Below are 72089 nucleotides of genomic sequence, written 5' to 3' on the forward strand. Positions count from 1 at the left end.
TATTTAATAACACTTCACCATAATTATCCAGGAGCATATCCCTTCAAAATAAATGTTGTAGTATAAAAAACACATTACCATTATTTGTGTGATGTGATTTGGTAGCACCACACCGCATGACAGAAAATGATGTTATATTTTTGAGACCTTACTACGGTTGTAACGAGACACTATTTGTGTAATGTTTATAATCCAATATGTTTTCAACTTTATCAAAGTCTTATAGTTTCTGAATGATCTCCATTGCAGGTCTTAAGGTTGTTAAATGTGTCATACAAAAAACAAGCTACATAATGCAGATCTCAAACATACATGAACTCAAATCTGGCTATTGCAATATATTATAAGTAACAAAACATAGCTTCACACTGTATTTTTTAAAGTAAACAAATAAAAACACTTGTCACCAAGGTCAGCTTTATTTTATTAAAATACAATGAAATGATTCACCTCATGATGATGTACACAACAAACATGCATACACAAATATGCAAATCAAATACAAATTAAAGAACATTGTTAAAATAACAAGAGTTCAATCATGTTCAGTTAGCCATGGTAGTCCGGCTGTTATTCTGACCTCATTAATCTCAATCACATTGTGTCTCTGTCCCGTTGGAGGCAGATACATAGGGTAATATGCAACTCATCGGTAGGAAATGATCACTGACACTTTGCAAAATGGAGTATACTGGTTAAAGACATTTTACAAGTTTGTACATGTGCAACAGCTTCCACGCACAGAGTGTGGAATCTGATGGGCCTCTAACCCTAAACCTGGATCGACACCTTGCCTTGCCCCACAGATATAGGTGCCAGTATTTCACCTGTCCTATGGGTCCATATCATCTAAATTGATCAGTAATTTAAAAACCTTACTGTGAGAGCCGGTCAAAATAACACAGCTATCTTTTAGTCTTCATGTGTGGCATCGACCTACTGTATACGCTTGGTTCATGTACGCCCTGATAGTTTGGTCATTAGAATAAACCAAGACACACGGGATTGACCCGCACATTCGCCTGTCCTCTTGCCACCTGGAGACCAATATGCAAGGGAACAGAGCATGCGGTAACCCTGGGAGATGTACAAATATTTGGAAAACATGAATCTGTATAAAACAATGTCAAAAGTGGCAAACTCTCGTTTTTCCCACCAAAGCATGCTAATTTCATTAGAAATATCTGCAACTCAAAACATAGACGTCTTTGACACAATGTCAATATTGTCATCTCTTCACTTTCTGATGATGTTTGTTAATTGTTTTAATGTTTTAAATGATACTTCTGCAATGTGAATATCTCATTGCACCTTTAATGTAAAACAATTAGCAATGAGTTAAATAAATGACATGCCATAGCTGTTTGTATGAACTTAGAAAGCTGTTTCTACTGTGGCGGTCCTTGTGTACTGCTGGATGAGCTTTTGATAAAAGTGTTTTTGCGCTCCAGTGGTACAGCCCTCCTTCCAGACGGCTGGTTCAGTTCGCTCATGTCCACTCCTGAGTCTAAGCTGGTTTCTCGACTGTCGGCCGGCCCCCGTCTCCTCTGCTGATCAGACACTGCGTAATGGATCTCAGCTGCAGGTTTGCCCTCCATCGATACAAACCAGGCCCTCGGAGACTGCGCCGATGGGATTTTAGAAAGCTCTCCCAAGGCGGGCACGGAGCGTCTGCTGCCCCGGATCTTATTCAACGTTCCTGGGACCGACGCTGACTCCGTGAGGCTGAAGTGACCGCTGGATGTGTTGGAGGAAGTCGATGCCTCCTCTAGAACCTCAAACTGGTCCTCAGTTTCCACTTCCTGGTTCTGGGTGGCAGAGGAACCTTTTGCCGGGGCCTGGGAGAACTCGTCTTTACTCAGGGGATCTGAAGCGGCCGACTTGCTCCACTGGGCCTGTTCCTCCAAATGGAAGAATGCCGGGGCGTGAAGAATGGCAATGGGCTGGTTGTAGAAGAACAAATTCTCAGCCAGAGAGACGGGAGCCCTGATCTGATCCGTAGGGTCATGCAGACACATCAGATCGTTCAGGTCAGGGTTAAGCTCCACTCCGCCACACTCCACCCGAATGGCCACGGCATTGGGGTTGGCTATGACATTGCCATTGTGCCGATTATCCCCCCTCCCTGTAATGGTTTGGTTCAGTCCATTCTGTGGATGAGAGGAGTCGAGTGAAGCTTCTTCAAATAATTCGTCGTCACATGTGGAGGTGGTTTTGTCTCTTCTCACCGCTGGTAGGATCTTCTTGGTTTTAGGTTCACTGAGCGAACGTCTGCAGACAATACAAAATGTGTTGAGTCTTATTCAGTGCCAGGCTAATGATAGTAAGAACTTTATCCATACATTCTACATGATTACATAGTGCAAATATAAAATGTTCACTCAATTGGGCAAATATAGATTTGACTAATATTGAAGGGGTTTTAAAGGAGTACACCACGGAACATGATGGGTAACACTTACATTGACGTGAACATAACTAATAAGTGGTAAATTAGTAGTTAATTCAACTTCATTTTAAAGTTATATAAAGTACAATTTACATTGATAAAATATAAGCTATAATTTGTAATTTTAACATGAATTACAGTTGTATATGCAACAAAACTACAATATGTGTTTACTAAAAACTACAATACTATTCAGAACCATGAAAACAAATGTTCTTACCTAGAGGATAGAGATATATTTTGATATATGTGTTGCCCTCCCAGTGAGCTGGTGAGATATTTTGTATTTGTTTTACATATTTATATCTAATCAAAATCACAATTTATAGTATTCATGGAGGAGTATGAGTTGAATGTTTCTTTTACCTGCGATTACATAATAACCCAACCAGAAGACAGATGATAATAACAAGCATCCCTCCCAGGACAACCATCAGGAGAGATGAATGGTTTAAGATGAAGTCAATGGGGATGGCAAGTCCAAAGAAACCTAAAGCATAAAAATGGTCAGAAGAATAAGTTTGGCTGAAAAATATAAAACATATGTACATGCAATAATAAATAAAAATGAATACGCTCAGTATTCCATCCAAACCAAAGAAAAACTGGGTTCTAAAAAGCGTTTGCCAGGGAATATCTTTCTTAGTTTCTTAAATGTCATTTTCCAAAAGCTGGGGGAAAAAATACCATCAAAAAGATAATTAAATAAGATATTTATTTTTTTATAGCAATGCCAAGTCATTTTGTTCTAAACAAAATGATCATAAATATGTTTTTAATGCCGGTTTATGAATAAAAAAAACGAGAACAACATAAAGCTCTGAAAAAAATGAAGAGACCACTGTTTCTCTGGTTTTACTATTGATAGGTATATGTTTGAGTAAAATGAATTATTTTTTAAATTGATTACCTAAACTACTGACTCTGTGTCAGTGTTGGAATGCAACAGACACTGGAATGTAAAGCCATACATGTAGAGATTGCGATTTTAGACACATTTGAAGTAGTCTCTTAATTGTTTCTTGAGCTGTATTGTGCAAATATAACCTTCCTACTAACTCTACATGTTGCAAAGATGGAAACAAAAATGCACTTGAAATATTATCCTGGCATAAAACAGGAGAGAAAACTATTTAGATTCAACTTGAAATAGTTTGAGCAGTTTTTCTCATCTCTCAAGGCTTTCATATGTTCCAGGCCCATTTGAAATGATTATAGTATATGTTTGTCAAAATGATCACTTCATAAATTAACACAACTATGTACAATGTATTACCATTACACTGCCATACAGCTAACTGCCAAAGATGGTAGCATCAGTAACACTTGAGACACTTGACATAAGCTTCCGATCGTTAGCGTCAGCACTTGCCTCTATTGGGTGATAAAGGCGCAGCGATCCAGTGACCCAGGTGAGGAGCAGTGAATGTCCACACGAGCTTCCCCTCCACTGACACCACTGTCCCCAGCCCCTTCCTCATCCATCCACCTAGAGATCAACAACAAGACAAACACTCGTTTGTATAAATCTTTCTTCAATTACCCACAAACAACAACATCCTGTTAGATGTTCAAGTAAATCAGCTTATTCCTTTCCAAAGACATTGAAGGTTAATGAGAAGGCAACATAAAGGAAAACACTTTGGTTCACCCAAAATTAGATTGTTTTTAGAAACAGATTGATTGTACACTTTTCACTTGACAAAAAGATGGCAAAGATGGCAACAAATACATATTTCAGTAAAAAATGTAATACAAATGCACCGGGTTCTACACATGAGGCTCCAACTGTATTCTCTCTATAGTGGCGGCACCAGATTTACAGTATATACAGTATAACAAATTAAATAAAGGACAGTAAATTGAGTTTAAAACATGTAAGTTCTATATTTGAATTTCATAAGTTGACATCTTCTTACAAAGATGACTATAAACGGTTTGCTCAAGCCTTTCTTTTTGATAGATGTCGATTCCGGCCAACTGAATGACTTTGCAAAGTCAACAAATGTGTTGAAAAGTCATTCATTCCAATTTGGAACTTGCCAGGGAGTGTGAGAACACAGAAGGTACATGAGTTGTTGTACCCAAGAGATCAGCATCTTACGATGTTCATCAACTGTTTTGCACTTGGATTGTCATCAATTGTGAACATTTTCAGACTACACTAGTACTTCTTGAGATCAAAGTAGGCTATATTTTGCCCGTGATATAAAAAGAGTTTTAGTAATGGTGCATGTCTGTTAATGACTGTATACAGTACAGTGTATGGCCTACAGAGATGTGGAAATACTACCAAGCTACGTCTCTCTGTGCTGCCCAGGGCTGGGTCAGTAATATTTCAAATTGCTTGCGATGCTAACTTCCGGGTCGGCCTCCAAAAATAGGACCTCGCTGCACTGTTCTATTAACACTAGAACCGCCAACGGGTAAATTTTACCCGCAGCTGTTTTTTTATTGTATGTAACTTTTTTTCAATAAAATATTAAAGTCTCCCAGTCCGTGACTTTTCCTGAAAGTGTGTTATGTAACACCCTGTGTTGTTAAAAATTGTCAATATGAAGTCAGATTGAAAAAATCGCCAAAAAAATGGATATTTATACCTATTTCCGCCAGCGGGTAATATTTACCTCAAGAAATGCAGCGCTCCTCGCGCTATTGATTTTGCGATCAAAATGATCAAAATACTACGGAGGGAAGATATTTTCATTTGGAGGGGAAGCTCGCGAGTGTGTGTGTATGTGTATACGTGTGTGTGTTTGTGTATTTTTGCGTTTGTGTGTATTGTGTTTGTTTCCCAGAGAAAACCCTCACGAGAAACACCGGCTGTTGTTGTGCCTGCTACTTGCTACATGTCCAAGTAGAGGCCATACAATAAACCTTACTTCATCTCCTTACTTAATAAAAATGGGCTAGTCTGATTGTGATTTCAACTTACCAGTAGTCCGGTTAAAGAACCAGGCCGGAACCACCTCGGAGGTCTGGAGTCCGCGGCTGTCAGGAATGCTGAGGCTGATCTGAATGCCCCCCCCCCTCACATGTAACTCAGTGTCTCCTGAGAAGAGCTGCACACTGACAGCTGCCACCGGACTCAACTCCAAACCAACGTATCCTTAACAACAGAGTAGGTGATGCTTGAGAAGGATTGAAATAGTCTTGAATAAAATAAACACATACATATACGAAGTGTTTATTCACACATAAACGCCTTAGATACATGATTCCGGTTGACATGGTTATTGTTTAAATCTGATTATTTAAGCCTCAGATGAAAAATGAATGTTTTTTCAAAATGTTGTCTACCTGATTTAGTGCTCATGATGCCCAGAGTGTTCTGGAAGCCAGCCTCCTCTGCCGGCAGCTTTGGGACGGTCAGGTAGGCTCTGACAGCCGTGGCATTACTGCTGTCGCTCAGATTCAGAAGGCTCTTGGGAAACTGGACAACGGGCTTTGAAGAAGCATCTGCAAATGAAGGGAAAACATGATCAATTACAGCTTGAAAATGTAAATAATTTGTAGTGCAGCTGTCTTTGGCTAGTTGAATATGTCCCTTTTAATCAATGCTTGCACTGAGAATCAAATACAGAAAAATAATGAGCAAGAAATAAAGTGACTTTAACAATATATACATTACCAGATGTTTTGCCAGTGATCAGGACGGAATCATCATAGAGCCAGATGTCCCCCTGGTTCAGACCAAGCAGTGACATGGTCAAGGAGGAAAATACTGCAGAAATGTTCAAAATAGAGGAAAAATACACAATTAGCAAAAAGCACTTCAATGTGATGCACAAAGTGTCCACTAGATGGCAGTGTGATATGTTTTTCTATCAAGCTTTACACAAAAGCAAGCTTATATCATCTTTGACCATAAAAACAATGGATCATGATTTAGTTATTTTCTGTCATTAGAAAAGCATAACAGATGGCAGAGGGGCAACAGAAGACGACACACATTCCAGATGTGCACAGGTTATATAATGATCCCAGGTGTTTCGCTTGGGTGCTCTGCCTAATATGGTGTGAAATGCAGAGGTGAGGCTAAACTTGGTATTGCAACAACAACAATGAAAATCACAAGGATGTAAAGCTTATACCTCATGTCAAATTCGTTTTTTACATGACCTGATAAAAGAAGGAAAATATACTATCCATCCTTTTTTGTGTTTACGGATCCACCGACAGGTACATGTGACTTTTGTGTCCAATAAACCAGCCTGCTTTTCGCAAAAGACATTCAAAGAGAAACACATTTTCTTCCAGACTAGGTTTCTCTTGAATTGACACATGTACTTTTCTAAAGAAGTCTGGGGGAAAAGGATGTTTTGGTGGAAAGATTGGTGAAGCAAACACAGGACTTCTGCTATTTAAATGATGTAACAATAGTTCAAGTTTAAGCCAGTCATGTTCTTTTCTCAAACCTGTTTTTTTAAAAACCAAACTGTTTTGTTACGTTTATGTTTAACGTTGACCATTGGTTTAATACTGCAACCATAATATAGCAGAAAATACATATTCCTGTAAATGCAATTGAGAATGCAGTTTAGTTGTATAGGAATGTTCCATCGTAGGAGACAGGGTTCAGTAAACACACACAAGTGTAGTTATATAATTGTTCAGAGGGGGAAATTATGTAATTGGATGGGTTTGACCTCAACAGGCAGAGCGCAAAGAGAAATAAACTGTCATGATGAAGTGTACTGTAGCCAGTGAATTGAAAACATTTCCTCTATTCTGGGCAGTCTAAAAGTACTCCCCTTGATGGTGAGAGCCCAGGATGATGCTCCATAAAGCTCATTATCTGTGGTGATTCAAACATGAGATATCTTACTTGGCATCGGGTCGGTTTTACACGGCAGCAGTGTGCAGATATAGCCATCCTTACTGGCCACAAGTGTGATTGTTGTCCCAGTTTGGTAAGGAACGTGAAGCAGAACGCTGCCGCCCCCCCCAGTGAGGGCAGTGGTGAACAGGGTGTAGTTGATGTAGACCTCCACCAGCGCCTGGCTCAGGGACTCACGACTCAGCACGTTGTTCACCTGGACCTTCAGGTTAAAAGCAGGATCTGGGGGGGGGGGGAATAAAGATCAGGTTAAGAAAATAACTGGGTGGTTGGGGCAAGATAACTGATTCTATACAAATGTATTTACAATTGAGCAAGAACCTTGATACTTATTCAAGTTGCACATTATCGACATGGTGTTTTTTAACCATAATATCTTACAATATGATGTAGTCCACTTTAACACTACACATGCTCTCAAAACTGATTATTATTTAGTCCACCCCCTTTATGCAGTGTGACTGTGTACCTTAACACTTTAACAGAATGGAGTTGGCTGCATTTGCAATGAACCTAGACAGGACCTTATTGGCACCAACAAAACGAGAAGTAATTTGCAGAATCCCTCGAGGTTATGAATCGATTATTCCCAGTTTAATTTACAGAGGTGGACACAAAAACCAAATGTTAAAAATGGCCATTAACAAGACAATGTTAAGTTACATCAGCATGCAGACGGGTAACTAAAGTACATATTTCCAATAGCAGGGGTCTGCAACCTTTTTGACCAAAAGAGCCATTTCGCTTATTTTTCCAAATCATTTTTTTGTCTGGAGCCGCAACACATATTTCATAGTTTTTTATTGTTATATCAGACAAAAACTACAGTTTTTTGCATTTATTATGCTATTTATTACATGATATAAAACTGTTAACCTCTAATAAGAAACAAATAACTCTTATAAGGAGAATTAAAAATAATACACAGGCCTACTTTAAAATAAATTAAACACAGCACTTGGGGAGTCCTCTGCACATTTGAAGGGAAAACAAATATTATTAAAATGGGCCCACTTTGAAATAAATAAAACATATAGCTGCACCCTAAAAAGAGTTAAAGGTAGGATAGGTAAGAATGGAGAAACCAGCTCGAGTGCGCTAGAATTTGAAAATACACAACCTCTTCCTTCAGACTTCCTCACAGAGCCCCTCATCCAACACACACGAACGCGCACATGACCAATGAGGGCAGTGGGCACGAGATACATTTGTGCACAGACGGAAGGCTGACAGGCAGGCAGGCCATCCAGTTATTTTAACCGGGCTGAGGCAGATGATTGGTCGTGCTTTTTACAGCGCTACGGCTTCCACAGATTAATTTTTGTATGTATTTATTGTCAAAGCATTTAATATATTCATTGCTATCGGGACGTTAAGAGCATTCCATGGAATATAACAAAAAGTGTTTTCTGAAATAAATTACATACCCCATTGAATTATGACTGACGATCGTCAGCTGGCTTCCTCTCCCTCGTAAAGGCTGCAGCACCACCGTTGACAACTTCTCTCTACATATCAGACATACCGGTAAACCAGCATCGTTTGCTGTGGAAGCAGATAACTCTGTCCACGCAGAATTAAATCCTGTGTTCCTCCGGTACTTTTCTTTGATTTATCCATAGTTCGCTCATCGAGCCGGGGGTCAGGTTATTCACCTCCAAGAAAAGGCGCTCGCGCGGGACCGGAGCAGGATGTGACGCATATTTTAGTTGACCTAATTAAAACCGTTTTGTTTTTTATTTATGTGTCACAGTATCACCTCAAAATACAAGATACGAAACATTTTCAACCATGCAACAACATATAAATAGTCCTACAAATACTTTTATTTTATTTCCTTCTTATTTTTGTCTAAACTCAAGGGAGCCAGAGCAGAGGGCTTAAAGGGCCGCATGCGGCCCGTGGGCCGCGGGTCGCCAACCCCTGATGTGATTCCAATTCTGCAGCCCTAATCATTATATGTTTTCAAGTGGTTCCCTGATAATCTGATTCTAATGTAGATGTGTCACCTTAACCACAAGCCCAATTAGTCACTCACACAGTGCAGCAACTCCCAATAGTGAGTCCCATGGCCATTTGAATCAATAGTGGCCATGTATACACTTCCCCAACGTTGATCAATGCATAAGGGTATCAGTTATTAAACAGTGAGAAACCTGCAACTTCACTGACTTTCCACTTACAACAAGCCTTGATAACGGCGTACCTTGCAGCCGATTATTTAACTGCTAATGCAAGAATTTTGACGGATTATGTAAAGTTGAAACATGTGCTTGTTTAATGCATTAAACAGAAATCAATTTGGAAATAGAAGGATGGTTTATTAGAACAGAGTGTATATAAAGAAACTATCAGAAAATAACAAAAACGTCAGTGATCTCAATGAAATGTTTTCTTTTTTTAACTGAGTCTTTTGGTCTCCTTGATTTTATAAAATAATATAAAATGACTGCATTTAAAAAGGGGGTATCAAATTTAAGTTGAAATTATTTATATTATAAATGAAAAAGTTGTTACAATATCAGTCATGTCATTTTAATAGGTTATATGGTTTGTTAATCTTTCTACATGTTTGGGGAAATGATTCCATTAGCTTCTCCTAGCAGCAGGACATAATGAGCGGATAGCTGGTGACCACAGAGGAGCCTTTAGCAGCTGAAGAGACAAACATTTATATCCGGACATTGTGAGTCAATATTGGATTTGTGTCAGGTTACTCTAATGAATGCTAATGTGGAGCTGTAAATAGGTGTGTAACTTGTATCTCCTTCTGCTGCCCTTAAGTGGCCAAAAAGTCAATTAATGCAACTTTAAATGTCATTTTATTTTATGTGCAGGTTTGGCATTCCTAACACCTGCATTCATGAGTTCATAGCATAGAACTAGCTTAAAACAGCTCAATAATGACAACAAACTAAATACAAATAAAGCGCACTCAGAGGCCACATGCTGTATTTCACAATGCATGAAATAATGCATGTGAATGCTATTTTTTCTTCCTCGCCCCATTAGAATTGAGCCAGTCATTTTCTGTAATCCTGCTCCCAAACATCAGCTTACAAAGCCGAAAACATAACCTCATATTTTGATGTAAAAAAGGTGTATATCAAAGACTAGTTCAATCTGGAACAAAGGCCCCATAACAACTGCTCGTAAAGTAACTGAACACTGCTTCATAGAAACTCCTCCGTACTGAGAGTACTTTTTAGAGGTGCAAATCTCTGCCAGCACCAAACTATCTTCCTTCACCTACTGCCCTGCTATATATATTCTCTACTGAAATGTACTGCTCCAATACAGTGTGGCCCGGAAAATGAGTTTTGGAGCCATACATCTCAGCAGCCAGCTCATCATCCAGCCTCCACAGTTACAGAAGTTATTTAGTGCTAGCTAGATAAAAAGGTCCTTATTGCACACTTGATCACTAACTAAATGCTGAAACATTGCTAAAGCAGCAATTGTACTGGTCATAATGTCATAAAGAACTCTCAAATGGGGACAATTTGACAATTACAGTAGGTGTTTTTTGGTCTGATTGCTCATTATATAGCTGCTAAAAGACCTGCAATAGCTTCATTGAAGACTAATGAAGCCAGGCTGTATGCTACTAGCAATATTTGAGAAAGTGCCAAAACCAGATCATCCTGTATTATTACCCCATAACAATTCCCTTTGATCAGGAGCAGACAGATGCCTGAAGCTGCCAGGAGGGCCTTTATTTTCAGCCACAATATGAAACACTACATTTGGCAGTGTTAGTGTCCGCCCACTGGGATACATACACCAGTGCAGATGGACATGAGGATGCTTGTTTTGGAAGAGTCATCTTGATGTGTGTCTATGGCCAAACATAACAGAAGGGGGTCACTAAATCAGAAGTGGAGGTGTTTCGTGCCAGATTACTATAATCTCCCCATTTGGCGAACTGAACCATGGCACAAAGAGGTTTATGAAGTGGATTGAAATGGGCTGCTCAAGGCTGCCGAGCAGATGACAAATAGATCCCACGTTGTGTGTGATTTGGCTTGAACACTGTTATTATTGGGCAAATGACAGCACTCATCCAGTAAAGAAAATGCATAACTCCAGAGATAGCAAACCCTTTGTTAGATAACCCTTGCTATGTCAAACGACAAATGACAGAGCTACGTGACCCAGAAATGAAGGCGGTAAATAAGAGAACGGCAAGCTGTTATGAATCAAAAACACAATTATTTGTGGCTTAACGCATTGTAATTTGCATTGGCTGACTTATAGCGTTACATATTATCTTGACAACACAATTAGGATGAACAGGGACAAGCACAACCATGTTGACCAGTCAGTTCTGTGAGACAACCAGTCAGCGTAAACAGATGGTCCAACAGGGACTTATCTCTGCTGACCCCCCACCTACCCCACATACATGCATGTTTGTGTGTTGGAATTAGGCCATACATTCCACTGATGGAGACAAACACAAGAGAACCCTTTGATATGTGGGCCACCAGGCCTCAAGCACGAGTCAGCAATATCTAATCAAACTGACAAAAGATGCTTAGGGTGTCAGCGACAGAGGGGTGTCAAGAAGATGTAATGTCTGAGCAACCAGCAGTCCTGTTAGGGTAGTTACAATCCTCCACTGGGGGAACTTATTCAATCTTAAAGTCTGTCTCCAAATGTAAAGGGCAACAATGAAGATGTTAATCTCAGCATGGGAGAACTGACCATCTGGTTCCAGAAAATAGGTGTTTTTTAGCCTGTTTTAGGGGAGGGAGTCAAATAGTGATGCTTGGGTAGTGGCTACTGGTACCTTGGATGGTTATTGGCTAATGGTTACACAAGCCAAACAAATCGTTATGACATCATAAAGTGGCACAAATCTGATCAGCTCATTTTCAGACAGGTTTTTATATAAATGGATCAGGAGAAAAAGTGAGGTAATCTTTGTTGCTGAAACGTTCAGAATCTCTTTACACAGAGGGGACACATGTTTATGTTTAAAAGACATGAACAACAGCAACTAATTGCTACAACATAACTGTGACTGTTTACAGAGTGTTAACTATTACTGTTTCCTTAGCTAACCATGAGCAACAACCTTAAAAATAAATAAAAACAACTCACGTGCCTTGTTTGCTACCGTCAACAGACTAACTAACCCCCCAGTGTCGATAGCCTCAGAATTTCTATCCACCAGGGCCTGCAATGATTTTGCCTCCTTCTTCACTGACAAAATCATGCAAATTAGACAGGCAGTCAGTGCCACTGTATCAGGTACAGCAAATGTACTGTCCCTGTGTTCACCTAAAGCCAATCCAGACATCATGACACAATTCCGTCTGATAAATGCTAAAGACCTAGAAGACATTATTCAACATCTGAAATCCTCCTCCTGTAGCCTCGACATCATCCCGACAGGATTTTTCCAAACCGTTTTTTCATTGCTTGGCCTCAGATATACTTCACATAGTAAACAAGTCTCTTCAATCAGGTGTATTTCCACAGGCCCTGAAAACTGCAATAATTAAACTGCTCCTAAAAAAGCATAACCTAGACGCAACCATAATGAATAACTACAGGCCAATATCAAACCTTCCCTTTTTAAGCAAATTGATTGAAAAAGCTGTTTTTCAACAGTTGAGTACTTGTTGTGTTTTTAACTGACGGTTTTGATGTGTTTCAGTCGGGCTTTAGACCTAACCACAGCACTGATACTTCACTTGTTATGGTCTCAAATGACATCCATTTGAACACAGACAGTGGCAGAATATCAGTGTTAGTATTATTAGATCTCAGCGCTGCCTTTGATACTGTTGACCACAACATATGCTAGACCGTCTTGAAAACTGGGTGGGAGTTTCAGCAACAGCTCTAAACTGGTTTCGCTCCTACTTGAAGGACAGAACAAACGTTGTCTCAATAAGCAATTACAAATCAACCCTGATAAATATGTCATGCGGGGTTCCTCAAGGCTCCATCTTAGGACCTTTGTTTTTTAATATTTATATGCTACCGATGGCTCAAATGATTAAAAACAGTGATCTAAGCCAGTGATTCTCAAACTTTTTTCAATAATGTACCCCCTTTCAATGCAGCCAAGTACCCCCTGATCAGCGCAAAAACTATTTGTTTGGGGAAAAAGCCTATATAAACAGGTACAGTGCAGTGCTGCACCATCAGTGTCTGATTTATTAAAACAACAACATTGTAACTGAGAAACACTTAAATGCTACATTTCAAATGTTTACAATCCATCACTAAATTCATTGCAAACCAATTTTAACATCATGCAATATTAACACTAAGACGACATTAGTTGCATTGAACTGATCTTTTTAATAAGTTGTACTTACAATTTTGTGAGAAACATGGGCTTGTGCTTCACTGAGGATCTTTGTCATTCTGACAGGGAGGCTAACTGCAGTTATTACACTTCGTGTTTTGAAATATGTGTAACTCTGTTCATATAAAACCCACACTGCTTAAACTTCGTTACCTTTCCTAAAATTTGTATATTTATCTTTTTTTTTTTTTCATTAACATCAAATAAATCTCACGTGCCCCCTGCAGTACTCCAACGTACCCCTAGGGGTCTGCGTACCCCCTTTTGAGAACCACTGATCTAAGCTATCACATCTATGCAGACACCCAGATTTATTTTAAAATTACACCGGGAGACTACTCTCCGATTAGAACACTGAGCAAGTGCATTGAGCACATCACTGACTGGATGACTCAGAACTGTCTCCAATTGAACAAACAAAAAACTGAGATCATTGTTCTTGGAGCAAAGAAGGACCGATTAAAAGTAATCACAGAGCTTCAGTCGGCAGACTACAAAGTAACTCACAAAGCAAGAAATCTGAGTGTAGTGATGGACTCAGACCTGAATTGTAACAGTCACATTACAACAGTTATTAGGTCTGCATACTACCACCTGAAGAATATATCAAGGATTAAAAAACTAATGTCGCAACAGGATTTACAAAAACTTGTCCATGCTTTTATTTTTAGTAGACTGGACTACTGCAATAGTGTATTCACAGAGCTCACTAAAAAATCGATCAGAAAGCTGCAGCTGATTCAGAATGCTGCCCAGAATACCCAGGAGTCTCAGGTCTTCTGGGTCGGGTCTGCTCTCTGTTCTGAGAATAACCACTAAACATGGAAAAGCAGCTTTTAGTTATTATGCCCCAACAATCTGGAACAAACTACCCAAATCGTGCACATCCGCTGAAACAGTTCTGATTTTCAAATCCAGACTAAAAACGCATTTGCCGCTGCTTTTAATTGAGCTGGTCATACTCACACTACAGTATGCCTTTTAGTCTGTACCTGCTGTGTTTATTTATTTATTTTATTTCATTATCTTTGCTTTTTATGCCTGTTTTTAAATGCCATTTAATAATGTATTTATGCTGTATTTGTTCTTAAATGTCCTTTTTTTTATGTTGTAAAGCAATTTGAATCGCCACGTGCTGAAAAGTGCTATATAAATTGCATTGCCTTGCCTGCCTTGCCTTGCCTTAACCTCAACTTTCATTTCATTTAATCGTTTATTTGAATAGGGACAATGCACATTAATGAACACTTAAGACAAATAATGCTACAGTGGGACAACAGCATGCTTGGGTGCATTTCCAAGTGCTTCAGTCAACAACACAGACTAGGAGGATCATGTGATGACGGATGGTAATATACTCCCACAGCAGCATGAATTAGTCATGAATCAGTTGATGAAAAAGGGTCACAAATCGCTCTTTCTGTCCTCTCCGCCACTCAGCTGTGAACAAGAACATTGTCATGACAAGTGCATGCATCTGTGTGTGACTGATAAACACAGAGAGATGCACTCTGTGGGGGGGGGGGGGGGGGGGGGCAGGGGGGTTTTCTTCTTTGAAAATCACAAAAGCACATAAATTGAATAACTTGAAAAAGGGATGAACTTGCTGGAGAGAAGAATGAGTCTGCTGACATTTGATTTGATTAAAATGATAATGCAGTTAGTAACATTATGGGCCTTCTGTCTTGCTTTTTGAACACCCAAAACAAAATGTACTTTTATAAGTAGCCTTTTTGTGCTTTTGTGAAAATGTTCCCAATAATTTACGATGTTAATATTGTGATAATATTGCAAATGCACATTGTTAACTTGGTAGTGATGCTGCAGATAAATAGGAACAGATGGACAAACCGTTAGTCATGAGGGGACAGCAGCAAACTCCCACGCCACTTATTAGGCTACTCATGATCAGAGGATATGCAAGTAAATCCTGGCACAGATGGTCTGATCCGACTAAATAAAGGATATGTATACTAAAATATATTATAAAAACACGGTATGGTGATGGGTGATGAAGTCTAAATAACAACTAATGGCAGAATTCGACATACATCCTTATCCTGCTGAAATGTTATGTATTCCAAGCTCTAATGACACACATCAAGCACAATAGCGAAACACGTTCAATTTTACACCGATAAGATTGCGGTGATGGCGACACAGTGAAGCCCACACAGACCTGACAGCGGGAGCAGCACTTGTTGGTTCTGAAAAGCCTCTTGTTTCATGTGATCCCGGTCTGACAAGTTGCCGTCATTGATATGCAGAGGATGTCCAGGCGGAGTGAACGCTCCCTGCGCGTTCCCATCTTCGCATAGGATCAGCGCAGAAAACACACACATCCACAGACGCATGGCTCTGCCTCTGGAGAAGAGAAGTGTTGATGGAGGTCACCGATGACTCACAAATCCAGTTCATCCAGTTAGAATCTATACGTTGTGGAGGAACAGAGATGAGCAGTGTGCCGCCATCCTAACCTCTACGCTGTCAGAGCAGCGAGGCCCCGCCCCTTTAAGCTGCTTCCATGGAGATCCGCTTTAACCAGATATTATCATGATGACTGATGATTTATCGACAATAACACACAAGCGAATACAGATATGGTTTTTAAGGTAGATCCTTGTTTTATTTAAAAAATAAAAATAACACAATGTATGATTATATAAAGAAGTAATGATTATGAAGAATATTTAAAGTGTTAGGATCATATGTATTTACAATAAATACTAGTGTTTAGAAACTGGCTTTTATTTTAACTTTATATTTTATTTTGATTTCAGATTTCTATATTTTCAATATGTAATTGTTGATTGGACTGTTATTATTACTTCTTTATTTAATTGTGTGGTGGCATGTTGTCTTTTTCTGAAGAACTTTCTGAAATGTTTGTTTTGAAATTTGCTATGTAGCCTTTTTATGCAACTTTAAATGAGAATAAAAAATGTTTTGTAATTTTGTCTCAGCGTTTTTGCAGGTTTCCTTGAGAAATGTAGTATTGTTGTTATTTATTTTGTCAAGAAAAACACTAATCAATCAACCAACCAATCAATAAAACGTTATTTATACAGCACTGTTCATACACAAAAGGAAACATAAAATGCTTCACAAATACTACAAAAACAATCTTTTTTTTGTTGTGTAATATTTTGTTAAACACTTACATTAACTGATGTTCCCCACTAGGTGGTGACAATGTAACGTCAGTTCCCAGTACACCGTTATCATACCATAACCGTAGTGACGTGACCTAATTCACATACTGATTGAAGCTGATATTTAACCTGCAAGTCTGGCCTCTAGGAACATGACCTGCACATAAAGATGTACTTGTAAGATCAGTAGTGGTAGTTGTTCTCTTCAGCCTACTGGTCTGAGGCTGGCTGACCTTGGACCCCATGACATCACAAAACCCAGCCAGCCTCAGATCAGGTGCACCTTCACTCAGAAAGTTACCACTGACACAATTCTAACTAAAGAAAACATAATAACAGATTGTCAACAGTGGCAGAACAGCTAACCACATTTTGCCCAGAAAGTCTGACAGGAAGGGAAAAATAGCCCTTTATCCTGTAGGGAAATAAAAAATGTGCAGTGTTGGCAAATATAGAATGTCACTTTCTTCTTCAACAAAAGAGACAACCACTTAAGGACAAAGACAATTATACAGATAGACATGTATATGTTGTTTTTTTCTTAAATGTGCATGTTTTACTCTTTAATGTCAACATTATCATAATTTATTTGATGTTTAGTAGGTTTTCTTTTGTTGTTGTATACTGTAGTATTACATATTGTTATGTACTCATCACTAGATAAACACTTATGTATACAGTATATTGTTTTATTTAATTATCTACTCAATTATATTCATTAATATTGTTGTCCACTTTATTTGTTGTACATTTCAATATTCATTTACTTTCATTATTGTTTTTGCAACATATGTCATATGTCTTGATAATACATCCTAATGAGCAGAATTTAATATCATAAAGTAGCAGAGCTAGTATTTGTAGTATTACTAATAGTGGTGGTACTAGCAGCAGTAGTGACAGCAACAACAGAAGTTCTCTAGTTTTCTTTGTATAATTATTCATTAAAACATGCGTGGGTTTTTCCAGTGAAATTAATGCATCCATTAAACATTTAACAACAAATCTGCATGTTTTAAACCTCTGTTTTTATGTAATGTTACGGGGGAAAAGGTGCCCACACTTGCAAGCAAGCAGAGCTATAGTTTAAGAGCACATTTGTTTCCTCAGTTTGGCCTTTTGGATAGAATTCAGAAAAAAGAACATCCAATTCGAATTATTCTGCCTTTTTAGTATTTATGTATACACCTAATTGAATCCTTTTTCTTTTTCAGATTTGTAGTTTGTTCTTAATCATAGAAGGCCATCTTTGTATTGTTTCTGATTTAAAATTCAGCTCAGAGTAAAGAATAACACCCAGGTATTTTTCAGGTCCTGCTCCACTTAGATCTATCCTCAACAAAGCACCTGAAGATCGGCTTCCTCTGTGATATCCGCCTGTGGAGCTTCCTGTCTTTAAAGCCTGAGAGAATCCTTCCTCAGCCGGCTTCTTCCCCTCATAGCTCTTCACTGACAGGGGCATGGGAGAAGCAGTGAGCAGACCCATTTTTCCTCGCTGCTCTAATCCCCTGAAGTATTAATCGGTGTCTAAACACACAGACAGGAGGATGACAGCAGTCTGCAGGATCAATTTGCCACAGATTAGATACAGTAATGGCTCATTTCTCCACATAAATAGCTGCATTTTGTAAATCTGCTCACATTCACCCTGTTCCTGCTCCGTGCTCCACCCTTGACTGTTCTCCCCTATTACTCTTATCAGAGCACAGATGCACTTTGTTTTCTTGCACACAACACTGCTTTGTTTATTAGATGCTGCTAACAAAACAAAGACTCTATTATCTTCCAATTCTATCTTTTGATGGAAATGTAATAAGAACTGACAATTAACTGTGAAATAGGTTTTCTCAATTTTTAAGGGAGAACATTTGGTTTGAAAATAACTATTTGTTGTCTTCATTATTACTTTTCATATCTTACCTTTGGGTGTCTTTAAACTTGGATAACAACTCAATAGTTTTGTCTAAGAATGTCTTTAAGGTCATAACTACGGTGTTTCATCAGTATATTTAGAATGACTAGGTTGGCTATAGGTTATCTAGCTAGCTCAAAGCAGATCTGCAATAATATCGGGAGTAATTATGCGATCATATTTCAAAAATAAGCAAATAAAATGTAAATTGTATACGTTTCCAGTGACAGTTGGCCAACTTTATATTCCCCGAACTTCAACGAGCGGAGCGGAGCGCTTACGGCCCGTCTACACTACAGCGTCGACAGCGTCGAAAGCTCCAATCTGCCCATTCACTTTCAATGGGGTGACGTCACGTAGCCGCGCTTTTTCGCCGAACTGAATTGTGGGTAGCAGAGCGGTCCGTCTCAGGCGACAGAAGTTGAACAATGTTCAACTTCTGTCGCCTGGACGCCGGAGTAGCCAGCGCCAGCCAATCAAATCCCGTTTCCCAAAATCTGACAGCTGAAGCCGTAGCCAATCAAACCGCGTCTAAGCTGGGAGAGATATCCCGCCGTTCATTTCTATATTTCAAAAAAAGTCGGAGGAGAAACTAACTATCGCCGTAGAAAATCACCCGGTTTTGTATGACCAGACCCTCTTCACCTCCCGGGATACAAACCGGAGGAACCAGGCATGGAGGGAGGTGGCAGAGGCAGTGGGGGAAACTGGTAGGTTTTCGCCTGTTTGGGGAGTTTATATATATATATATTGCTCCCATAAAATCCCCGGGGTTTTTTGCTTTGTATATCGGGGGCGGGAGATTCATGTGATTGGTTGTTGGTCGTGTTGCTTGAATAAAATCCCCAAGCTCCAGACACGCCCAGCTCCAAGCTATTTTTGAAGCTGTAGTGTGGACGCTCCGTTAGTGACACTTTTTAGTGTCCCCGTATCCGTTATGTTTTGGGCTTCTTCGAGTGTTTTTTATTTGCAGCGTTTCGTTTATGCAGCTCTTTTAATAAACCCTGCGCATATTTCGCCAAGTTGGTGAAGGTTTTCTAAATGCTGCGCATGTGTTGTCAAGTTTTTAAAGATGTTTCTTCATTTGCATGTGTTTTGGCACATTTGTGTTTTGCATTGTTTTTGAAACTCCTAATGGAAATGTGTTGGGCCATTGCATCAGCCACCGTACATATGGTCCAAAAAAGACATATTTTCTTCATGTTAGATACATATGTCCGAGCATGATATGACCCACAAAAGTCTGTTAAACTTTGCGTATCAAAACTTAACAGATATTTGCATCTCAATACATACTTAAAATGAATTTCTAAACTTGAACAATATCACAAAGTACATGATATGCCCTAAAATACTTATTATGACACATATTTTGGTAATTGGTCCGAGCATTTTGGAGGCGACGACAGCCTGCCAGGTGACGTATGCCGGGGGTGAAATGGATTGAAAGCACGTCTTTGCAGCTGTGCTCTCCAGAATTGAACCAGAGGCAACAAAGTGACGTGAGGGTGTAAGACAGGAAACACAAAGTGATAGACAGCGTCCCACGGGGAAGGAGCCCTCGCCCGGAGAGACAGGTGCATGACTTGCCATTGTTAACGCTAACATCAGCAAATACTTTTTGGGTGACCTGGCATGCCGTGGAATATGATTGGAAGATAATAAATACTTCCGAAAGTCAGAAGTAAGCCTTTAATTTCGTTTTTTTATGTAGGGGAGACTTTAGGACATTACATCAGGCTGCTCTTCAACTGTTCTTCAGTTCAACTTTTTGATATAGTTTTAAATCTAAATGAATCTGTAAAGCTAACAGATTGTGTGTATTTTAATTCAAGTGAAGGCAACACATGTAATCATGATAATACTTGTGAATTGAGAATAAGGACATTGAAAGGCATATTTTGTATTGGCACAAGTTGCATTAGCTCTTGAGGGGGACGGGTTATTAACCATCCCCCTCAGAAAAGAAATGAAAAGCAGAAAAGCATGACATGGGACCTTTAAGCTTCTGACTTTGGTCACGATGGGCTTGCATACTCCTTCTTGCATCCTGAAAAACCTAATGCACCATATATGCATCTCAAACGGGATCGATGAAAGAGAATGTTTATGATGATAAAAAGACAAGGAAGAAAGAGTAATGGATGTAGAACATGTAGGATTTAGAGTGTTTTAAAAATGTTGCTATTCCATTTCGTTTGACCTCAAGGACAAACACAATGGATTTTTGTGAGTTACACTGAACATTACCATTATGTTTTATGAGAAGTGAGTCTCCCATTGCCTTTATTGGGACCCGGATGTAGGCCATTTTACAAGCAATAAGCTGGTTATCAAGTTTGATCTTTTAATAATAATAATAATAATGGATTACATGTTTTAATTAGAGCGCTTTTACAGGTGCTCAAAGCGCTTTACAATGACATATTACACATTTTAGACATGTAAATATCAATACTGTGGACATTACCCACAGGAGTAAATGCGGGTAGAGTGTCTTGCCCAAGGACACAACGGCCTCACGCAGTGGCGGCCGAGGCGAGTTTCAAACTGGAGTTCACCAACGCCCCTTGATCTGATGATCATCCGCCCCATAAGGAGAGCCTCACAAAGCGGGGAACCTAGCTGTAGCTCATTGAAGAAAACCCATTTCTTTAGAAATTCCATTCTGTAAAATCTCATCCGTTGCCCGCCGCCAGTGATGAAATATTGCCTTGTGATGATTATGGCCCGCAGTAGTGTCTGTTAGCTGTCTATAACATCATGCACTCCACCTCAGAAAGTGGATGTTGACTGACAGACTGACAAGGAAGTGGTGTTACCCTGTGTGAAAAAGCAAAAACTAGGAACCTCCAGCAGGATTATCTCTTCCTGTTGGTAACCTGTTCTGACTCTTTAAACCTATGGCAGGCTGCTGTGAGGGCAGCTTCTGGGGGGCAAGGTACAGTAAGACCTATTCTACCCAATTGGTGGGTTTATTTATAATTTGTATATCTATCTACCCAGAAAGTTATGGATTTAAGCATTTTGGTTAAAGAAAAAGTCAAATTATGCATACTGTGTGTATTCCAACACACTGCAGGATTTAAACAGCACAGCACATATCAGTGTGATGACTTAACCTGCAGAGTATTAATAATTCAATGCACAACTTCATTACAGATACTCAGCATCCTCTATTACATTAATGTATGCCTTTATTTCAGTCTTCAAAAGTAGGAAGATATGGACTGAGATTCAGTAAAGCTTTCTTAATTAAGACTTACCTAGTCTTAGAAAATAATTAAATACCCAAACGGCCTATGGTAATCAAAAGGCTTGTTGGTTGTTTGTTAAATAACTCTCTTTATCCCACTGGAGGTGAATGCTAAGTCTTCTACACACTGTATTTATTCTCTGAAATTACCAGGATTTGGGGATTAGCGGAGAAGATGAGGACCAGCACAATAATGGATGTTGTTTATTCCTGCATTGTCAGTGGCACTGCTCCACAAGTCCAATTACATCAGAGCTAATACTGGCCCCCTGCTTAGCAACTGAACTAACAGGCAGTAGAGCAGAGGTGCTTTCTGAATGATGTATAGAGTCGGTGTGGGGAGCAGCAGCTGTAGTGCTCCAAGTGGGGGGTGCAGAGGAAACTCAGGTCTGACTTCAAATGAGCAGATCTCATGCAATTGCATTATCAATACCAGCTGCCTCATCTCCAAAAAGAGAAGTCAGGGCATGATCCTTCTGTACTCATAAATCTATAACTGACCAAGACTTAGCCTATCACCTCTGCCAGAAGAAGTCTAATTACTGCCCAACTGTTTACGACTATAATAAATATGGAAGTAATGAACGTATTTGCAAGTCTACTTATAAATATTGTTGGTTGTTCGTCACTGGCATAGAGATCAATTGTTGGTGAGATTGTGTGTGTGAGAAGTTGTAGCAGTAATTGTGATCTTGCACTTCATTAGGTTTTATTCAAGACCAAAACACGACTTTGATGTTAATTATTTCGATGATTTGTTTAATCGTTTTTGTTTGAATGAAAACACGACTAGCTTAATTATCATGAAACATGGTGGAAGCATTGATGAAAATAGAGAATTGGAAACAGCATTGGATACGGGCTTCGTTAATTACTTCGAAAGTAGCTCAGTGGGGCATGTACAAATGTACTATCTGTAGGTACAAAAAGTACCTGGATTAAGCACTGACTGGGACCCATAGAGCAACTTGCTTTTTTCTTATCCACTGCATCAAGGCAGGTTTCTTCGCAATCAAATGAATGGAGAAGGCAAAATAACTGGATTCGATTTTCTTTGCAAATCCGATTAACAGGCGTCTCTTTCCTAATGTAAGTCAATGGGCAAAACGTTTTTTGGGCCCAATGATGTCACAGACTGACAAATAAATTGTACCGTTTGGCCACTACGAACATTTTCTTAAATGACAGCTGGCTTTGGTGGAAGGGTGCAGCATGGACCAAGAGAGAAGCTCACATTTTGGAGAGGATCCCAATCACAGGGCAAAAAAAGGAAACCTGTTTCGTTCACATTGCCAGAGAGGGTCTGCGCTCTCCAAGGGCCCTTGTAGTATTCCGTTGATCCTGTGTAATCAACCAGTTTCTATTGACATAGCTACTGTTGCTACGCAAAGCCTACATGCAGTTTCCAATGGTAATGGTGGCACGCTTGCGGAATTTACTTAATTCTATTTACTCAAGGTTCACTTGTGGTTTCATTCAGGACACAATCAGCTACCTGGGTGAAGGTCCCATGTTGATTTGACCCATTCATCAACCCCAACATGCAACTTTGATGTTTATTCTAGTTTAAGGGTCTTCCTCCTTTGCTTGCACCTTACAGAAAGCTAACATCAGAGTCTTGAGCAGAGCTACCAATGATCAATATGGGGAGTGTTTGGCGAGGATGGTCTCGGGCAATTAGTTTAGTTATGCTGCTCTACAGGCACACTGAACGAACGAGTGGAATTAAAGATTGCAGCTCTAAGGACGCGGTTCCTCACTGGCTTCACAAATACATTCCCAGTTGCTTCGGTTCAGATGCAAATCCAAGAGAAGAGCAATGAAGATAGAAGTCTTTGGATTTGGACCACAAAGAAAATATATATTTATACTAGGGCTGTCAGTCGATTAAAATATTTAATCGCGATTAATCGCATGATTGTCCATAGTTAATCGCGATTAATCGCACATTTTTTATCTGTTCTAAATGTACCTTAGAGGAATATTTTTCAAGTTTGTAATACTCTTATCAACATATGAGTGGACAAATATGCTTTATGCTAATGTTTATTATCATTTGAACAATGACAAATATTCTCATGAATATTAAACACAACAACCTGGAACATCTCTCATTCAATACAAATGGGGGGTGTGTTGTGTGTGTGTGTGTGTGTGTGTGTGTGTGTGTGTGTGTGTGTGTGTGTGTGTGTGTGTGTGTGTGTGTGTGTGTGTGTGTGTGTGTGTGTGTGTGTGTGTGTGTGTGTGTGTGTGTGTGTGTGTGTGTGTGTGTGTGTGTGTGTTGGAGCTATGTGCAACTCAAGGCCAGAGATGGGGTCGTTACTAAAAAAAAGTAATATATTACATATTACATATTACTTTAAAAAAAAGTAATATATTACACTACTTCGTTACTATCTACATAAAGTAATTTGTTACTTTACTCGTTACTTTAGTCGTTGCTTTACTCGTTACTTTACTCGTTACTTTACTCGCAGGGCCGGCCCGCCCCTCCCTACAGGCAGATCACGCAGACTGCTAAAGTTTCAAATGTTCTCTTTAGTTCAGTTTCCATTGTCGCATAAGACTGATCCAGATAGCTCCTGAATGTTTTCCTATCTGACCGTGGCTGTCCTCTGTCTCCTGCTATCTGACCGTGGCTGTCCTCTGTCTCCTGCTATCTGACCGTGGCTGTCCTCTGTCTCCTGCTATCTGACCGTGGCTGTCCTCTGTCTCCTGCTATCTGACCATGGCTGTCCTCTGTCTCCTGCTATCTGTATATTTTGCGCAGTCTATCTCTGCTGCTGTTGCGTCAGCGTGTTCTCCTGCGTGTTGGCCATGTGTTGCACTGGAGCCAGACTTCAGCCGAGCACGTACGAACTGCGCATGCGTGAGTGGCAATAACTCTCCTTACCAGCAGGCAGCGGTAGTGTGTATTCGTCATTCAAAACAAGCAACAACCGGAAAACAGAGAAGAAGAACTACGTGTGTGTGTGTGTGTGTGTGTGTGTGTGTGTGTGTGTGTGTGTGTGTGTGTGTGTGTGTGTGTGTGTGTGATATAAATAAACAACAGCTATGTGCGTTAGCTTCACCTAGCATGTGTTCTTTGCAGGTGTTTGTTGAGGTTTGATTATGACTGATTTTAGAAAGTAACGAAGTAACGCGTGTCGGGTCAATGTTAGTAACTGTAGTGTGATTACTGGATTATAAAAGTAGCGCGTTACACTACTCCGTTACCGACAAAGTAATATTATTACAGTATGTAACGCGTTACACCCAAATCTGCTCAAGGCATATGCTCGAACGGGAGCTGCCTGGACGCTGCAATCATGTTGCTGCAATCATGAGTGTGCTGACTTCTCCTACAATGTCCCACTGTCTGGCTTCCTGCATAAAGTCAAGTGCTCGGTGCAGTTGTGGCGAAATGTCGCTCCTCTGTTTTTCTACGGTGGCCCTGAAGTGCAAGACACCACAGCATTTCACAAAACACTACAGCATTTCACAAGACACCACAGCATTTCACAAAACACTACAGCATTTCACAAGACACCACAGCATTTCACAAAACACTACAGCATTTCAGAAAACACCACAGCATTTCAGAAAACACCACAGCATTTCAGAAAACACCACAGCATTTCACATTGGACGGAAAGGGTATTCCTTTAGGGAGAACACTTCTTGTTTGTGATTGGACAGAGCCAGCCAGAGAAGCACTGCTGTGATTGGTTGTTTTTGCTGCCAGTCAAGAAATTACGCTTCGTGATTAGCCCAACACATCAGCCGTTAGCTGTTAGCACACACTCAGAGCTCACAGCTCCTCATATCTGTTCAGAAACTGGACAAAAGTTAAACATGTACAAACCACAGACTGTCTATGTCATGGTGAATACAGTCGCTGCTTTATTTATGTCTGTATGACGTTGTTGTGAGCATGGACGGAGCAGCTACAGGTTAGTTTAGCCTGATGGATCCGAATTCCGATAGGATGTACATGGAGATACGGCCCGCCCCCTCTCCAGCGTCTTGTTTGAATGACAGGAGTAAATACAGAATTAATGCTTTATTAACTCATGGTTTTTAAGGGGCTTATCTCCATGTAAATACTATGGTAGACTACCCAATATTCACATCGCTCTAATTTCACCGCGGCTGCTCGAGTTTCACCGCGGCTCTCAGCTGTGTTTGCTCCTGTCAATGCTGTCATTCAAACAAGAGGCGCTGGAGAGGGGACGGGGCGTATCTCCATGTAAATCCTACAACAAAATGAACATATTTGACAGTGATTTAATTGTAATACACGTTTCAAAGTGATGCCGAAGTAACTACATACTGATAACAGTTAGTAAAAACCATGAATTAACGCTTTGACAAGTCTGCAGACAAGACGGCAGGCGAAAAGCTTTTAAAATGCGTGTTTTCTGAATCGGATTCATCAGGCTAAACTAACCTGTAGCTGCTCCGTCCACACAACAACATCATACAGACATAAATAAAGCAGCGACTGTATTCGCCATGACACAGACAGTCTGTGGTTTGTACATGTTTAACTTTTGTCCAGTTTCTGAACAGATATGAGGAGCTGTGAGATCTGAGTGTGTGTGCTAACGGCTGATGTGTTGGGACCATACGTTGTGGGACCATGGTTGGGACATATTTCGCTGTCGGGTGTTGACCAATCACGAAGCGTCATTTCTTGACTGGCAGCAAAAACAACCAATCACAGCAGTGCTTCTCTGGCTGGCTCTGTCCAATCACAAACAAGAAGTGTTCTCCCTAAAGGAATACCCTTTCCGTCGAATGTGAAATGCTGTGGTGTTTTCTGAAATGCTGTGGTGTTTTCTGAAATGCTGTGGTGTTTTCTGAAATGCTGCGGTGTTTTCTGAAATGCTGTGGTGTTTTGTGAAATGCTGTAGTGTTTTGTGAAATGCTGTGGTGTTTTCTGAAATGCTGTGGTGTTTTCTGAAATGCTGTAGTGTTTTGTGAAATGCTGTGGTGTTTTCTGAAATGCTGTGGTGTCTTGCACTTCAGGGCCACCGTAGTTTTCATTTAAACAGCTCCTTATATCCGTTAGCGCAGCTAGCTAGCACCAGATGCTAACAACAACAAGCACGTAAGGTCTCTCTCTCATTACACACACCCTCCCATCCTCCAGATGGCCAGTCGGTGCCTGCCGGTGAGCTTGGAAGTGTGGTCTGCCACAAGCGGGCGGCAGGAGCGGGGCTGTCAGCAGATGGTATTTTAAACTCGATGCGCTCTGAAACTACGGGGCGGCCGAGAAAAAAAAATACACATGCGTTAATCGCGTTAAAATAATTAGTGGCGTTATTTTCTTTTTGCGTTAACGCGTTATTAACGCAAATGTGACCCACTCTATCGAAATCAGTCGGAAGTCGCAACGGCTCATTTAGAAATAAACGTGAAATATGGTCGTAGACTTTACTGATGATTTAGAATGTATCCAGACTCAACAAGAGCTTGTGCTGCGTGCTCACATTTAAACATACACTTTATTCTTTACTTTCTCCGTCTTTATATGTAGAATATATTACTTTTCTCCGTCATGTTGTTTCCATAGCAACAACAACTTCCTGTTAACAGCGTAAACTCGCCTTCAAAATAAAAGCATCTAAATAAAACAGGAAGTTAACCTAAATTATATTTAAGACATACAACTGCAACAAAAGTAACAAAAACAATGTTATATCCTTTTCAGTTTCACAGAACACAAAATGGGTTATTTACATAATATGTTTACATGATTTTGTTGTGCAATCAAACAACCAGATTAGCGATCTGCAAGGAAACATAGCACACCGTGTCCTCATGCTCCCGTTTCACCTGCTTAATACAGGTATCATCACTGCTACTGATTTCGATAGAGCAGGTCACAAATAGCAAGAAATGACAAAGTGAAATAAGACCATTTGTACCTGTAAGAGGAGGTGCTGGGCCTGTAAGAGTTGCTCATCATGTTCTCTGAGGTGCATCAAAAGAAGCAATGCTGTTAGCTTATTTTTCCTGGTTATCATCAAAGTATGCCATTCTGCAGGAATTTAATTGTGATTGTGATTGAAGCTTTGGGAGTTACACACACCTCTGCTCTGTAGAGTTGCTCAGGACTGACTGAGGAAGATGCTCTGAGGCTGGCCTTTTATATGTACACGTTACCATGACACATGGGAAACGCTTGAGCTACTCAAATTCGGCTGTCTTCGGCGACACCGTGGTCCCATCTCGGTGTCATCGTACTATAATACGATGGCTACACGACGGCATTGCGAGGGCTTCACGTAGTCGTGTTGCCTTCCTCAGACAATCGGGCAGCTTCTTGTTTCCTTCGTATTGTCTTTGGGAGGCGAAAAATGCCCGATGGCACCGATGATCACACGAAGTAAAGACGAAGATGACACGATTTAACAAGATGCCCTCACAATGGACTTACGAAGGGCAAAATGGACACACGAATTCAACACGAAAATGAACCTTCGCAAAGTTTTTCGGCAATCTTTTGGCATGCCAAAGATTTTGCCACCGCTCACGAAGTTGCTGCTGCAGCCTGAGAAACTCCACCGGCGGTCATACGATTGCTTAAGATGCCCTCACGAATGGCCCGATGTTGCTACGATCAGAGCCGAATTTGAACATTTCCTTTATCGTGTGTCCATCTGGTATCAATTTCAGGACAGTGTGATGCAGGCTTAAAGGAGATGCCAGCCACCCTCCGGAGAAAACCCATTTCGGCAGATTATATCTGGGATCTTGCTCTTCTGCCGAACTGGTCTACATGTGTTTTGGAGATTTGGAGAATATGACGGGTTACCAGTGAAATACTTTGGGAGGGGAATCGAGAGTAAGAGGTGAGGGGGTCACTACTCAGGGCCATCCAATCTCTGTAAGGCGACAGTGAGAGCCAGGGTTCGAGTTAAAATCTGAGCTTCATGGGGGTCTTTAAAACTAACGTTAGGGGTGGAGAACAATATATCAATAACAGGTGATAATGGGTGATATTTATATACCTTGGAGGTGGAGTGCAGGTGTATTGTCCTTCAAGAGACAATACGATGCGTCGTTCTTTTGGAAAACGTGTTTTTCTATTAGCCTATTTACCTCGTACGTAAATAATACTTATTACATTGGAAACATTCATTATTTATTATTAAGGCAAGGGCAAGGCAAGGCAAGTTTATTTATAGAGCACCTTTCAACACAAGGCAATTCAAGGTGCTTTACAAAAATGAAAGACATTCAGACAAAGGCATTTAAAAACGGTTAAATTAGTTCCCAAATGTAAAATCCATGGGAACGCTGCCTGAAGTCCAAACAACAACTTGTAAACAACTATCAACACACTGAACAAATATGATTACACATCTTTTCTTTAACATCCATGTTGTTTCCAAACTACAACTGAAAGGTCATGAAGACACACGACTTCCAAACCCAGGAAATCGGACCGATCAATTACACCTTTGCTACATTTCCCGAATGCAATCCAAGTTCTCTGTAGGTTCATCACTACCAGCATCATCTCTCAAAAATGGTTTCTGTACTAATAAATACAAAATAAAACATTGATAAGTAACACTTTAAACCCTTGTTTATGAAACCCTTTATTTTGTTTCTGAACATTTTGGTTTGGGTTTGTTTCTCTAACTAAGAGTGATAGTACAATTTGTCTTCTTGGAATTTGCCATTGTTTGCACTCTGACTCCGTCCTCTGCTGTTAATTCCAAAGAAACAAGTGTTGTTTTCAGTGGAAACATCAAATCCACAGGGACTAGGTTGTTATTTTTGATTGTAAGACATATACTACAAGCCGGGTGTTTACACATCAAATGAAACCGCTCCACAGACATTCTGCAGACTACATTAACACAGAAAACGAAGGCCCTTTTTACACAAGGAACGTTTTTAAGGTGGACATATTGATAATAAGGTTTTGCAGCGCTGCAAAGCTCTTGATAACAGCAAAGTCCTAAATCATCCACACCAACAACTATAGCTCCAGATATTCCCCACCACAAACACTGATAACCAGAGCTTTTGGGATTCATGATGCTGATCAACTCCTAGAAACCTGGGAGATTAGCATAGCTTGGCTTCATTAGCACTTACTCAATTTGGCATGAGTGCAATCCACCAGACAGCACGGGAATTAAGTTGTGACGGGTGATCCCAGAGTGAAGGCAAACAAGGGGAAAACAAGCAGAGCAGCAGCTGTAATAGTTGCTTCATTATATTTCATATGGAATGGTGTGTTGGCAAGGGGACTTGAAATGTTATTTATTGACTGTCGCACAATTAAATGAAGATTTAAATGAAGATTTTCCCAAAATACACGGCTGTGCAAACCTATTATATTAATATATTATATTAAAGCAGCCAGATTGCACTGACCTATTGAAATGCTCAATGTGGAAGAAAACAACTTCTAATATCCGTTAAGCTAACCAGATGCTAACAACAACAATGCAAATAGTGAGTTTGGTAGAAATATACTGTATAATAGTAAAGTTATTTAAGATGATGCCATATTTATTGAAGATTTTACATTATAAATATTCTCCAAAATTATTCAAAAGCATATTCTTCAAAACTCTCTGCTGTAGTATGACACACAGGAGACTATTGATGTGTGTAGTGAGTTTGGTAGTAATAAGCTGTATAATAGTGATTGAATGTTATTGTATTCTCTTTTTTCGGAGTTGCACTTTGCAGACGGTCCCTGAGCACTCGTTTCTTCTCCGGCTGCAAATAGAGACCAGTGTAATGTGTCCAGCTCGGAGTTGGAGGACGGCGCGTATTGGCTTTTTTTGATCAAAATGTGACTGTAGTTCGTTGTCAAGCTTACCACGGTACTTAGGGGACGTCATTTGTGTCTGAATAACGTTTTGTTCATGAGTTATTGATCCGTGAAATCAGAATCTCCCAATATCGTTCCAACTTTACTGAACTAAGACAGAAGACAGTCTCATTTCGTAGACCGCTCGGTTTGCTGTTCCTTCACTTTATTTATTTTTAATATACATTTATTTTGGACGAAAACTTAGCGTGAGGAAAGGCAAGTGTGGCGTGAGTGCGTGAGATATGGGTTGGCAGCCCTGATAATTTGTGACCAAACCGTTTGAGACACAGTGAGATAACTTAGACTAAAGTTAACTATCTAAACACTCAGAGAGTCCGTTAGCTCACCTGAGTCTCTCAGTCTGAGAGGAGAGGACTCTCCTCCAGCTTGTTGTGGAACAAACAGCTCCTTATGTCCGTTAGTGCAGCTAGCTAACCAGATGCTAACAACATGGTCCCTGCTGGCACTGCTCTCTCTCTCTCTCTCTCTCTCTCTCTCTCTCTCTCTCTCTCTCTCTCTCTCTCTCTCTCTCTCTCTCTCTCTCTCTCTCTCTCTCTCTCTCTCTCTGAATGACACAAGCACACGTTTATTTCCATGCAACTCTCTGATTGGTCTGGTGTCTTACCTCTGTTGCATTCACTGAACACGGAAATTACAGTCCTACCGTCCTCTCTTGTGTCATGATGAGGTTCACGTAAAGCACGGTTAATGTATGATATTATTGCGGGAGAATTGTCCGGGGCTACAGGCCAGGCGACGCCACTGGCTTAGACCCCTCCTTATGGGAACTCAGCTCCGATTGGCTCCCACATAACTCGAACCCTGGTGAGAGCTATGTCAACTGAGCTAACCACTATATGTGATATACTATATACTTGGAGACAGGACTTTTAATAGCATCAACCCCCAGTTCTGGGTATATTTTCGCCCGGGCATATACAAAATGAATACAATAACTTTCCCAGATCTTGTTAATACAAGTTTCATGCTTTACCCCAGAGTCACATTACTTTCACAGTATTAGCTGTAATATGTTCATTTTATTTGGAAATAGATTTGTCAGCTGTGTCTATAATTGGACGATGGTAAGAGGCTTACCCATGGCAACTACTGTATATTGACTTCATAAGGTTTTAAGGTTCCCCATGCTCTCATTATTTTTTTCAGTAAGTTAGAAAGTGGAACTTACTAAATTACTTACTGCAGAGTTATATTCTTTTTTCACTCTAGCCCCAAAATAGAAGCGAACTCTGTAGCGACTGGAGGTCTGATTCCACTGCTTAAATATCTCTGTAGACACAGCAGGGGCCAGTTTGTAACATATTGAGATATCATCCGCGTCTTATTTTCGCAGAGAGAGAAAAGGGCAGTCATATTTCCACTTTCCTGCCTTACTTTATTTTGAACTTGGGACTCTGTAAGTGCTCGTCCCTGTTTTATCACTACAAGGCTGAGCAGTTCTCTGTATAAATTCTCCCGTGAGTATAGTAAGATTGATCTGCCTTTTACCAGGAAACACTAAGGCAGTTTAGTTGTTTCCAACACACTCTCACTCCATAATCGTCCAGGAGCGACATTTGGTCAGGGTCCTGTGGCGTGCAGTTGTGACGCTCCTAGGCTCCTTCAGCTTCATAAAGGGACGCAAATAGCTTTCAACTGATTGCAATGTATTCCCATCTGCGGCGGAATTTGACGCTCATGGAAGCACGGCATTCATTTGTGTCGGCTGCCCTTAAAGGCAATGTGAGCGTCCATTCTCATTGGATAACGGAGAATTGTACACCCGGAAGTAAGTATTCCCCTTACTGTCGATTGATTTTATAGTGATATCTGCACTACTCATCGACTAAAAAACACCAGATTATCCTTGTTAATTACACAACATTGATTGGTTTAAATTGTGTGCAATGCTTTTGTATTTTTCCCCTTCGATTCGGAGAAACAAATATTTTTTCTGGAGTAAAGGATGGCACTACACTACCCAGAATCACCAGCTATCGTTTAGGACTACACCATGTGCTCTGTTTGACAAACCCCTTTTTTTTTCACCATTCATTCCAATGGCTGGCGTCTATGTCACTTGATCTTCAAATCTCTCCCTGCAGAAAAAAAAACATGGCCGAACTTCGTTTTATTCTCGGTGGAAAATGCCTATTTTAAAGTTAGTTTGGCCATTAAAATGCGTTTTGATGTCATTTGGTGCGAGAAATATGAGTTGTTATTTCAGATTATGTGTGCAGTGGATGTACATGATCTTTAGTTTGCTAGTACGAAGATTACTTCAGGAAATTACGTCCATAGAACGTTTTCATTGTTACCAAGGTGGTTGCTAGGGACGCTGCTATCGATATTATTTCTGTTATGTTGTGTAACTGTTTAATGGTGTTATCTTTATTGCTACCCCCTTCCCCTTCAATGTATAGTGATGGTCCACAGCGCAAACTTATTAGTTTAACAAAATCCGCATCTAAAGATACGTTATTTCCCCCTGTGCAATTCCAGTCTCACATCTCACAGCACATCGTCATTAACAAATACCGGAAACAGACCGAAAACATTTAAAAAAAATTAAATAATACTTTATTCCAAGTGTGCTTGCTTTTCTCTTTGAAAGTCATCACATAACGGCATTGTAATACACGGTTCGGCTGCATTAAATATTACATATCTGCCGTAGTTCTGTATTTATAGAGCCCTGATGAGAAGACTTCTAGACAAACATGAGGAACTGAAAACGTGACGTGGATCATAAATATATCAGCAATTAAACAACATCTTACATTTCTTTTCACACAATACGTCTCCTTGCAGTATCAACACTAATTCGGCTGACTTTTATATTTGATCCAATTGGTAGATAGGCTGTATTTACACCATAAAGGTGCACAGCTGATATAAAGGGACACCTAGTGGTTAAAGCATGTTATTGAATTTCGTTATTTATATTATTAGATATTAATAGGATCCCTATAAAGTATATTAATTACTCGTTATTCTCTACTAATAGTTCATTAAAGACTGTATATAATGACTATTTTGCACATCCCTTTCAAGATTTCAAGATTTTCTAAGGTTTATTGACATATCATATACACAACTACGGTGTAGTTATGTATTGAATGAAAAACTTGGGTCGCAGGTTCCTCAACAGTGCATTACAAGACATCTATCAATATTTGTGCATACCTCCAGCAATGTTAACTATGTTGAAGCACTTATTTTAACTGATATTATACATATGTATTATACTCTTATAAGATGTATGTAGATATTTCATCTCCGGCCTTGTCAGGTATTGAACAATCAATAAATAAAGAACACAGAATTGTTAAATATAAAACACAGAATGTGTGTTTAATACTGGCAACTTCTTAATATGGGAAATACGAAAGCGTCTTTTAAAACTACAACTCCCAGTAGAAACGTGCCATAGATAGAGAACATGTTGTGAAACACAATAGCCACCATGTGTAGTTCTCCACGGGGTTTGTCAAGCGAAGCGGAGAGAATACTTACGTCCCGGTGTAATATTCTCTAAAGCAAATGAGCTGCTCCGACCCTCGGTCCTGACGGACTCCAACTTGTGTTTATTAATCAAACAAATAAATAAACACAAGGATAATGATGTGTTATTGTTGAGTAAAAGGAGAATTGCACAGGGGAAAATAACGTATGCCACCATTTTAGATGCGGATTTTGTTAAACTAATACGTTTGCGCTGTGGACCAACACTATACATTGACGGGGAAGGGGGTAGCAAGAAAGATAACACCATTAAATATTTACACAACATAACAGAAATAATATCGTTAGCAGCGTCCCTAGCAACAAGTAACAAGTAGTTAATAATAATAAAATACATTAAGAAAAAGGCATTTTAACAGTCATTAACCTGTTAAACCCCGAGCCTGTTTTTCAGGTTTCAGGCTCGAAAATGACATTCCCAGAACAAATGACTATAACGTCACTTCTAAAAGGTTTATATGAATAATTGTTGTTGTCAAAGCAAGGTTACATCTGTGAGTTGGATGTAGAAGTGTCAGAATCAATATAGATTGTTCTGTGTCAGAGTAAATTCAGATGGAACATAGCAAAAAAATGTAAATTCCTGTCTCCGCCTAAAGAAAACCCATTACTTATAGTGAAGAGTCGACCAACCTTGAATGATGGGTTAGTAGCCTAAAAGCTTTAGGAATCCAAAGTATAACATATAATAAGTACCCTGTATCAAGATTGAGGCAAAAATAAGTTACATTTGACCTTTTTAGAGAGGTGTATGAAAATAAAGTCGAGGCGGAATAAGCTTTGGGCACATTTGGGCACATTTGGTTCCATCAGTGCCATTTGACCTTTTTCAGGTACCAGACTATAAAAATCATTGTATTACATTGAATCATCACTATAGGTATTCATTCCACTCAACATTTTTCTTTTTTTAAATATTTAAAAAAAAAAAAAAAAAATTCTTAAAAAAAAATTAAAAATATTTGTGTGAGTGTGTAGGGGTGTGTGTGTGTGTGTGTGGTGTGTGTGTGTGTGTGTGTGTGTGTGTGTGTGTGTGTGTGTGTGTGTGTGTGTGTGTGTGTGTGTGTGTGTGTAGCTGTGTGGGTATGTAAGTGTAGCTGTGTGGGTATGTGTAGGTGTGTATGTGTAAGTGTAGCTGTGTGTGTGTGTGTGTGTGTGTGTGTGTGTGTGTGTGTGTGTGTGTGTGTGTGTGTGTGTGTGTGTGTGTGTGTGTGTGTGTGTGTGTGTGTGTGTGTGTGTGTGTGTGTATGTAACTGTACCAACGCACTATACAATTAAACTACACTGTAGGTCATTGTGTGTAGGTTTACTTGCACAATAAAAAAAAACGGAAACATAGGTAACATTTGACTCCAACTGGGGCAGATTTATTTCAAACATTTTACCAACACACTATAGGCATGTAAAAACAAACATTTGACCAACGTACTATACAATAAAACCACACTGTAGGTTTGTAAAAACAACAAATATTTTACCAACACACTATACAATAAAATCACACTAGGTATATAAAAACAACAAGTATTTTTTTTTTTTAAATAAACACTCGCAAAACGTTATACCTACCTGAACTTTATACAGATGTAGCGCTTCATTTCAGACGCCTACCCGGGCGGGTCCGTGATCGGCACGGGGTGGGCCCATGCTGAAAAGGAAAACCCCCCCCGCAGGATTTGAAACGCCCCCTTGATAAATACATTTAATTATAATGAAACCAACTGCAATGGATCATGGATCCACCAGGGGGAGCCGTGAAAAGCTGCCACACTGAAACTCATGTGAAATAAACAGCGGATCTACAGGGATCTGATATAGCGGATATTTATGTCACGGATAGGATCACATTCTGTGCTTAAGTAAGAGACATGTAATCATTTACTAAACATCACCATGTTTTTATTTAACAAAATAATGTTTAATTCACGTTGGCGAAGTACAAAACCATCGCTATGTTTTTAGATCAGGAAATGCATCCAGGGTCAAACAAACGATGTTCGATCGTGATCCTCGCGATCATTTAATGTATCATATGTTCGCGAGTTGAAATGAATGCACTACATTTAATCCACGTGAGTTTACAACAACGACAATAATCGCTTTGTTTTTATATCACATCCGACGCAGCGGCTCTCTACCGATCATCCTAATCCCACGGGCAAACAATAATATGTACAGTGTTAATAGTGTACTGTATTATTAGTGTCTAATATTACTGCTATAATAATCACACATTGAGTTGTTGAAATCAGACCGTCGTTTTTTTTAAACGCTCTGAATGAAACGGCAGCTCTCAGGTGATCAGCTGTGTGTTTACACAATAACATATGCATAGTAATTTAATACCTTCCAACACACATTGTAAGAACAGTTCTGTTTCATATGAGTGTTGAGAGCCGTATCCACAAATCTACAAATTTTGCCCTCAGTGCACCAGATTGATGCATTTAACTTCAATTTAAATAAAAACATCTTCTGTTGTAACAACAATAACATTATAAATAGTAACATAGCATGGTATTGCACATTTACTGTAGCTTTGAGTGTTACTGGCCTGAGATTTTTTTATGACATGAATGAAGGTGACTGAGGCTTTTTAATATAGACTTTTCAGTGTCCCACATTTTGCACCGAACTGTCCCACATTAGGAAAACAGATTGTCTGAGACAACTTGGCACTAAGAGTACTAATATGTCTACCATTTCTTGTATGAGTTTAATATCTGCATGTTCTCTTTTGGTTTGATTAGGACACATCCTGGGGATTTCAGAATGTTACTGGATTTTGATTTATTGTATCGGCTTCATGTCGCAATATATTCCCGAAGTCTGAAATGCAAAAATGTTCCACATTAGGGCAATTCACCCTGCATTTAATCATTTTGTTTATTTTTAACGAAATAAATGTGGTTTAATCCATCATGAAATTAATGTAGGCTATTTACTTAGTACATATCTGACATTAACGATTAACACACTGTTCATACTGCTCACAGGCTGATATCTAGTGTATTCATACCCCTCACTGTTTATTCATCATTCAATTCATTATATATTTTATTCTGTAGATTGTGAACATTACTTTTCACTTTACTGCTTGTTGCACCTGGTTAGAAGCTAAACTGCATTTCGTTGTCTCAGTACCTGTAATCTGTGCAATAACAATAAAGTTGAATCTAATCTTGAGCAGGAACTAATGTAGGCTATTTACTTAGTAGGCCTACATATCTGACATGAACGATTAAACACGTTTGTGCATTCTTTATGAATGCAAACAGAGTCATTTCGTTTATTTTTAACGAAATAAATGTGATTTAATCCACATAATTTACTGTGTTAATTGTTTACTTAGTATTGTTTAACTTGAATGTTCTTCACTTTTTAAATGCCTCTGTGATGTGCTGCTACCCATTTCCCCTCGGGGACTAATAAACGAATACTATGACATTAACGATTAAACACATTTGTGCATTCTTTATGAATGCAAACCGAGTCAAGCCGACTCTAATAAACGAATACTATATATTGAACGTCTATTGAATGGCCTTTGTATGTATACAGTACAGTATAGCCCAACCATTTACACCTTCCTTTTTTCCCGTCAAGAGTTTGAATTGGAGAAAGGTAATCGATGGTGCTTTTATAGCCTATTGCATAATAACTGTGTGATTTATATTGCTTTTCAAATGCATATGGCCACCCATTTACACGGCTCTTCCCGTCAAGAATATGAATAGAACTTAGTTAGATCACTTTACATTTCTGCGAATGAATTTTTAATCACACACGTCTCCCCATCCCGAAAATAAAAAGAGGAAACAATTTTCAAGTTCAGTTTTCACCATTTTATTTAGAATAACTGACATACAGTAACAGACACATGCTGTAGGCCTATCTGCTGCGGAAACCAGGACGAGCGATTTCGGGATCTGTTTTTCTGGGGCTCCTCAGTCTCTCGTTTACCCGGCTCCTGATCTTATGCCACTGGTCAATGTTCAGATTTGGGAACCGATTGGAAACATAAGACTCAATCTGTTGCTTCACATTGAGGGGAAGAGGCATTTTCCCATTGGTCCCAGTCCAGTTGGTTATTTTCACCATTCTCCCATATGTTACAAATGGCGTTATGGCCATGAACATATTAGCAGCATAGATCTCAGGGCGATGCTGTCCCTTAAAAAAGCTGTCCTGGTAAAAACTTTCCTCTCGTTCTGAGGAAACAGCCCTGGTGGGTTCATCAGGAGTGACCGCCGATACTGAGACAACGAAATGCAGTTTAGCTTCTAACCAGGAGCAACAAGCAGTAAAGTGAAAAGTAATGTTCACAATCTACAGAATAAAATATATAATTAATTGAATGATGAATAAACAGTGAGGGGTATGAATACACTAGATATCAGCCTGTGAGCAGTATGAACAGTGTGTATGAATATGCTAAGATATATAAAGTATGAAAACGGTAGGACCATACCGTTCTCCAGCCCCAACCCCCCCATGTTTCATGTTGGGGACCCTTTGTTTAAAACTAATTGGCCATCGGAATGTGTGGAGTCACATTCCACAGCTCTCCCCCCTCCTGTGATCCCCCGCACACAGAGAGAGAAATATCAAACATTTAATAAAAGTGAAAAACAATGAACAAGACTTAACGTATTCATCATAATTAATTATATTTATTTCGTTTGGATTAGGTGATCTTCTACCATATGAACATTTTGGACCCAAAATCACAACATATATGTAAAAACAGATTTTGAAAATGATTTTATTTTTCACAACACAAACATACACAACGAAACCATTTAAAAGCTGGAAATATATATATATATATATATATATATATATGGGATGTGACTATTGTGAAAGTTTGATTGAGGTAGCATGGGATTTCATTCTGATAAGGCAAAAGTGTTATTATAAATATAATACAAATATATATATATATACACATTATGTACAAACATCTGTTTTTTCTGTCTTTATCTGTGCCACGCTTCAAAGCGGTTTCTGTCAACTACGACACAGAGGGCAACATCACAGATTCCTCCTCCTCCATGTCAAAAAACAAGCTTAAAGCTTGACTCACGTTCAGAGTTCTCTTCATCATAGTTGAGTCTTCAAAACTCAAAATCTATCTAACTATATCTACATTTTCAATGTTTGTTTGTCACTTTACTTCAATCGCAGTCTCCCGCAGCCTCTCTTCGTCTCCCGCCGCCTGTCTTCGTATATCTTCGTCTCTCTCCATTTCCCGCCGTCTCTCTTCGGTTCCCGCCGTCCCTCTTCGTCTCTTTTCGTCTCGTTTCGTATCACTCCGTTTACCTGATTACCTCACCCCTTCCTGGTAAATACATCCTGTTGAGCAGAATCTACAGTTTCCAGTATTTTCCGTTTCGTAAAATGATAAAATACGGCGAAAATATTAAAATATGTGCTTCCATTATTCATACTTCTGAAATATATCTGTATTAACTTTATATCATCGTATGTCCGTGTTTATTGGGTATTTTTGCATGAAACAAAGACTGGCATATAGTTTCGAGCCAGTACTTTCGACAAAAATACACATATACATCCTGTTGAGCAGGATCTACAGTTTCCAGTATTTTCCGTTTCGTAAAATGATCAAATATGGCGAAGATATTCAAATATGTGCTTCCATATTTCATACTTTTGAAATGTATTAACTTTATATCACCGTATCTCCGTGTTTACTGGGTCTTTTTGCATGAATCAAAGACTGGGATATACAGTAGTTTCAAGCCAGCACTTTCGACAGAAACACACGGCAATGTTGTCCGGACTGTTGTTTTTATGCGGCACCGGCTTGAACAGGTCATGTGATCTGATCACGCCGGCGTGACGGTCGACTCCAAAGGGTTAATATTAAATACATATAAGTATTTTTACAACTTGTATTTAGAAATACTCTGTTGTAATTATTGATGCATACATGTGTTCATCCATTTAATGTGGCATCTGCTATAATGGGGTTAATGTATGATATTACTTAATAATACAATACATTATAATATATGATATGATAATTACATTTTAGTTTTATTCATTTCTTATTTCATAGTTTCTCATTATTATTATTATTATTTTTTATCGCTCATCTTATTTTTGATTTTATTAATCTGTGTGAATCTGTGCTGTCCTGTTTTTCACTCTCACCCTGTTGCTGTTTGAACTACTGAATTTCCCCACGGGATTAATAAAGGTCCATCTTATCTTATCTTAATGTATAAGTTGATTTACTTCAATCTACTGTACAATATTACAGGAAATATACTGCATAAAGCAAACTATATACTTTATTTGATCTAAAATATTGATGTTTCTACAACACCCATTGTGTATTTTGTGAATGAAGCGCCATCTCATGGTTAAATCCTGTAATTGAACAAATGGGGAAATTGGGCAACGCCCTCTAGCAATTTGGCAACACCCCCAGCCACTGGCATCCGCTGGGCTTTTGACTGGGACACACCCTTTTGAGTCTGATCTGGAGTGCTACATCTGTACCTACCTGAATGTTCCAGTATTTAGATCGTGCCACTCCCTGAAACAGTTCTTTTTGACAGTGAAACACAGAGGGACCTGGCACTTCCTGCAGTACACAGGTGTCTTCACCCTTTTGAGTCCAGCATCTAGGCACCTCCTGCAGTTCTTCCTGACCTTGGTGGCATCTTCCCCATAATACTCGGACATGCATGCGAGTGGTGGAGGAGTGGGTGGTGGAGGTGCAGGGCCTTCAGCAGGGCCTTCAGCAAACTCCAACAATTCTGCAGCAAGCTGCTCCCTGAAAGTCTTCTGGGTGTGTGGCTTTGTCCTGCTGGGGTCACACCTCATCTAACAAATGTGGAAAAACAAAGAGATTAGATTAATTCACTGGCTTATACTTATAGGATAATATTGGACTATAAATGAATAATATTATACCAAATACATAAGTAAACACATGTATATTCATTCACTGGCCATTCATTTAGAAAATGTAACTCCAAAAAGACAAGTAACACTATTTAGCATTTTGGCTAATCATTCCTGTTGGCTAAGCTAACACTGTGATGCAGTTCCACCAAACACAAAAGTAATACATAAAAAGGATAATATTGGACAATAAATGAATAATAATACAACAAATAAATAAGTAAACACATATATATATTCATTCACTGGCCATTCATTTATAAAATGTAACTCCAAAAAGACAAGTAACACTATTTAGCATTTTGCCTAATCATTCCTGTAGCTTCTTGGCTAAGCTAGCACTGTGACGCAGTTCCACCGACCACATAATATATACAAACAGAGAGATTACATACCTTTCCCGTGGTGGAAGTTCAACATCCGAGTCACTACTGTCCGGATCCAGGTCTGGCTGGAGGAGATCTTCATCATCCGACGAAGAGTCATCTGGTATGACAACCCAGTCTCACGGCATTTCGTGTTCACCAACACGATTTTTAATCTATTGATTCGTGTTCACCATCACGATTTGCCCCGTTTTTTCGTGTTGCACAGCACGATTTTAAAAGCAATGTATTTCTACTGGTAATGTGTTTCGTGCCTGCAGGCTGCAGCACGTCTTTTTCTCCGGTCGGGTCGAGGAAGACCGGAAGCTGTGTGGTTCATAAAAACATGTTCTTACTCAATATCAAGCCACAGTTATTGCTTTTATTTTAAATCGTATAATTTCGGACTTTTGTTGTCGTCTGTGAGGAAAATAAATGGGGCTCAGAGCCTCTGGATACTAAAATCTGTATTTTTTAAATCTTTTTTTCCTTCTAATTTGTTATTCTTTTCAAAATAACACACTGTTATTTACTCACCAATAACACACAATTATCCTTGCTTTTATTTATTGGTTTAATTCCATAATCTCGGGCTTTTTTGGAGTCCGTCAGGAACTGAATTTCAAAATAAATATAACCGGAAACAGACGTAGGCATTTCGAGCGATTACCCAAGATCCTGAGCTATGGTTTTAAGCTCGCTGATTGGATGTGTTAGCCGCAATGCATGCTGGGATTTGGTGTTTATATTATATGAAATCCGGAAAACATTTTAAAAGTATAAAATAATACTTAATTCCGAGTGCTCTTGCTTTTCTCTTTGAAAGTCATCACATAACGGCATTGTAATACACGGTTCGGCTGCATTACATATTACAGATCTGCCGTAGTTCTTTATTTAGAGAGCCCTGATGAGAAGACCTTTGAAAAAACTGGAAGAAATGGCGCTGAAACTGAATACTTGACGTGGATCATAAATATATCAACAATTAAACAACATCTTCAATTTCTCTTCACACAATACGTCTCCTTGCAGTATCAACACTAATTCGGCTGACTTTTACATTTGATCTAATTCATAGATAGGTTATATTTACACCATAATGGTGCACAGCTGATAGAAAAGGACTGTAGTTTTCAAAGATATTACTGATTTTCTTTGAATGTAAGAATGTAAATACTGAGTCTGAAATAGTATAGCAATATGCTGTAAAATGATGTGAAAGCATGCATAAAACTATACATCTTCAGATGTTGTACATACACACTAATAATACAAAGTTATTATGGCTGTGTGCACCTTGTGTGCACCTCCTAGTGGTTAAAGCACGTTATTGAATTATTGTTTTTATGTGTTATATTTGATTAAAAAAATATTAAGAGTACATACTTTCATAGGGGGAAAGTATAAATATAGAATATAAAAAATCAAGAAGCTACTATAAGTGATCTCTACAATAAAACAGTTTAGTGCAGGATGTACACAGATATTAATAGGAGGAGGTGCAAAACAGAAAAACGGATTAACCTTTATTTAAACATTAAATATTAAGCCTGACAAAGTAATTAACGTCTAATATATTGCTTTCCTGCAATGTTAACTATGTTGAAGCACTTATTTTAACTGATATTATACACATTAATTATACTCTTATGTATGTAGATAGAATAAGAAATGTGCAGAATATGACAGTTTAATGGTGGAGGTACACACATATTGATAGATGTCTTGTAATGCACTGTTGAGGAACCTGTGACCCAAGTTTTTCATTCATTGCATAACTACACCGTAGTTGTGTATGATATGTCAATAAACCTTTGAAAATCTTGAAAGGGATGTGCAAAATAGCCATAATATACAGTCTTTAATTAACTATTAGTAGAGAATAACGAGTAATGAATATACTTTATTACTTGTTTCCATTCATGTCAATTGCAGATACATGTTTAGTCTTCTCAAGCACCAACTATCAAATATCTCTCCTGATTGTTGGCACTTGACAATCACCTTACCTGAATTTTACTCAGGTGTAACTAAAGTCTGATTTAAGGGTTGTTTATATTTCACATAATTAATCAGAATCTGCAAAGTAACTCAAATAAATGCAGTGGAGTAAAAATACCAGGTTAACCTCTGAATTGTAGTGGAGTAGAATTACAAAGTAGCAATGAGCTGTCATGTGGGTATACGGCATTAATATAATGCTGCGCATTATGGACACAAGTGATTTTCACCCATTTATTAATTATATGTTTTACATTTGATAACACCAATGTGTTTTAATAATGGCAACTTCTAATTGTGGGAAAAACGAAAACGTTCAGTAGAGACGTCCCATAGAACATTTTGCGAAAACACAATAGCCAGTATGTGTAGTTCTGGAGGGGTGTTCGATTCCAGTTTTGGATAGTCTGGCATGGTTTCGTTCCATTTCACACAGCTATTTGACGCTCTGCGTAACCTTACGGGACTGTAGTCCCAAACGATAGCTGGGGATTATGGGTAGTGTAGTGTCTTCGGCCGTCCTAAACTCAGAAATGTTGACAATCGCAATGATGCTCGAAATGTCCCTTATAGGCCTACGTCTGTTTCCGGTTATTTTTATTTTGAAATTCAGTTCCTGACGGACACCAAAAAAGCCAGAGATTATGGAATTAAACCAATAAATAAAAGCAAGGATAATTGTGTGTTATTGGTGAGTAAATAACAGTGTGTTATTTTGAAAAGAATAACAAATTAGAAGGAAAAAAATATTTAAAAATACAGATTTCAGTATCCTGAGGCTCTGAGCCCCATTTATTTTCCTCACAGACGGCAACAAAAGTCCGAAATTATACGATTTAAAATAAAAGCAATAATTGTGGCTTGATATTGAGTAAGAACATGTTTTTATGAACCACACAGCTTCCGGTCTTCCACGACCCGACCGGAGAAAAAGACGTGCTGCAGCCTGCAGGCACGAAACACGTTACCAGTAGAAATACATTGCTTTTAAAATCGTGTTGTGCAACACGAAAAAAAGGGGCAAATCGTGATGGTGAACACGAATCAATAGATTAAAAATCGTCTTGGTGAACACGAAATGCCGTGAGACTGGGTTGGGTATGATCATAGCTATCGTCAGCTAGCATCTCTTGCAGCCGCTCTGTGGTGAAGCTCTGCCTTCTGGCTGCATAATGCGTAATGGAGCCGGAGCGGGTGTAGTTTATACTACGCAGGATCATATCTTTGGAACCCATTGGTCGATTTGGGTGATTGACACCTTTTCTGAACCGTTAGAGCCAATAGAATCGAGTGACAGTTAGTAAGTCCCGCTAAACACTTACGTCAAGTAGAGAGAGGTTTGCGTAAACAGCATGTGAGACAGCATTAGCTCCGGACTGCGAAACTTTGTACCTACCCTGCTGCCATGAATGTAATGATAGATTATCAGGAACAATTCTAAAGTGACTAAGAGACATTGGATTAACCTTAAACAGCGTTTTTATTCCCTTGAACACGAGCTTTGATCACAAAACAGCAACGGTAAGACATCATTATTGTTATGATTTTGAAAACTACTGTTTTTTTTCTTCTCTGTTCTGGCTGCTAGCTCAGTGAGTTTGTGTCCTAGAGTGATGATACTTATAACCAAATAATCTGTGGAGTATCAGCTTTCAGATGATATGTAGTTTGTGCAGAAAATATTAAGTTGTAAAGATCGTTTTTGCTAGTTAGCACCGGAAGTAGCATCTGCCCGTTTTAGCTAAGGGCTAATGCTAACGCTTCTTGTGAGACTTGTATTTTGTTTCTGTAAAAATGGTTCGTATTGTCAGTTAGCTGAGATTCTTCTCGTTAACCTGGTATAACACATTAATAGGTTTTTAAATATTAAGATGCCCTGTGGCACAGTGTTGTGAAAAAAAATCCAGGGTCCCCGTCGGCGGGGACCTTCGGGCTTAACAGGTTAAAAAGCAACACAATCTACCTGCATTGCATTACTCTAAACCACCTGTGTTAAACTCAAGGCCCGGGGGCCAAATCAGGCCCTTGGTGGATTTATTTTCGGCCCGCAGGATAATTTCTAATTACTATTAGATCTGGCCCGCCGGCATATTGCACGCACACCTTCACTCCATCCTGAGGGTCTCCTCCGCTCAGAGCCTGAGCCCAAACATTGATGACCTTGCCCCCGAGATGAGATGCCAAGTATCTGAACTAGCATCACAGAGCAGCACACTGGATTTGATGGATGTTTCCTTCTGCACTTTCTTTCTTGAGACAACAGGGCATGTTTGGTTTCTCTTTGAGGGAAATAGTTTTGTTGAAGCTGTTGTTGGCCTGTGGGAAAATGTAATCATAAGAAATGACTCTGGAAAAGCTGCAGATAGAGCCATAAGAAATGAATGCTACTGATTATTTAATGTTTAATGTTGTTTTTATAGGCAATCATTTAAGCTTTGTTAGTTCCAGGTTTAATATGTGCAAAAAGTTCATTTCAATAAGTTCTGCAATAAACATTGAACCAGTCCGGCCCTCGACTAGTACCCATTTTTTTATTTTGGCCCACTGTGTATTTGAGTTTGACACCCCTGCTCTAAACTAATAACGTGCTTTAACCAGTAGGTGGTTTGGGTAAAAAAGCTCTCAAGTTTACAGTGTTAACAAAATCAAATATACTGCTGTTTCTGGTTTAGTTTACCACGGATATATTTAGTTATTGTTTTGATATTTGTAACACAAAAGCGATGGAAAAAACCCACAGCAACACAGAAAAGATGGTCTTAACATGACCCAGCGGTCTAGTAGTTAATAAAAAACAATAATATCAAAATATTACTACTAACTTTATTGTGAAATTCAAACTGAACGGTAAAAGAATCGTTTCCGGTCTATTCTGAGCCCGATCTCTGTAGATAAATAAAAATAAAGAACTACGACAGATGTGTAATATATTTAATGCAGCAGAACCATTTATTACAATGCATTCATGTGATGACTTTCAAAGAGTAAAGCAACCACTGCTGAATAAAGTATGATTTTATCTTTTACGAAATGTTATTTTTCATATGGAATGCATTTGGAGGTCAACCAATCACAGAGTCCCTTTATGAATCTGAAGGAGCCTAGGAGCGTCACAACTGCACGCCTCGGGACCCTGACCAAACGTCGCTCCTGGACGATTATGGAGTGAGAGTGTGTTGTTGTTTCACTCTTTTGAAATGATAGGCGATGTGCCAAATGGAGCATAACAAAAGGTCAGCTGCAGATGCTGCACAGGATGGAATCTTTCTAAACCGAGCGCCTCGCTACGCATCAGGTGTTGATTAGATTGGAAAACAGGTGGACATACTGTCATTTAAATATGTGTTTTCACGCCTGTTGTGGCTAACAAGGCATCACATTAAATCAATATGTGACAGCTCACAGCACAGAGGTTCATTGCATAAGAAAACTGAGACCCAGATGGCTAATTTGTTCAGCTTTTCATGGGAGAAGGTACACACATGAAGACCAATAACAGGATATTCTGGAGTAACATTGATTCATTGTCTTTGAAATCATACAGAACGTTATGATTAAACATTTCCCCCTGTTGTACACGGCAAGAATTAAAGGATTTCTTTCTATCAAGATACAAAAATACTTATTGATGCATTTATTTTCGACTAGACTTCCGTAATAGTGTCTTCACAGGTCGTAGAAAAAATCAATCAGACAGTTGCTCCAGCAAAGGATTTATACTTAAAGAGTATACTTTGCAGGATGATGTACATTGGAGTGTGTGTTCATGGTAATAAAGTAACATGTGACCAAATATAACTGTATCACTGAACAGGCTAAATGAATCAGGCTTTGGCTGCAGATGCAATAATTGGGAAGATCAATTCATTGCAGGTTGTGTTCTTCAAAAGGCATGTATTGACAATAACAACAATTTAAATTACCACCAGCATATCATAACAATCCATCATCCATTTACAAATGTATTGAACTAAAACAATGCCAATGTCTTGCTGACACGTGCTAACATTTTGTTTTCAGAAGCCATTTCTCAAATTGTTCGCTGTGTATATGTGGAGCAACAATTTAGAGTTTATATACTATACTATACTATATACTACTACTATATAAACACTGTAGAGTTCCCACCACACATACCAATGTAGAAAATATAGATAATAATAATAATAATAATTCCTTGCATTTATTATAGCGCTTTTTCCAGTGCCAAAGCGCTTTACAGATACACATTACACACATATGTTTTATACATGCAATGGTCACTGTGGACAATACCCACAGGAGCAAGTTCAGGTGAAGTGTCTTGCCCAAGGACACACCGGCTTTACAGACGCAGCAGCGGCAGGTTTCACCCCTTGATCTGATGATCATTGCACAGCGCACTGCGTCACACCGTCCATCTTCACGCCTCGAAGTCATCGAGGCGCTTTTACAAGTACACATTAGTATCATACATGTACTGTGGACAATACCCACAGGAGAAAATCCGGGTGAAGTGTCTTGCCCAAGGACACAACGGCCTGACGCAGTGGCGGCGGGAGCGGGTTTCGAACTGGAGTTCCCCAGCACTCCCCCTTGATCTGATGATCGGATGCACAGACACCCGTCCCAGATAGAAGCTTTTCTGATCGGATCAGTGTTTCAAGAGAGCTTCTTCCAAGTAATAGGATTTCCAGCATGTGGTGAGCATCATCTTCTAAGAGCTGATAATCCATGAATCCATTTGAAGTACGGAAGGTTTGAAGAACTGAAGATAAAAAAACACTTTGTGCATCAGTAACTGGGCAGTACAGACACATCCCATAATGTGACAAACATTATATTTAGTGCTTGGCTTAAAGATTCGAATATCTGCTATCTATGGTATTGCTGTTGTGGAAATATTTCTTAGGAAAGTGACAATTTGAAGGAATCTGAGGCATTACATGGATATATTGAACAAATATTCATTTTGTGCACTATCTTCCAGTATTGCAATCTGCTTTCACTGTTCTCTAGGTTGTGATGTTGCTGTAGAAATCTCGAAAGAGGTCAATCCATGAATTCTGTCCCAATAGGCAGACTTATGAGCATATTATTAAAGTAACAGAGAGTGATTTTTAAAGAAAAAAATTGATACACAAAAGAAAGTCTTCCATTTGTGATGTATGTCCTATGCCCTTTAGCAGCATCTAATAATAGCTCCTCTGCTTTGTTAAGGTTCACAACGGGCTGGAGCTTTTCTATCTCCCATGAAGCACAAAGGTAGATGATGAAGATCAGGAAAAATCTATAGCACTGTCGCAGCAACACTTAGGGGTAATCACTGTGGTCACTGAGATGCGAGAAGACCAAATCATTATCATTTTTCTCTGGGGATTGTAGTCCTTTTCTCATACCAGCTGGTTGAATAAAGTGAAGAATGTAGGCCACTTGCGGTTGTGATTTTGTAAAGCTAATAAAAAGAAACCAAGCACAGGTAATAAAATATACAGTTTTGTCTCTTAGTCTCTGGGTAGAGGAACAAATTGATGAGGATAATCAATGTCGAGCACTCGTTTTTACTTTAATTATATCTTGTAGCAATTTTTTATATTTGTATTGAAGATAAATGTGTTTGTTTTTTTGTTTTTTTAGGTAATAATAATAGCAATAACCCTTAAGCTGATACTGATACTTTGTTGTTAATTTGTTTTTTTATTATTATTTTGATGTCAATGGAGATCATTTCCAATTATCATACACCATGCCAATTGGTGATTTGAAAGTAAACCTAATGTGCTGATGAATTCATATGCATTTATGGTAAGGAATGGAACTAGTGAGTGTCTATGCCATGCTAGAGATGCTAGCAACTCTATGAAGCTTTAAGAGTCACTGCTGTGAATTAAGCTAAATGCTAACCTCAGCATTATCGATAGAATAGAATCAGAAACCCTCTGTAATGGTCACACATGCAGAGCACGCAGCACACACAGTGACATTTGGCCTTTGCATTTAACCCATCCTAGTACCAGGAGCAGTGGGCTGCTATTGTACAGCACCTGGGGAGCAATGGGAGTGGGGTGGGGGGGTGTCCGGTGCCTTGCTCAAGGGCACCACGGCAGAGCCCAGGAGGTGAACTGGGACCTCTGCAAGTAGCAGTACACACTCCATATTTAGGTCTGGTCGGGGACTTGAACCGGTGACCGTACAGCTCACAGTCCAAGTCCACTGCTGGACAATAACAATAACCACATCCATGATGCTAACATGCTCAAAGTACCGGTAGTAAGATGCTAACATAGTTTGCTATCAGTCTTACCATCATGCTAATGCTATTTGGGATAGCAATACTTTTGCAAGCATTAGGTCGTAAACTATAGTGCTGGATACATTCTGACCAGAAGTTGCACAACCTACATATATTTTTCTGATATTATCAGTAGCGTGGCGTGGGAAAAAAATTAGGGGAAGCCAATAATACCTCCTTTCTTTTGGGTCGGGGGTGTGGTGGTCAATGTAATAACGTAACCAGATGAGTTACCCGGTATCATTTTACACACATTTGTATCATACCGATGCAGGACTTACACACGCCTGTTATCTAACCGACAGGTCCGCACACACTCTCCAGCCCAAACTCTAATAAGCATTCATTCACAAACTAAATCAGGAGACCTTTAACGTTTTACGTCCGACTCGCTCCTTTTTTCCTCGCTGTACACAGCTCCAGTTTGGGCATTGGCCTGTCATCAGATTGTATTTTAGTTGCTGCTGTAGCGGAAGTTTAGTACAATTATTTTCGATTAAATACTCCAAATCTCCATTGCACTTGCTTCAGTTGCTTGCTACTTTCTAATGGCGGTGAGCAGAGTTGGGTGTAACGCGTTACAAAGTAAAGTTACTGTAATAATATTACTTTTGTCGGTAGCGGAGTAGTGTAACGCGCTACTTTTATAATTCAGTAATCAAACTACAGTTACTAACTAACATTGCCCCGACACGCGTTAATTCGTTACTTACTAAAAATCAGTCATAATCAAACACCTGCAAAGAACACATGCTAAGGTGAAGCTAACACACAGCTATGTGTTGTTTGTTTATATCACGTAGTCTGTTCTTCTTCTCTGTTTTCCGGTTGTTGCCTGTTTTGAATAACTAATACACACTACCGCCGCCTGCTGGTAAGGAGAGTTATTGCCACTCACGCATGCGCAGTTCGTACGTGCTCGGCTGAAGTCTTTGCGGTGTCTGGCTCCAGTGCAACACATGGCCAACACGCAGGAGAACACGCCGACGCAATAGCGTGAGCAGAGATAGACTGCGCAAAATATACAGATGGCAGGAGACAGAGGACAGCCACGGTCAGATAGGAAAACAGGAGTTATCTGGATCAGTCTTATGCGACAATGGAAACTGAACTAAAGAGAACATTGGAAACTTTAGCAATCTGCATGATCTGCCTGCAGGGAGGGGCGGGCTGGCCCTGCGAGTAAAGTAACGATTAAAGTAACGAGTTACTTTATGTAGAGAGTAACGAAGTAGTGTAATATATTACTTTTTTTTAAAGTAATATGTAATATGTAATATATTACTTTTTTTTAGTAACGACCCCATCTCTGGCGGTGAGAGTGGTGCAGTGACACTATCTATCTTCTATCGATTAGATTTATGATTCGAAAATTATAAAAGTAGGGTAGACATGTGGATATTATCCGGCTGAACAAAACGTGCATTTATCTAACAGGTTCGTTTTCCACTGACCTTATTTCGAGCTATTTTCCAAAATCTTATGGAGAAATCCCATTGCTTTCTGTCGAGGGAAACTGAGCGCAGCTTACTTCCGGGTTTTAGGACGCGTCACTGCAACACTAAGTTGATGCGATTTGATTGGATTGTGAGGCAAGGGAAGCCAGCCGCCTCTGGCTTCCCTTGGCATGGCCCTGACCAATTACAGGTTGGCAGGGGCATGACGTGATACATGTCTGATTGCTTGGTCAATCCCTCCATTGTTTTTCATCAAGGTAAGCCAATTTCGGCTGGCCTCCTCTCGCAACAGAGAGTGCAATCTACTGTTTCACCATAACATCTAGAGGGGCGCTGTTTCACTCTTTGGCCTCCGGGAGAAAACGCCACTGGATATTATCCTGATCTGCGGCAACATTTTTTGTTTTTTTTCATGTGCGCTTAATGAATAAATGTACTTGATCTTTTCCTAAAGTCAGGAGTACACCAATGTGTTAAAGCGGACATGAATGTGTGAACCAAATTGTATGTCAAAAGGTCTTGAAATCTTGAAGAAGCATTTTACTTAAAATCACAACTGTCAACCTCATAGTGCTTGGAGAAAAAGTTACTAAAGTCTTTAGGATGCATTGTCTGGGAACCATTAATATCCCTGAACCACAAACTTGAACAGAGGAGTCTCAACAAATCAACAATTTTCATATATAGTTCATGAATAATCTAATGCTGCAATCACATTTTAAAATTACAATCGAAATCTATATTCAAGTCTGGCTCAGAATGAATGGCTTTGGTTGGCTGCAGTATGAAAACACAAGCTTGACTGAGAAAGGACTACTCAGACAGCAGATGACGCCCATCCCATCAAATGTAATTCCTAGACGCTCCTTTGACTGTGATCTTCTGCTAACCGAGTGTGTCAACAGCGCAGGAGTAGGATGCAAGTTTGCTGCCTTAAATTGATGAAAATTGCTGTGATGCGAAGCGGCGGTGATCCCTTCCAATTCTCAGTTTGAATAGATTTAAATCTGATGGGAATTTGATCCAAGGGAACAGTGTCTAGCCACGCTAGTCTTCAAACTTCATGCGTTGAAGGACCTCATGTACAGATCACTCAATACAGTATGTGCTGAGATTGATTGATTGATATTTTATCGGAAGTTTTGATAAAATTCATCAGCAACTTGTCTTTTCAGTCTCAGTTGCATATAAGGCTCCGTATTTGTAACAACACAGTAAGCTCCTTATGAATAAATATTCCATATTCCCTATGGATATTGTGCATATGTGACCTGCTCCATCGAAATCAGTCGCATTGACCCGAAGACACATTTTGAGTTGTATACACTGTTGGAAAGAGAAGATTCCTAGCTTTCTAATGATATCAGGATTATTTTTGTACTCCAAACATTAAGCAAAATATGTCACATTATATAATGACTGTCACAGAGTCATCGTTTTGAGAAAAAGGCCTTCAAAGTTTCCTCTTCTCTGGAATCCATCGATCTGATTGATTGATTAGCGGAGCAAATGATCAAAATACTACGGAGGGAAGATATTTTCGTTTGGATTACTGGTCTGGGGGAAGCTCGCGAGTGTGTGTAGGCCTATATGTGTGTTTGTCTAATTTTGCGTTTGTGTGTATTGTGTTTGTTCCCCGGGGAAAACACTCACGAGAAACACCGGCTGTTGTTGTGCCTGCTGTGACGTCAAGTTACTCCGTTCTACACTTGTATTTATGCTGTTGCAAGCTTCAAAGTTGTATTTATCATCTGAATTTGCCGAAACAAGTTTAATATTCTGAAAGCCAAGACTTTGTTTATTTAAAATCAGATGAAAACAAACTGTAACGGACCCTGCCATGTTATCTATGATTACTATACGCCTTACATTCATAATGTCAGCCAGAGGGAGGGGAAGCAGAGTGGCGAGGGAGAGCTGTCATCTTCCCTTTACAAGCTTCAGTTTAGCTGCTATATGCTTGGACTGTCGTGGGGGACCTTACTTCGTCTTTCTGTCTGTTTGTACCTGTGTACTCTCATGTTCCGATTATCCCAGCTTCCCCCAAATCTCTTTTTTGTGTCTATATATATGCCGGGATACTGAGTTGAGGCTAATCCTGTTGCTGTGGTTGTGTGTCCTGGGTCCTCTATCCTGAGTACTGGATCTGAGTCCTGGACTTCGAGTCGTGGCTGAACCAGTCTCTGCGGTCCTGCCTGACTCATCATACTACTTCCCTGACGGCTCCCACAGGATTGCTGACATCCTCGTGGATTCTTATTATTATAGACACATGCATTTCCAAACATTTGGTCTTTCAAACATTTGGTCTACCTATGCTGTAAAATGTATTATCTCTTCGATTTACACACGGCATCTATTGCACGTCTGTCCGTCCTGGGAGAGGGATCCCTCCTCTGTTGCTCTCCCTGAGGTTTTCCCATTTTCCCCTTTAAACTGTGGGGTTTTCTCTTGAAGTTTTTCCTTGTACGATGTGAGGGTCTAAAGACAGAGAGTGTCGAATTGTCATACTGATATTCTGTACAAACTGTGAAGTCCACTGAGACAAATGTAACATTTGTGATATTGGGCTATATAAATAAACATTGATTGATTGATTGAATATAAGACAAACTGAACTAAATAAATAAAAGTATCTGAAAATGTGTTATTTTAATGTTTCCTTAGTACACTTTCTAAGGTTGCTTTGCTCCAAATTCATTGCAAGGTTAGCAGTTCCATCACAACTGCACTTCAAGGGCCCATTCAAGTGAAAAAGTTCCAAACTAGATTTTACTTCTAATAGACAAATAAACAGAACTGGGAAAAGCTTTCCACGTTATTATACAATAGTACACTTTCTAAGGGTACTTGTCCCAAAGTCATTGCAATGTTCTGACCATACATTTAAAAACAGCAAGAAGACTGCCATGCAATTTATTTCTCATAGATAGGATGCAAAATTTGAACAAAAATGACAAAAAAATAGGGCACAATTTCAAGGTCTCTGTATAACCTCTGCAACATATTGATATTGCTGAATGAATGGTGTTCTTCGACAGTGATGGTCATAGCAACACAATTATTATACCAAGTTCTTGAGACAGAGACATATGTATGAGACATAGAGACGGTCCAAGCCAACACTTTCTATCTACAAAATGCCATGGGGTGAATATAAATACATAATTGAGGAAAAAGATACATGATGGTGCAATGTCATCCCAAGAGTAATAAGAGTTTGCCTTGAGCTACCCTGAAGGTGCAATCTCATCTGTCAGCCCAAATCTTGTCCGTCAAACTGAGTCTTTCAACATCCCTCGAGACAAACTTTTTTTTATCAAATACAAACACACAAACCTGTTCCAATGCTATTTTAAAAGCATAATGAATATGTTGATTTTTGTTTTATAGAAATATACTAAAAACACAATGCAAATGTAAGATTTTCTCAAATAATCAAGTGTCTTTGAGCACTCAATTTATTGTCCAATCCCAAAAATGTCCATGAAATTCAACCATATGTTTTGTACTATTTACTGTCAGCACTGTTTTACTGCTATAGCCATTTAATGTTAGTTTTTATTATTATTATTTAGTAACTATAGTATTTGTATGTGTTAGTGGTGAGTGTCATTACAGTATGTTCAGTATTTAATATACAAAAAAAAGGAGAGTCTTGCAAGAAATACAGAAACTAGGAAGGTATAGCAACGCCCTGCTGTTATAAAAAAGCACAAATCCCTATTTTATTAGTTTCGGTACTTCAAGAAAGACAGTGATTTAATAAGAACTGTACTTCTAAGTTACATCATTGTACACTACAGTGTATGCATTGATGCTCTGCTCAGGTACGCCGCAAATACAAGTGCTTGTATTGACAAGGCAGTGAAACCTAATATGTCTCTAAAGTACCGTAGTTGCAATTACTTACGGAGATGAATATAATAATAACACAGAGGTTCCATCATTGGAGCCAAGACCGCAACGTTTTTGTTGCTCTTTTAGAACAGCTCACTCTTTCCTTATATTTTTCACAATAAAGCCCTAGACATTTGCACTGCATCATTGATTACCAGAGAGTCACTCAGAGCATTTCGCCAAGAGGCAACTGAGCTGACAACCCAGTCTCACGGCATTTCGTGTTATAGTCACAACATTTAATCTATTGATTCATGTTCACCAACACGACTTTCCCCTTATTTTCGTGTCACATTGAACAATTTTAAAAGCAATGTATGTAGTATGGTAGTATGGTAGTATGTTTCGTGCCTGCAACACGTCTTTTTGTCCGGTCGGGACTTGGAAGACCGGAAGCTGTGGGGTTCATACAAATAAACTTCTTCTTACTTGTTTTTATTAATTTGTTTGATTCCATAATCTCCGGCGTTTTTGGTGTCCGTCAGGAACTGAATTTCAAAATAAAAATAACCGGAAAAAGACGTAGGCCTATATGGGACATTTCGAGCATCATTGCGATACACACCACACACCCACTGAACTGATTACCAAGATCCTCAGCTATGGTTTAAGCTCGGTGATTGGATGTTTTAGCCACAATGTAAATTGGGATATGGTGTTTATGCGATATGAAATCCGAAAAACATTTTTTTTAAAAAGAAGAAAATACTTTATTCTTGCTTTTTTCTTTGAAAGTCATCACATAACGGCATTGTAATACACGGTTCGGCAGCATAACTTATTACACATCTGCCGTAGTTCTCTATTTATAGAGCCCTGATTAGACCTTTGGACAAACTGGAAGAAATGCCGCCGAAACTGAATATTAAAGTCAACAGATATTGTTTTAAACTGTATTAAAGTAAACAGGTATTATCTTGAACTGTATTGAAGTAAACATGTATTATGTTGGACTGTTTTAAGTAATCCTATACATATAACCTTCTCACTTACACTCAATGACCCAGATACCCTGCTACACACACATACACCTCCTTCCACAAGCACACACACATATTCTTTGCTCACCTACACTCACTGACCAGATACCCTGCAACACACACATACACCTCCTCCCACCAGCACACACACATATTCTTTTCAAGGTTCAATCTGGGCCAATATAATCTCAGGCACCAATATATCTGTTTGATTGTTTAGGAAAGAATAGAGTTTGTGTGAAATATTCCTTGGGAAAGTAAAGGAGTGAACTCAGGTGCAATATAAAAAGTGACTCTGTCCTTGTTTACTTCCGAAGCTCTCACGCTCTGTTCAGAAGAAAAATACTTTTTCCCAGAACTCTGATTCGCTGTATTGGGCCCGACCAGTGTTCTTACTGAATCCAACCAGTAAGAACACCCCACTGCGTCAGGCCGTTGTGTCCTTGGGCAAGACACTTCACCCGAATTTGCTCCTGTGGGTATTGTCCATGACCATTACATGTATCTAATGTGTATTTGAAAAGCGCTTTGAGAGTCATTGATAAAGCGCTATAATAAATATAAGGATTATTATTATAAGAGCCGACACAACTCCGCCCCAAATATGTCTATATATACTGTTGTTTATTCATGCAAAATGCCCCCTGTTTCTGACTGGCTGGTCCCGATATCTGTATCGCACGGCAGTAGAACTGGGAGTCCAGAGTACTCTGTAACTTGTATTGGTGTTTTTTACCATTACAATCAGATTATTGTTATAACTTTTATTCCGGTGTTTTGAACTCCTTCTCTTATTAATCTGACCAGGCTCATCTAACGGGCGGCGTGGAGTGGAGGTGGGCTTTAAGCCACCACCACTGTGTTTGCTTCTACAATACTTGACGTGGATCATAAATATATCAGCAATTAAACAGGTGTGCGCGTTCACATGAAAGGGGTGGTATTTGGAGCATTCGACCAATCACAAACATGGAGAAGCGCACTGATAACGCAGCGTCATACCTCCTGAATGAAAAGTCAACTATAATATTAAACAAATATGAAGAAGTTAAACTTTAAACATCCATGACTTAAACACTTTATCCAGGGTAAACGCCACATAGCTGCACCTGCAAGGTGAATACAGCTGGTAAAAAAAGTGTTTGAATGCGTACATTAACAGGTTTATAATATCACGACACGGCTGGCTTGAGCGAACGAGTTGATAGCCAGCGTTGTAGGACAGTTTAGCGAGAGCGGCTTTGTTTTGGATTAAGTCAACCGGATAACTCAAAGCATATCCAGGATAGGTTGAACTAGATTCGTAGTATACCCCCCTGGGTAGGATGTCACTATGGGTAAGCAGGATTTTCGTTTAGCAAGATAACTTCTGGGATTTCCGGTCCTAAGCTGGTTCACTTTTTAGCGGGCTAGATCTCCATGGTGACTTATCCTGGAACCTAGTCTGTGCTCCCAAGCAGGATAGGTTCCAGGATAAGAGATCAACACAGTGACGGTACGTCCACACAGCAGCTTTAAACAAATCTTCCAACGCTTCCAACGCTTCTCTGCCCATTGACTTTGAATGGGGATGACGTCACTTTGCCTCGCTTTTCGCCGAACTGCATTGTGGGGGAGCGAAGCGAAGATTTCCAGGATTTTCAGGATTCAAAAGTTGAGCAATGTTCAACTTTTGAAGCTGAGCTGGAAGCGTCAGCCAATCAAATCCCGTTTATGCAAATCTGACAGTACAAGCGCTAGCCAATCAAACCACGTGTATGCTGGGAGAGCCAGACCGCAGTTCATTTCCTCATATTCCAAACGAGAAATTACGGTAGCAAATCACCCGGTTCTTTACGACCAGACTATTCACCGGGATACAAACCGGAGGAACCAGCATGGAGGGAGGTGGCAGAGACAGTGGGTGAAACTTGTAGGTTTTCGCCTGTTTGGGGAGTTTATATATATATATTGCTCGCAAAAAATCCCCAAGCTTTCAGACACGCCCAGCTCCAAGATTTTCAATTTTTTTGAAAAGCTGCTGTGTGGACGACGTACCGTGAAAGCATCACGCCTGCTGACCAATCAGAGCTCAGTGTGCAGAGGAAATACAGTTTAAACTGCCGTTGCAGGAAAGACGGCCGGCCAAAATCACCGACTATGTGAATGTGAAAATTAATAGAACATCACCTCCCATCTTCAGAGCAATCGGACTATTATAACTATTATTATACTATTATGTTAAGAAAGCTTAATTAAATATATGCCACAACATAAGTAACCGGATCAAAGTAACATTACGTAGCCTACAGTCCGGGGCACTGTGAGTGCAGACGTCGATGTGTCCCATTATCATTCATATCACATCATAATGTATCATATATTTCCTTATCTGAGTCAGCCGAGCCGTATCTGGCCGTGCAACACTCACAGTGTCACATACTGTATGCAGAAGTATTATTTTAAGCAACACATTAAGTTGACGAAACACTCGAGTCAAATGTAGGCTAATTAAAGTCAGATCTACTCGTGTTTTAGACGGGGCAGTGATATCATAAAGCTGTTAATGTATGCATTCAAACACTTGTTCTTTTACCAGCTGTATTCACCTTGCAGGTGCAGCTATGTGGCTTTTATCCTGGATAAAGTGTTTAAGTCATGGATGTTTAAAGTTTAATTTCTTCATATTTGACTAATATTATAGTTCACTTTTCATTCAGGAAGTATGGCGCGCTGCGCTGTCAGTACGCTTCTCCATGTTTGTGATTGGTCGAATGCTCCAGATACCACCCCTTTGATGTGAACGCGCACCTAACTAGATAGGACACGGCTGGCTTGAGCGATCGAGTTGATAGCCAGCGTTGTAGGACAGTTTAGCGAGAGAGGCTTTGTTTTGGATTAAGTCAACCGGATAACTCAAAACATATCCAGGATAGGTTGAACTAGATTCGTAGTATACCCCCCTGGTCCCGACCAGGTTAGCCGCACAGCATAAGTTACCATGGAGATCTAGCCTGCTAAAAAGAGAACCAGCTTCGTAGGACCGGAAACCCTGAGTTTTCCCTGAAGTTAGCCGGCTAAGCGAAAATCCTGCTTCGCAGTATACCCCCCAGGTTTGGGAAGGCTAACTTGTTTTACCTGACGCTGCCTGCCTCCGGCGTCTATAGATAAGATATCAACTCAGTGAAAGCACAGCCTGCTGACCAATCAGAGCTCAGTGTGCAGAGTTTAAATCTACCAAGTCATATTACAGGATAAAGGAAATACAGTTTAAACTGCCGTATGCAGGGAAGACGCCAATGTGTCGCGCAATTATCGAATATCGCATCAATTACATTATTGTTCATATAATATCATAATATATCATATTTCCTTATCTGAGTCAGCATGCAACACAGTGTCACATACTGTAGGCAGAAGTATTATTTTAAGCAACACATTAAGTTGACGAAACTGGGGGTGTTGGTGGAGCCTCGCAGCGGCGAAACCCGTGCCGCGCCTCACTAATTGCGCCGCATAAAGGCATAGGTGCGCCGCATTTGCGTCTCAGTTGAGGCTCCCTCCGCAAGGTGAGGCCCCACGCAGTCTCCGTGATCTGCCTGTAGGGAGGGGCGGCCCTGGTACAGGGCACTGGTGGCTGCATTGCAACGCTAATATCAAATACACAAACATTATATTTTAATTTGACCAGGATGCAGTCACAAAAATATTTGGGAAGGCTTATCCCAGATAGCAGAAAGTCATTGAATCAACATTGAGATATTGTCACGCTGAAGATTGTGATCAATATTGATGTCAGACATTGAAATTAACATTGAAAGTGCTCGCTATGATCAGCATTGAAAGAACATTGAATTTTCAATGAATCCCAACAATGAATCAACCTTGACTCAATTACGATATGATCAACATTGAAAGAATGTATAATTGGATCAACATTGATTCAATATTATACGTTGCATTATACATTGAAACAATGTTATTATCAGATTGCCAAAAGTCATTGAATCAACATTGAGATATTGTCACGCAGAAGATTGCAATCAACATTGAAAATAAACTAAAATGAACAAACAAAAAAAGATCCCATTATGTATTCAGTTATTTATTCCGATTCAATGATATGAACATCTTGTAACATCTTTTGTCCACAAGCACACAAAACATTCTCTCTTAAGGGCCCATGTCATGCTTTTCTGGTTATTACCCGTCCCCTTGTGTTATGAAGGTTTTTCTGCATGTAAACGGTCTGCAGAGTCACAAACCCTCAAAGTACACCCTGTAGCGAGTAAAACTCTAACACAGAAAAGACCTGTCTGTGCTGCCCCAGAACGCCTTGTTGGACATTTCTCTTTTTCCATTTACTTCCTGAGTAAAGTGACGTAACGGATCTCCACACACAGACACAGCCTGGCTGTGAGAGTGTGTGTGTGTGTGTTCAGGATGAGTTCCTCTGTGTCTCGCTGTCTCGCAGACCCCATGCCATCATCATTTTCCGTTTAAAGCAGCTTTGCTACACGTTGATAACATGCATTCTTCACATGCTGAAGATATGGATTTGAAAAAATGCACGTTTTGCAACATAACACAAGTTAAGGACATTTCTTGACATAATAAACATCTAGCAAAGCTGCTTTAAACAGAAAATGATGATGGCCTTTGAACACAGATTCTGAGGATCGTTTCTGCTTCAGCTTTTATCCATCAGGTCAACATAGGATTCACACACCTGACATCATTGTGATATATCAGGCCTCAGCCTCTTCAGCACATCACTATCAAAGAATGTAAGAATAAACAAATATAACAATTACAATACAGTGCCTCTTGTCAACTGGCAACTCACAATACCACACATTTCAATTTCACAGGCAAATGGTATTTCATGCTTAAAATGACTGCATGTGCAAGCATGTACATACATTGAAGTTTTACCTGATCACTAACAATGAACTTGAACAGTAGAAATACTGGATATGCCCCTCTTTTGAACTGGCAACTTACACATCCACACATTCTTTGATTCTCTATTTCAGAAGAGAACTTATATGCTTAAAATGAAATGAATGCTGTGAGGTTTTACATGAGCACTAACCACAATGCACTAGAACAGGCGAAACATAGATTAAAGTCATGTCTGGCTTCAAAGTTAACATTCACAGCAAAAGCTTTGTTTTCCGAGACCTTATGCGTTGCGTAAGACTCAGTAGCTTGGTCATGCAGTACAATGGTCGAGAGCCAAGCTCGTAAAAGATAGTCTGAATGGCTTCAAAGGTATACCTCATCTCCTTTGGATAATCCATGTTCATTGCATAAAGTAGGCCAAAGAGGTATGCAAAGGCAGTAGAGAGGTCTGGTAGGTCATGCAGTACAATGGTCCCTTCCCACACAACAGCCACGTCTCGCACATTTGGCGATATGGCAGCATCATCATCTTCAATGACGGTGAGGATGGCCACAGACACACCTCTGAGCAATCGTTCTTCATGGTCAGTGTCCTGAGGAAAAGTAAAATATGCATGAATGAATGCTATAGAAAACTAAACAACAAAATACATATCCACTGATTCTAACTTTAGCACCAAGCTACTGAGTCTTACGATTCAGCTTGTGGAAGGACAATTTTAATTTCTACTTTTACAAATTAAAAATACTGTTATAGTTCTCAAATTGCACCAACTAAGAACACCGAGCAATGACTTTTAACATCCATTTTTACCCAAGCCTTTCCATCCAAGCGTTTTTGCTCCTACAAATGTTAGGTGAAGGAGCATTTCATATTTTCAAACGGGGGGAAAGGGCTTTGGTGGACCCGGCTCTGGCCATTTTCCCCTCAACTTTTGCATGCTCTTATGAGGCACTTCACTCACTCTTTCATTACGTTTTTCCAAGAGGTCTTCCATCTTCTGTCCAAAAGCTCCCTTCCTAGCCCGGTACAGTTTCAGCAGGCAAGGCACATGTAACGAAAGTCCCCAGGAGGTCTTTGCTGGTGATCCGATGACATTATTCAGATATCTGAAAAACACAATAACAAAACAATGTAATTTAATTGTAACGACAACATCATGTTTTTTCTGTGCAACAAATTCCTGGGTAGCTGTCTTGTTCAAAGTCTGTACCATCTTAATGTACCCCTTTTAGAAGTGAAGATATAGTCATTTGTTCTGGGAATGTCATGTTCGAGCCTGAGAGCTGAAAAACAGGCTCGGGGCTTAATTGGTTAAGAAGGTCAAGAAGATTTGATGTTGCTCCATTAAGATCCCTCACTCAAACTCATATAATATGTGTAAGATAAAATGAAAGTCCTGTTTGATGTGGAAAGTGGAACTTTGTGTCACTCTAATAGCCAGTACTTCACTAGATGTCCATATTGCTCTCAGCTTGTAATATTGCTGGTATTACAATTTCATTTGATTTTAGAGATTATATTTTTGTTATGCCGTTCATTGATATGTGTTATATTAACTTATATTTAATATCATTAAACCTGAACAAAGCTTGAAGTATTAAAGGCTGTTCAAATGTTGTTTTTAGGCTGTCATTAAAATATTATACTATCTTTTCGTAGGATAGTACATTCAGCCCGATATTGTTTTGATATCTTTGGAAACCCTCCACTAGAATTGAAAATAAAATTGTGTTTTAACAAAGTTTTGCTGCACAGAATGTGATAACTGATGTTTGTAGAAGCTATACGTTTTCTCTGGGTTGTTTTTATTGTTTGAAAGTGAGATAATAAAACTGGCATAGCAAAATAAAGTAACTTTTTGTTATTCCCATAGAAAAATAATTTGTTATACGCAGTCCCATCGAAGACATGTACCTTTTGTGTCCTAGAAATTGGAATGAAAACTCAAGGGCATTTGAACAAGAAGGAAAGACATCTATTTTCTATTGTCTTCCTCATAAGAATGGTCGGTGTCTTTAATTAAAATGTTAATGATGTTTTTATGAACAGATGGTGCAAAGGGCAAACTGCCAGGATAAACAAAGGAAAAGATGAATAGGCCACAATACAGCCATGTGTGACTTTCTACATGTTAATCACCATAAGAGAATAATAGATCATGTTCTCCATGGAGGCAATGGAAACAATAGTGATACATCATGCCAAGAAAATAATCGGGGAGAGAACTGAATCAAAAAACTAAATAAGAAATCCTGAATGGCACCTAAAACAATCACACAAGCATTGCCGATTTGCACCTTTGCACTGGGGTGATTTCATATGAAAGTTAAAGGAGACCTATCATGCAAAATGCACCTTTGTACGTCTTTTATACATGAATATGTGTCCCCGGTGTTCCAGGGAACTCACCAAGTGTCAGAAAACACAACCCTCTCTCTTTTCTTCCATACCCAACATCTCTAAAAACGGGGCTACAACGGATCTGATACAGACTGATACAGATTTGAAAATAGTCTGACGTCAGTGACGAGGAGCTCCGCCTATATGGCCAACTCTCCACCAATCAGGGGAATGAGAGGTTGCCGTGGCATGGTAACAGCATGGTAACATGATGCTCGTAACTCGGCCCCCTCCTATGCAGGGGGGTGTGGTCTGCTGCAGCGCATGCAAAGACAGGGTGGAGGAGAGCAAAATAGAGTGAAATGAGGCATGGCTAAAATGCATGATCTGTTTGGTATTTTGAAAAAGAAAACGTATAAATATACCTTATATAGGTATGGCCCTACAATATATTATTCAAATATAGCATGATAGGTCTCCTTTAACAACTTCTGATGCCATGGTACTCTGTTAAAATATGATTGCCTTCTCCGGGTTTAAAGCAAGATGCAAAGTCACAAACCCTCAAAGTACACCCTGTAGCGAGTAAAACTCTAAAAAAGAAAATATGTGTTTATGCTGCCCCAGATCACCTCGTTGTAGATTTTTCTTTTTCCATTTTCTTCTTCCGGGGCAGGTTGACGTCACTAAGTCCAAATGGACCAATTGGTCCAAATGGACCAATCCGCACACACACACACTCACTCAGCCTAAGATCTGCGGAGCTCAGACCTCACGCAGCAACCAGGAAACAACACCAGTAATCCAGCTCACACTGTCCGCTCCTGGAGCCTCAAAGGGCGGACCAGCGAGCCCCGCAACGCCCCGCCAACACGGCACCCAGACCGCATGCAGCATTCTCATCTGTTTGTCATTACTGGTGTCATTTTCTGGTTGCTAACAAACGCCATTGTAACACATAATCACTGATGTTCAGCTGTAACGGTTGACTAATCAGAACAGAGAGGGCGAGCTGACGAATCAGAGCACAGTGGGCTCAGGGAGGCCCCCACAGGAGCTCCAACAAGGCGTGTAGGACAGAGAGTGAATACACATACTATACAGAGATGCTGTATGAGAAAACTAATGTGATTTTGGAACATTGAACAATGTAAATATATTCTAGTAGACCTCATGGAATCATGATCAGTAGAACTGGCCATGACATGGGACCTTTACCTTCACCATTGTTGCCACGCACAAATATTGTAGGAAGCAAGTCTTTTGAAAACAAAGATTTTGGTGTCATGCAACATGTCCATTCTTGTCTCTGCATTTGCATAATGCATTGAAATTAATGAGTAAACGTCTTCAGATGACCAAATGCTTGATGAGTCACATCATTTGGATATACAGAGCACTGACACACAGGTTTAGGAAACACCAATTCAGATAATTGCTAAAGTAAGTCAGAAAAAGTTTCTAAAAAGGTTTCTCTGAGTATTGAGTATTTCATCGATCTCTGCCCTCTGCACTCTATTGGCTACATAAGCCACAAGCTTGCATTACAGAACTCGCATCTCTGAACACCCTGAACTGTGGGAGGGCAATTGTTCCGAAGACTATTTGTTTTATTTAGTTATTAATCATAGCAATGCCAGGTCACTTTGTTCTGTACAGAAGCCCTGAGAGGTAAGTGAGAGAAAAATAAATCTTGTTGTTTTCTCTCCTGTGTTTCTGACTAAAGAACAGGAGAAAACAAGTCTTGGCAAGGTTTTTTTTCTGCTTGAGCCTAAATAGTTTTTTTTATCTATGAAAGCTTTTTGAAAAAGTTTTGGTAGGTGTTGTTTTTTCAGCATAATTCTCAGTACAACCCTAAACCAAGGGTAGCCAACCCGGTGCCTGGCACTTAGTCACCCGCAGGGGCAACGTGAGTCGCGAGCGGGGTATGTTGACACTTATTGATCTCCTTCAACATTGAGGGCACCATCAAAGTGAAGGGAGGCAGTGATGGAGGACACCATTTGACTGATCAACCTGTTGAGGTCCAGCAGGGACGTGCACAGACATTTGGAGGGGCTATTGCTCTAAACTAGAAAAAGGGCCTCCCCCCCACCCCCCCGAAAACGTAAGAGCTTTTTATAAAAAAATGAAAACCAGGGACATTTTTTGTTTTGCGGTCCATATCTCATTAACATATCTAATGTTGGTAACTATTAAAGACAAAATGCGGACAATTCTGTTTTAATGTAGTTTGACCATTGTAACGGATGTGCCATAAACCAGTTCAATACGCATTATTCTTATTCTTATCATTCTTTATGAGCACAGTAACGGTAAGGTATCTAATTACTTATTTAGTATTCCATAACTTAATAACAGAGATGGTCAAACTTAAATTGAGACATGGCAGAAATCCTAAATGAAGCGGGGCAGTGAAGTGTTCTCCCGTATATGAGAGAGGGCGATCAAGAAAAGAGAGAGATCGGTGAGGGAGTTTACGGAGCAGTGTTTTTTTTTTTTTCAATAAAAGCATATTTAAAAACAGGGACATTTCCGGGGACAGATTGACCCGAGGATTGGCCACCAAAGCCAGGCATATGAGGCCGGACCGGACTCGGAGGGCTTTCCTTTGCTTTTCAGCTGTCAGATTGTAAACAAAGTCATGTGACTGGGGGCAGATGACAGCGCTGACAAGGTGTGTTTTATCGCAGCGAGACTCTACAATACTAATTGTGGGCTTATCATGTTTATTCGGCAGGAAAAAAAGACTTTCGCTCTCTCCAGAGGGTCAGGTCAGCCAAAAAGTTCAAAAGGGCCGTTGCCCGGGCAACATTAGCCCGTACCTGTGCACGTCCCTGAGGTTCAGTGTTTCCCCTAGGATGGAGTCAATTTGCTGCCTTAGGCGAGATTTTATTTATAAAGAATAAATGAAAAATCTCTACAAAACGTATTGACATAGGTAATATACGTCAAAATGGCTTCAAATCTATTCAGTATCGAATTCAAGATTCAAGATTTTTTTGAACATTATAAAGTAAAATGCTTCAATCTGGTGCACTTTGAGCACACAATTACTAGATACCTGATCTAGGGGGTACAACTCTAAAACACCCATATGAAAAAGATCGGTTTACATTTTAATAATCAAATAAGTATATGAACATAACCAATAACCTACCATAGCCAATATGGTAGGTTTAGGTATTTTGAACCGAGCAGGGTTCGAGGCAGCTTGGGCGAAGGACTGCCGCTGCAGCGGCAGGACCCTTCGAGGGAGGCAGAGGTGGAGGGCTTCGTCCTCCTTCTTTTTCGACTCGCATCTCCTCTGCATGGAGGCGAGAGCGGAGCCGAAAATCCCCTCGGGAACGATGTGTCAAGCACCTTTTCCCGGTATGGGAGGTTGGTGAGGTTGAGCCATCTCGCTCTTTCCTGCACCACCATGATCCCCATTGACTTGCCCGTGGCCTGGACGGCGCAGCGTTGGACACGGAGACAAATGTCTGTGACCGCGGCCATCTCATCCAGAACAGCCGGTCCAGGATTACTCGACAGATCCTCTCAGAGCTCCGCTTGGTATGCGGTTAGCAGCGAGGAAACGTTCAGAGCCCTGGCAGACAACGCTGCGGCTCTGTAGGACCGTTCAGTCCTACAGAGCTGGCAGCGTGGGGTTCCTGCTTGGTGAGGGGCCCATCCTCGGTAGGAGGTGGGCTGCCACCAGCGGTTCCATAGGCGGTATGCGGAGCAAGACGAGCCTCTCCATACCGTCACAGTCTAGGGAGGAGGCACCCTGGATTGGGGCCTTGTTGCTAAAGGGCCGGTCTCTCCATGAGACCGACACCTCATCCAACGTCTCCGGGAAGACCGGAAGGAGTTGCCTCTTTGTCCTCGTTGCTTGGGGAAAATGTTTCCCCTCGTAACGGGACCTGGAGGTCTCCTTGGCCATTTCGGGCCACGGGATGTCTAGCCTGGACGCGGCACGCTGACACAAGGCCTGCAGGTCCATGCTCAGACAGGGCGAAGCTGGTGTGCTATCGCCCGGGAGAGCAGCCATCGCTCCCGGCTTTGCAGCTTGAGCCGATGACATGAAGATATCGTCTTCTTGCTCATCCGAATCAGACAGGAGGAACTCAGAGGCATCCTCTTCGTCCTCCATGTAATCCAATTCCAGGACATCCTCCGCGGGCGAAACCATGTTGAGGTCTAGCCGGGAGCCCCAGCTTGGTAAAGCGTGGGGCTCCGTTCCCGCGTCTCTTGCCGCCACCCGGCCTGACACGGTGCGGGATTCCGGTTCCGCAGCTGCCGCTGTTAATGAGCCCCAGACCGACACAGTGAGGGGCTCAATCTCTGCGGCGGACGCCCCCGCGTCTTGATTGCCAGCCAGCAAATCAGTGGACATGAGGGGGTCCTGTCCCAAGCTAGCTTGGCGTGCTAACCGTCGGCGGAGACTCTTTATGGTGAAACGGGCACAATGCCCGCACGAGCCGGGGTTGTCAATAGCTTCCTGGGCGTGTTCCAGCCCGAGGCAGGACGAGCAGACCTGGTGTGAGTCTGTGCCTGATATCTTCAACCCGCAGCCTCCGAGTCGAGCCTCCGAGTCCCTGACTCCTCTGGTGTGAGGGAGAGAGGCGTCCACCTTGTCCGCCGCGTTGCGTGAAGAGGACCGGCTCGTAACAGGTACGTCGTCGAGAAAAAAGTGTTACCAACCTGTCCTTAATCCGGAGAAAAAAAGGACGGTGTAGGTCTTTTTTCTCAAAGAATATTAACTAGTGTGTCAATATTCTTTAATCCTTTCCTCCTCCGTGAGAAAGAGAAAATAAAAACGTCCTCGCTACCGTGGTGTCGGTAGTGAGGGAAAGCAAGCTGAAAAGATCAAAACCTTACCTTAATTTCCGAAGAAAGAAACGGCGAGGTCGATTATAATACTAACTGGTGTGTTAGTATTAGCAGTCTTCTTGCGAAGCAGAAGGAGTAGCCGGCGAGCGCCCGTCGACCGAAATTTAGATTTGGGTTCAGTCTGTGGACTGTTAAGCTTGCCCGGCTACCATAGAGATGTGCTCTGAAGCGAGAAGAGGTGTTTGAATGACGCATGCGACGTAGCGCAAGCTACTTATAGGGGGTGGATTCCCTGACGCTGACGTCAAGATCACCAGCCAATCAGGATTGGCGTAATGAGATTGATGCTTCTGTTTGCTCCGCGATGAGGCGCATCCCATAGTGAGACATCGAACGGAGTGTTATGAATGAGACGTTTGAAGGGACGAAATCGTGACATCTTCACGTCTCCCAGCATGGTAAATCGTCACATGTTCACATCTTGCCGTGATACCGGGTTGCATCAATGACAGTGGGCTCCAGGTCCACAAATACTGCTCTGGGGACATGCTTTCCAGCTCCAGTCTCACTGAAAAAGGTGTTGAAGGAATTGTCTGTGCCACCAAGAGTCTTGTCACTGGGCATCTGTCCGTCCGGCTGGTTCAAGGTTCTTTATTGTCAAACTAACATAGAGTAATTATGTCGTTGAAAATCTTAGGTCACAGGCTTCACCAACAATGCAACACAATAATACAGATAAGCAGACAATATTAAAGCAATATTAAAGTATATTATATTAAAAGTAATACAAAAGAAGTGTACAAAAAAAAAAAAAAAGTTAGAAAAAGTGGAATAGTGCAATACGAGTCTATATACAAGTTATTGGAATGATATATTAGATAATAGATAAATAATTACTAAGTAGCAGATGAATGTTGAATGTTTATTGCCTGCGGGATGAAGCTGTCTCTGAATCTGTTTGTTCTTGTCAGGATGCTGCGGTAACGCCTGCCAGACGGCAGCAGACTGAGCAATTTGTGGCTGGGGTGATGGGGGTCTTTTATAATCCTGAGGGATTTCTTCCTGAGGCGCTGGGAGTAAAGGTCCTCCATGGATGGCAGCTCCGTCCTGGTGATGTTCTGTGCAGTTTTCACCACCCTCTGTAAAGCCTTACGATTGAGGGCGGTGCAGCTGCCGTACCAGGCCGTGATGGAGCCAGTCAGGATACTCTCTATGGTGCACCTGTAGAAGTTGTAGAGTATCCTGGTATCCATTTTGAACCTCCTCAGCCTGCGGAGGAAGAAGAGCCGCTGTCAAGCTTTTTTGGTGATGGTGTTAGTGTGAAGAGTCCATGTCAGGTTGTCAGTGATGTGGACCCCAAGGAACCTGAAGCTGCTGATTCTCTCCACCGGAGTCCCATTGATGGTGATGGGGGCGTGTCTCTCTCCCTGCTGCTTCCTGTAATCCACTATCAGCTCTTTTGTTTTGCTGACGTTGAGATGGAGGTTGTTATCCTGGAACCAATATGTCAGTTTTCCTACCTCCTCTCTGTATGCCGTCTCGTCGCCGTCTGTGATCTGGCCGATGACGGTCGTGTCGTCAGCAAACTTCACGATGGTGTTGGAGCTGTGTGTGACCATGCAGTCGTGAGTGAACAGGGAGTAGAGGAGAGGGCTGAGCATGCAGCCTTGAGGGGCTCCGGTGTTGAGGATCAGGGTGGAGGATGTGATGGTTCCCACCCGCACTGCCTGGGGTCTGCCCGTCAGGAAGTTCAGGATCCAGTCACAGAGGGCGCTGTTGAACCCGGTCTCTGAGCTTGATGGCCAGCTTGGAGGGCACAATGGTATTGAATGCTGAACTGTAATCAATGAACAGCATTCTCAGATATGTGTTCCTCTGGTCCAGGTGTGAGGCAGGGCTCATGGTCCTTCTGTGCCTCCCCAGCCTGGCTGCTCCCAGATCGTGCAAAAAAACTGTTCAGCTCATCTGGGAGAGATACGCACGCAGACAATCCTGCAGTAGCCCCCACTGCTCCTTTGTAGTCTGACATTGTTCTTAGTCCCGCCCACATGTTCCGGGTGTTACAGCCTTTGAAGTCAGATTCCACCTTAGAGGCTTCTCAATACTCAAATGTCCCCTCCTCGACTCCTCGGTCTTCCGGTAGTGACCCGGAAATGAATTTCAGTGCGCCATTTTGAAGGACATCTCATTTCTCTAAATGCACACCGAGGATCGAGCGTCGAGGAGGCTCTCTGGAGGAGGCTCTCTGGAGGAGCTATAACCGAGGATACACTGATGGTTCCTCCACGGCTCCTCCGCGGATGCATTTCCGGGAACGGTGGAGGCGTGACGCACGGCCGGACTTATCTCAGCCAATGACAGCTCTGCATGCATCCCCTGGATATTATTTTAGAAACTGCTTTCATCGCAACGCGATGTTTACAGTGAGAACAGCTGTGAGGTCCATGCAGGAAGCAGAACAGTGTGTATAATATATATCACTCAGTATAACAGGCCTACTCTCTTTATTTGCTTTAGTTTAGTATCTACAAACAAAGAGTCGATATTTTCTAAAACCATTTAGTGCTTTACATAATAAAATCAACCCGGTATCACGGCAAGACGTGAACATGTGACGATGTACCATGCTGGGAGACGTGAAGATGTCACGATTTTAAACGTGACAGTTACACGGTATTGTTAACCCATGTTAACCAGTGGAGAAATAACCGGAAATACCAACCAAATGCTACTCCAACGTAATGATTTATTTTGTAATAGTCACACTCGATTACGCCGATTTTCTTGTTGCCCCAGCTGGTCGACACCTCTTTTAGCAGAAACAAAGGCTACATTAATGTATTAAATCGATGTTAATCCGTGTGTGTGAATGTGGAATTAACGGACGTGACGTGGTGCGATTGACTTGGCTGGCAACAGCTTCGGTTCATGTTAATTTACAAACTCTTCAACTACAACCGTAGTTATATTTAAAAACATGTTAGAAGGCCTCACGAAATACTTTAATGCAAATTAAAATGTAAATGTGAAGGAATGTGCGTATAACAAAATACATCAGTCATAAACTAAACCGGAAACAGACGTAGGCAAGATCCTCAGCTCGATGATTGGATGGTTTAGCCGCAATGCATGCTGGGATTTGGTGTTTATGTGATGTGAAATCTGAAAACGTTTTTTAAAAATACAATAATACTTTATTCCGAGTGTGCTTGCTTTTCTCTTTGAAAGTCATCACATAACGGCATTGTAATACACGGTTCGGCTGCATTAAATATTACATATCTGCCGTAATTCTCTATTTATAGAGCCCTGCTGAGAAGACTTCCAGACAAACAGGAGAACTGCCGCCAAAACTGAAGATGTGACGTGGATCATAAATATATAAGCAATTAAACAACATCTTACATTTAATTTAATATGATCGCTCAGAGGAGAGGAGTTCTCATTTCTTTAAACGTCTGCTGCTTCCCCTCCTCCCTCCTCGGTCCTCCGCTCGCATCTCCTGTGGGCGGCGGGAATAAGTCTCGAGGAGGGGAGTCGAGGAGGGGAGTCGAGGAGGGGAAATTTAAGAATCGAGAAGACTCTCTTGTCTTTGTACTGTCTCTTTGCATTTCTGATTGCTCTCCGGAGATCATACTTTGATTTCCTGTACAAGTTCCTCCAAATCTCCAGCTCTGTACGCGATAGTATCCTGTTAATAACAAGGCAAAGTATTTGCTAGATTACAAGGCATTGAGGATGTTGCACTGTTCACTCATTTTGCCATTTCTCATTTATTGTATAGAAGTGTGGGGCAACACGTATATGAGCAACATAAAGCCATTGTCAATATTACAGAAAAGGGCAG

General features: G+C 40.3%; 1 protein-coding gene across 2 annotated transcripts; it reads right to left on the minus strand.

Moving 5' to 3' along the window:
- Positions 1-417: 417 nt before the first annotated feature.
- Positions 418-16109, minus strand: LOC117466254 (protein FAM171B-like). Of its 2 annotated transcripts, XM_034109399.1 has the most exons (9): positions 15794-16109; positions 7278-7511; positions 6081-6173; positions 5750-5908; positions 5385-5558; positions 3822-3938; positions 2816-2939; positions 2670-2717; positions 418-2271 (listed from the first exon to the last, which is right to left on the minus strand). In XM_034109399.1, exons 1-9 carry the CDS (start codon positions 15966-15968, stop codon positions 1389-1391), a joined length of 2007 nt encoding a protein of 668 aa, XP_033965290.1. In that variant the 5' UTR covers positions 15969-16109; the 3' UTR covers positions 418-1388. The 2 variants fall into 2 exon arrangements, with proteins under 2 accessions (XP_033965290.1, XP_033965292.1); XM_034109401.1 differs by lacking the exon at positions 2670-2717.
- Between the last annotated feature and the right edge of the window lie 55980 nt (positions 16110-72089).

This window comes from Pseudochaenichthys georgianus, chromosome 21, assembly GCF_902827115.2.
Source record: "Pseudochaenichthys georgianus chromosome 21, fPseGeo1.2, whole genome shotgun sequence".
Taxonomy (NCBI): Eukaryota; Metazoa; Chordata; class Actinopteri; order Perciformes; family Channichthyidae; genus Pseudochaenichthys; species Pseudochaenichthys georgianus.

Bases quoted from the DNA above. Each gene is read 5' to 3' on its own strand.
- LOC117466254 (XM_034109399.1), bottom strand. From the start codon at position 15,968: ATGCGTCTGTGGATGTGTGTGTTTTCTGCGCTGATCCTATGCGAAGAT. The intron at 7,512-15,793 runs GTCTGTGTGGGC...CCCCCCCCCCAG, and splicing joins AGTGCTGCTCCCGCTGTCAG to ATCCTGCTTTTAACCTGAAG. The intron at 2,940-3,821 runs GCAAGTGCTGAC...TTTATGCTTTAG, and splicing joins GCCTTTATCACCCAATAGAG to GTTTCTTTGGACTTGCCATC.